Raw genomic sequence first — 72,089 nt, 5'->3', positions numbered from 1 at the left:
CCCCAAAAAAAACGATAACAAAAAATTTAAAAAATATTAATCAATTTAATTATTCTGCATTTTGATAACACAACTCGTTGTTCTGGCTCGATTGGTAATTTGTGTATTAATTTTTGAATATTTCAATTCCATTATGAATGAAGGCATTTTAAGAGCATTTAAATTTCAAATGGCAATTTGCATTTAAATGGAGCTTAACTGTCCAATTGTGTAGCCAAAAATAATTGATTTTGGTTTATTTCGCAAAAACCAAAAGAGCAAAACATGTTTACAAAAGTCGACGCACTGGGAAACTTTTACTTCTGATTGTTTTTGACAATCTTGTACAGAATACTCTGAAAGATGTTATTTTTTATACTCAATTAAGTCGATTAAAAAAGCCTTGGTTTTTCAAATGCTGGGTTTTGAGTTGAGTCAATATTTATGGATATCCGTTCAGTCTTTAAACATTTTCACTTTGACAACTACAGCTAAGAGTTGTCATAGACACATGTTTGGAGTATATTATTTTTAACTATTTGCCGCTTTGGGTTTTTATTTGAGCCGCTGTCAAATGAACGTTAGTCCCGCCCTTAAGCCAAATGGTCGCTTTCAGTTGGGTCAGCGCAGAGTTTTTGGGCAGGCTAACAATCGGGACACACCTAGTTTGATATGACAGAGCGAGTCTTTGTATTTTCAACAGCGAACAACAATAAAAACTATGCAACGTCGGCTATTTACTTAGCAAATTAACTAAAAAGCAAATGGAATTGACGGACTGGGTTGGGGATGAGGATAAGGCAATTTGAAATTGAAATTCAATACGAATACAAATAAATTGTAGGCGATAAACGTGGCAATCAAAGGTGGACAGAGCAGACAGACATCGATACAAAATCGAGGACGCACCAATGAGGAATCGAGCTGTTTGGGGCAAGTCCTTTTGCACGCCATGCGATACTTTGTGACAATTAATACGCTAAACGATTGCTGCAAGGAGACACAAATTCTCACGGGCAGCAGCTACAAAAAAAAAAAAAACAGAAAAGGAAAGCCACAAAAAACGCAAAGGGAAACCGCAAGCAGGCTGGAAAATTGCCGCAGGACACGCGTCGCGCTCGTTTGCGCAACTAAACTGAAATTAGTTGGAAATTACTAAAGAACAACCCCCTCCCCCGTCCCCCTGCACCAACCAACACCCGCTAAAGCATGATAAAAAGATAAAAAAAAGAGACGCCACCACAAGAATCGCGTGGCGCATTGCTCGATAATGACTGTAATAAGGATTCAATGATTGTCCTGGATTCCAATTCCTCTGTTTTTTACTTGGCCACCCCTTTCTGCGTCACGTTTTGATAGGGCGCTGATCTAGCTGCTGCTGCAGGGGGTTGAATTCGGCTCAGCTCGTTAGCTCTGCGTTCCGACGAGTCCTTAGTCCTGCGTCCTGGTGCGTGGCCAGGCGACATCATCATTGGACAGCGGGCGATGCGATTTCCTTTTTTATCGCTCTGTTTTTTTTTGTTTTTTTTTTTAGCAATTTATGCACGTTTTGCATGCTGACATTGATGATTTTCTATTTCATTCTTGCATCGATTCCTTGTTTCCCTCTCATCGTGTTGGTTCGTGCAATTTGTCTCGTCCTGGGAATTGGGCGTTCCTCTTTTTGGCCATCAAAAATGCAAATCATGTGACTTGCTTTATGCGCCATTTAATGGTCAATTGCTGTATTTAACAGGGAGTGGCATAAACTTATGATAAATGATATGTGAGTTATATTTTGGGGAATATCATATGTAAAAGAAACTATTCTCATGGGAACTTTAATGCTGCGTTTAAGAACAAATTTCTGAGAATTTTAGGTAGAGGTTTTACAATGAATTAAAAGTGCGAAAATTCGTAGGGAAAATTGTCCATATCAAAAGAGAACCGAACAGCAAACATTTTTGAGCAAGACCAACACTTTCTATAAAAAATAATATATTATTAATTTCCGATTAAAATATGATTGGGATATGCAAATAGTATATATAAATATACAAATAATATTCTATAACATATTTATTCTATAATATAATGATTTATTGTAGCCCCATAGTTCATCTATCTAACCTAATTCTTGAAAAAATAGAAGAATCTTTTGGGTTTTGAGTTGATAGCCTCCTTAACTAGGACACCAAATCATCTTGTGGATAAGCCGAGACAATCTGAGGATTGGGGAATACTTCTGATTCACTTAATAAGTATTAAAAATTTACGACAATTTTCCATTTGAAAACTCTTCTTATTTAGAGTTCTTATTTGCAAAATCGTTGCACTCCAAATACTATTGACTTTTATGATCTATTCATATCCATCCAGAAGAAATGTTGCTCCCTTTGGGGAACTGGTTTCCTGTTGGCGAAAATGCAAATCATCTGCTGCGATTTATGGCCTGTCACAGTTCGATTTAATGGTCAATTGCATTTCGAATGCCATCCAAATGCTGAAATACAAATATTTGATTAATTGCATGCAACAACAACAGCAGCAACGGCAACAACAATCTGCCTCGTCATGTGCCAGTTGCTTGAGATGGGGGTCTTTATTTTGACAATGCGCATAGAGCACTCTGAGTAACATTCAGTAGTCAGTAGTCAGTAGTCAGCAGTACAGTGGATACACAAATATGTGCGACGGCACGCTCAACCGACTGTAACGAGCCAGACTCACCAGCAGCTTTCTTCGAGTTTCGTAATTTGAATACCGACTAATTTGCTTAGTTAAATTAACGTCAACTGGCAACTTGCGTTACCAGCAAGCGCAATTTGAATATATGCGCATAACCTGGCTATAATTAGTGGTAACACTGCTGAGAGAGGGGCGAGAGCAGCAGGGCTCAAATGCCGTCGGCAAGTTGGCTTTAATGAAAAAGTATTGTCACATTTCGTAACTAGATTTTGGAAGTTACGGCCACTTGAGCACTGTTGTGATATACAAACCCAATTCACGTAATACGATTGACATAATCATTAAGAAGAATCTTATTATTATTACTTATTATATCTTTTTCAGGATCGTTAACCTTAGCGGATTTATATTGCGATTGAATAATGCTTGTGCTAAGCACTTTAACTGATAATTAACTCTTTATTATTATATAAAAAGTTGGACAAATCTGGGTGTTATCTTAGATCAAACACTGGTTATACATTGCTTCGATATGACATTTGATAGCAATTTTGTATATTGCAAAATTAATGAAAAGTGTATCCTCTAGAAAAGAGAATTTTTTTTTTAAAAAATTTAATAAATGTTCTCATGTACCATATACAGAACAAGTTTATTTCATTTTGTAAATCGATTTCCCAAAGCAATAAAGGACAAAATATTAAAGATATAACTTCCTTAACAATCTAAATGTTGTCCCGAGATATTGTTGATCAGCTGATCAGTAAGATCGGATGGGAAACACAGATTTTGTAATTGAATAAACTACTATCAGCAACTCTATTTATTTAAAAGCTGGATTCAGAGTAGATCAGAGTCGATATCCATCTTGTTGCAGTAGCAAAAAAAGAATAACACAAGTCACATTAACTATGAAATAATACTTTCAACAAGAATAATAAGCAGTAGCTGTACAAACTGTAAGAGAAGTTACCCCCATCTAGTGTAGAGTTACAGTTTATACAGGTTGTCCTTTCACTCATATTAATAAGGAATTTATATGAATATCACAAGTCGGACAAATTGTGTGTTGCCACATCAAATTCTATTGCTGCCACGATTTCTGGGTAAACCGTTAAAAGTGCTTTCAATTGCCGTGCAATTCCCGTGGACTTGTTTGCGTGACTTTTGGTAACGGATATAAGGTTGGGCATATAGAACAGTACTCACAAGTACTTCTTGTTCTTGTTCTACTACAAATACCCTATTAAAAGGTGCAGCTGTCATTTGTTTTTAGTTGTTGTTGTTGCCTTTCAGTGGAACAATATGAATAATTGGCATAACCAATAAAAGTTGTTACTAAACACCAAATATGATTGACAGCCCAACAAACAGTCCGAATGTCAACACGTCATATAATGAACAGCAGGTAATCGGTTAACTGAGGGAGGGGAAGACAGAGGGGGTGGGCAGGGGAGTGGGAGGGGTGAGGGGCGGAGGCAATGTTTACCTCTTGGCGGGCAAATTAATTTTCCTGCGACTTGAAATATGTTTATGAATTATTACTCAATTGTTGTTTGCCGGTCAGTCAGTTCGAATGCGATTAGACACACCTGATCGATTATGTATATATATGTATATATGTATATCTGCTGGCTGGAGGTTGGAGGAGTGGGCAGGGGCGTGCAGAGGGGTGCATATTATGACATATTGCATGTTTGTACATAATTTTGTGGTTTAAAGCGCAGACATGAAAATTGTTATTAATATTTCCGTTTGCCGTGTGTTGTGCGGCAAAAGGATCCGGCAAGCATAGGGAATACTCAAGGCTACCAAGGCTACAATTGAAATTCAAAATCGAAAAGAGAGTTAAGGTTTCATCGAATCCAACATACTCTTTATAAGTATCATAAATAATCTATTAATGTATTTAGAAACTGACCGAATTTATGAGAAAAATAGTAAGATCTTTAACGACTCCACTCTTATTACTGATCAAGAATGGGTTTTCAAAAGTCTTTCTCATATATATATATTCTAAGAAGTCTCTTGCTTATTACATGCTGCCTGAGATATTTATAATACCCTTAATAAGGGCATAACCAGTTGGGGCGCCACCTTAGCGGCTGCCCAATTGAAATGCCAAGCTGCCAGGCAGCTCGCTCTCCCTCTGCCTCTGCCACTACCTCTCCCTCACTCGCTGTGACTGCCACGCCCCAACTGAGGGGCCAAGACAAGAACAGCCAACAAGGAGTTTCAGCTTTCAGTATCGAGATTTTTTTCTCAGTTGGATACAAATTAATTCTTTGCATATTGTATAAATTAAATTTGTTTACAGCGCCACGCCCCTTGCATGTTGTTTAGCATATAAACGCCCACTTGCTATGGGGCTCCATCGAGGAGTTGGCCAGTTGGCAAGTTGGCAAGTTGGCCAACTAGTCAGTTAGCTGGTTAGGAGATCGCCGCATCCTTTTGTGGCTGTTGCTTAATTATAGCTTATCACATTTCCATAGCTGCGAATCGAGCTCGTTTTTCATCTTTGTCATTCGGTTCCAGTTCGATTTTCAGTTTGGTTTTCAGTTTCACAGTCACCAGTAATTGTTGGTTGCACCATGTGCCACACACACACATAAATCAATAAGCAACTCGATGGGGCAAGCAACTCCAACAAGTACAGCCCCATCCTCAGCGTCAGTCTCAGTCTCAGTCTCCGTCTCAGTCTGAGTCTCAACTTAAGTTAACCAGTTGTGCTGCAATCACTCCTCCCTTTTTGGCTTTTGATTAACAAGCTCTTTGTTGACCTTGACATTCAGTTCGAACTCACTGTGATTTTTAGATCTCGTTCTTAGCTTTACCGTTAACATATTGTTGTGGCATCGATAACTAATTGCCATAATGCGAACCGCACATTCCACAGACTCCTCTTCCCCTTCAAAGCCACCGAGTCGCGCACAAAAAATGTCGCAGACATTGGGGAATGCAGCGGCTCTTCTCCTTTCTTCTCGCTCCTCTCGCTCTTTTCTCTCCTGATTTTGTTGTTGTTGCTGTTTTTTTTGCTATTTAAATTTTGATGGCATTGTGCACACATTGAGCCAAAAGCCAAAAGCCGCCAATCGTCAATCGCCGGCTGTTGGCCGGCTTCAAAGCGTATTGCCGCTAGTGTGGCGAGTGTGGCAACCCTGGCGGGGAATACAGTAGCTGTGGCTTCAGCTTTGGATTGCATTAGCATCGAGATCCGTTTGATGGCTTGCGGATTTGGCATTTCATCATCGTAGCCGCAGCGGGACACTCACTTAGTTGATGGCAGGGTTGTCGAGCAGTCAAAGAATTAATCATTATTTGTTTAGCTTTTTTTTAAACTTTAAGTAACTACTAAAGTGCTGGGGAAGCGATTACAGAGCGAGCAGTGTTGCATTTTTTTAAGATGTAGATCACTTAGTTGCTCACAGGGTTGTCGTAAAGCTTAAGAAAAATTATTTCTGCAACCTTAATGTACTTTCTGTACTTTCCGGTAGTCTTCAAGACATACTTTTTAACTGGGAGAGTTAAACACATTTCAAAGCTTATTCAATAATTTTCATCTGATTTTGTATTATTTGTGCTTGTCTTGACAACCCTACAGCCAAGCATTTGCGCCTGCCTTAGACTCAAAATGTTGGCGATTTAAATTTTGGCTGGCCAAGACCAAGACGAAAGTTGTGATCAACTGGCAGCAACTGGCCAGAATAGCTGAGTAGCCAAGTCAAGCCAAACAATCGCAACAATCAACAAGCAATTCGAAACGAGGCCCAAAACAAAAACGAAAGCAGCCAGAAAAGCAGCCCCAAAAAAGCCAAAAGGCCAACAGATATTTATGCATTTTGATGCGGCAAAATGAATGATTTGACTTTGACGAAAAGATGTCAAAGAAACAGCAGCGAAGAAAAAGAAGAAAACAAAAACTGTTGTAGAAAGGAAAAAAGAGAAGAAAAGATAAGAGAAGAGAAGGAAGAGCAGAGCTTGGAATGCATTGGGGACGACGACAGCGACGCTTTTTGGTGGATATTAGCGCAAAACGCTTGGATCCTGCCGACAATTTAAATGCGCAAAGCCCCAGCTACCAACTACCAGCTACCAGCGACCAGCTTGTGTGCTCCCCCCAAGCCCCTGGTTGAGCTGCAGAGACACAGAGCTGCTCTGTCTCTCTGGAGTGGCAAACAATAATCAGAACATGGTCCCAGCTACAGACTCCCGGACTCCTGGACTCCCAAGTCCAGAGCCAAGTTTTGCCATTGTGGCAGCAAATGTCGTCAAGAGGCAGCCGCTTGATGAAAGCGTCAGAAATTGATGGATGTGAATGCTGACCGGTACTGCAAAATGCCGCTGAGCGAGTAGAATCCCATAGATATATACTATATATATATATATATATATATATATATATATGTGTGTGTGCTGTGTATTTCTTTTGCTTTGTGCCGCAACGCAAATCTTTTGGGCTACCGGAATGAAGGAAAGCTGCTGGCTCTCAGTCGGTTTGTGGCCCTTTGATGTGATTGCGGTAGCAATTTGTGCTTTAATTTGAGTTTAAAAACTATGCACAACTTGCAGTTCCATTGTTAGGACTCCTTCCTCTTCTTCTTCTACTACTACTACTTCTACTTATACTTCCCAAGTCAGCTCAAACTCATTGATTGCGGTTATTTTCATATCAGTTATTAGTATTGTCAGCGCTCCAAGCGTTTAAGCCAAAAATATAAAAATAGAAAGCAACTAGCAAAGAGTAGTGCTCTAGTCGAGAGTGCTCGACTGCGAGTTACCACTGGGTCCCATTATAAATAAGAGAATGGGGATATTTGTTTTGCTGTATTCTTAAATAGAGCATTTAAACTTCAGTGTCTGAAGTCTTTCTTCATACTTCTTAAAAACCATAACTAAAATATTAGAAACAAGAATATATTCTTTGCCTACGATTTTTCTGCTTTCTTCATTTTTTATAAATCTTGTACTTGAATCAAAAATATATTTGTTTCTGGCTATTTCAAAGTCTAACAACTGCCTATTGAGCATGAGGAAATAATAAGAAGGAAGGCTAGAAACTCAATTCAAGTTTACTAATTGTTATGGAAATCTATGAATATTTTTATTGGCTCATTTTATTACATGATTATATACATCTCTCTCTCTCTCTTCTTCACTTTTTATACATCTTGAATGAATAATCTCAGATAGGGAATGTGTTTTAGAAGAAAGTAGACTAAGAAATAAATATATATATACATATATATATTTTGAATATTTTCTTCTCTTTTCACATTTTATACTTGTCTTGTGCTTTAATTAAAAATATATTCTTGCATTAGATTGTCTTTGGCTCAGTAGTTATTTAGCAGGGTATAAAACAACTAAAACAACAAGCGAGAATAAAAAAAGTTGTGGGTAACTGTGTGTGTGTGAGTGTGCGTTTGTGTGTGTGTGTGTTTGTTTGTTTGTTTGTGTGGCAAGTGAAGTTGTCGTTCTGCCAAGTTCTCAGCCACGCCCACTTCAACGCCCCATTTATCAATATTCATTTAGTGTCGTCGTCGTTGTATCAGTTGTTGTTGCTGCTGCTGTTGTTGTTGTTGTTGATGATGATCATTAAAGCTGAAACTGTAGCAACAACAACAACAAAAATAGAAGGAGGCAACAAGCGGAGCCACCGCATCGTCTAAATTAATTGACGGCTCATAATGACAGTTTATCTGGAAAAAATTGTTTGCCTCGAGTGTTGAGTTTTAATTAAAAATTATTGGATTACGTTTGGCTGCGAATTGTCACGCATTTGCCACTGGCCCCAAAGGCGGATGTACTCCTCATAGCTCCATAGCTTGGTAGATGCCCCTCCTCCGCCCCACTGGCTCATTCCAGCCCTGTTTCAATCAGTTCCTATTTTAGTTATGCCTAAGCATAAGCCAAAGCATTTAATCATTTTAATGGCAAAAACGAAACTTCGACTCTGACTTTGACGTCCACTTCTATTTCTGCTTCTGCTTCTGCATCAACTGAGACAATTGTCAGGCAGCTCATGCAGCACTTTTCCAACGACTGCAAAATGACTAAGAAATAACTTCAGCATGGAATACACACAAGTTGTTGGAATTATGAAGTCTTAATACTCTGCCAGTCAACAGGATGTTTGGCAATCAGATTCTTGTTGCAGCATTTGTTATCCATATAGGCCAGAGGAAGATCAATTTTATTAAATCAAAAATGTGTTGTTAAATCATTTTTACTATCAATAACAATCAACGTCAATTTTATTCAATTGAAAAATTCTTCTTATAATTTTATTATATTATAAATATTTAACTGCTCCTATTATTTTATTAATTTACAAGCAGATCTTTCCATATGAGTCTAAGTAATCCGGAACACAAAAATCTAGCTGAGAGATAATCGGTAACCAAAGGCTTCTTTCTGAATAAGAAAATGGATAATGAGACCCATAACTGCTTTCTTGCCAATTCAGATACATATGAGACTCAGGCTTTACCAATATTAATAATAAATAATAAGATACAAATGTAGTTTCCAACTGGTTGGTTGCAATAAAAATTAGAATTTGCATGCAGTGTTTTAAATACGCACAGCTAACTCATTAGAAATTGTGTAATAAAAATGCACAATTAATATTATTACTCAATTTTAAACTCAGAACTCCTTACAGAATTCCTTAGCAGCAAAGCTGAGATACTCTATCCAAAAGTGTATGGCACATACTCATAATTAATATGGGGTTCTTTGTCGCCCATCTTTGACACTGCCTACCAAATTGGCTGCTTAGCTCTTGGCTTTTAGCTCTTGACTGTGGTTCCACTTATCATCCAGTCAGCCAGGCAGCCAGTCAGTCAGCCAGTTGCAGTTGTTGCCCGTTGACAACCTCATCATGATGGCTGACTGGGCTGAGTTGGGATGGCTGGATGACGAGCCTGACTAGCTGCCTGACTAGCTAGCTGGCTGGCTGACTGGCTGACTGGCTGGCTGGCTTACTGGCTGGCTGGCTGGCTGGCTGGCTGAGTGGATGGCTGCTTAACTTGTGGTTCATCAAAAGGTGCGCTTGGCACAGCTTTTACCTTGACTTTGAGGGCCTTTTGAGGGTTCAGACTCGGCTGTCTGTCGGCTGAATGATTTTGATCATGCAGCTCTACAAGTTATTCTCCGCTTGTTGTTTTTGTCGGCTGGCTTTAAGGAAGCCATTACACGCATATATAACAACAACAACAACGATGCGACAACAATTCACATTCACATTCACATTCACATTCGAAATGGGATTCACATTCGCATTCGGCTTGGTTTCGTTTCGTTTCGGATTCGCATTGCGGTTATGAACTGCAATCATTTTTGTTGGCCAACGTTTTCTTTTTCTCTTCTTCTTTTTGTACCCTTTTATGCTGTTGCCAATTGTCGTTACGCTTTGTTCTTTCTCTTTCTTGTTGTTGTTGCTGTTGCACACACAATTTATTACAACAAATTTAAATGTTTTGCTTTGTGTTTTGGTATTTTTATGGCGTTTGTCGTTGTCATTCAACATGCAGATGCACAAATGCATCTGACGCAAGAAAGAGATAGCAAATAGTGTGTGAGAGAGAGAGAGAGAGATAGAGATTGAAGTATTTAATAGAGTCAGTTATGTGTTTTGTTTAGCGTATGCAAAAATAATTCATAAAGAGACTAAAGATAATCAGAACATTCTCTCATAAAATCTGAAAAATGAATCAATTTTTAAGTTTCTGAGTATTTTTCTATTTAGAAATAAATTTTGAAGTTTCCTATTAATTTTCTGCACAGAAATCAGTATTTACGCATCTGAAAGTTTCTCTTTATATAAATCTATTTAAATTATCTTCAAGATTATTTCTCGATTCTATTTTTATTAATTTACATTTATCGGATCCTTAAACAAACTCTATAATCAAATTTTAAATATGATTTAACTCGATATCATTTCGATTGTTTACTATCCTCTAACTAAATTCTACATTCAATATGTTTGCATATAAATTAATCACATTTCGTATCAAATTTTATGATCAATACCCAAATCACTCTTCTTAGATTTAAATTGTGTATAATCGATCCAAATTTAGGAGCTACTTTAGGGACCTTAAACCCTTTTATATATAAACTTCGCAAGGCATTTAATTTTATTGAGCACAATCTGTCTGTTCTACGGCACAAATCATCCACTTAGTGCCCTAAATGTGCCCCAGAGACTAGCCTTAAAACCCACGCAGTAGTTCTTCTCAATCCTCCGGCACCACATGCCACATGCCACATACCACAACTGATCGAATACCGCTGCCCCCAAGCAAGACTCTCAAACAGATAACGCTTATTAAAACCTTTCAACACGCGCCAAATGTCATAATAAATTTTAGTAGCAACAGCAACAACAACAACAACAACAACCACAACACAGAAATCATCGGGGGCCCTTTAAACTAAATAGCACCCTCGCATTGAGTGTTAAGTTAAGGTAACGCTGGAGGGGAGGAGGGGTGGAGGAGAGGAGAGGAGAGGAGAGCGTTCTTCTGTTTGTAGAATGACAAAGCACTTTTGATATTATGTTACACAATACAGCAATAAAGGCGATCGCGATAAGGATCGGCGGGGGAGGGGGGAGATCAACAAAAAGGACACGCCACTCGAGAAATTGTAGAGACGCCTTAAACGCTGCGTTTAGCGGACAACAATTTAGGGGTTGACTCGGCCATCGGGGGTTGGGGTCGAGGCCTAGGTCAGGGCCAACACCCGCGCAAAGAGCGAACAAAAGGAACAACAATTGAGTCAGGCTTAGGGTTATATGGTTATAGCTCTGGATTATTAAAGTAACCGGGAATAGGGGCCACATCAGCGGGAAGTGTGCCAAAAGTGTGAGTTTGTCAGGGGATGATCAATATAGATCGAGCATAGAGGATGACCACAGTTGTAATGATCATGATGATGCTGCTGCTGCTGCTGCAGTTAGCGGGAATACTTGGAAAGGTGTGGGCTGTGCCTTGAGTGGCATTTAGTCCAAGTGCAGCACTAACGCCTACACAATGAACAGCAGTTTCCAGAATGCAGTTGCCTCGCATGTTTTTCACATGAAAGGGCAACGCTCATAAATCACATGACAGAAAGAGACAGAGAGAAAGAGAGAGAGAAAAAGAGAGAGAGAGAGAGACACAAAAAGGTTTGGTTTTGCACCTGGAACGCTTGTGGGCGACATAGGTCAATAAAGGTCCAGTTTTTCAGTTGTTCAGTTTTCAATTTTTGCCATTTCGCAGTGAAAATTACTCAACAGTTGCCGCTGCTGATGCTGCAGTTGCACGCTCCATTTGACAATGCGACGACTGTGGCAAAGAATGAAACAATCAACAAAAATTGTAAATAGACTTGATGACTTTATTTAATTTTTATTGCATTCTTGCCAAAGCGTTTTCCACTCGCTCTATTGTTCGCCCATTTGGCACACTCCACATGCAATTTTCGCCACACATTGTTCACAATTGAAAATAGTCAAACAATTTCCCCTGCTCGAAAATGTTGTTGTTGGCAACGAACAAAACGCTTGCAGTTGCCAAAAAGGAGCCAGCCAAATCAGCCGGAAGCAAGCCAAAGATATTTGGGGATGCATCTAAACTGTGAGTGATTCCACTAAATAAACAACTCAAAGTACTCCAAGTACTTCAATTACTTTAAAATACTTATAATATAGAAACTGTGTGCTCCAAAATATTATACTTAGTCTGTATATCAAATGAAGTAGTTGAATTTATTTATTTGATTCAAGGATTATATGAGGACTCACTTAAAATGTCCTGCGTGATACTTCTCCAAAAACTTACTAGAACAATTTAATAATTGTAAAGCAATTGTAAAAATAAAAAAACATTTTGCTTAGTCTGCAATTAAAGATAAATAGTATTCTATAAGATGTCTCAAGGACTCTCTTAACTGACAAATTTTGTAAATAACATTTCCAGCTTAAAAAGACATTAAAATATATAATCACAAAATGTATACATTTGTCAATAAATTTTTATTCTTAATTTGCACTTTTTCCACTTAATAAACAATTTGTAAGTTGTTTAATTTATGCAGCTGATTATTGAGAGAATATTTTACCGTTTATATCATTCGGAAGAGGAACTGAAAATCAACAAGTGGCTAATGAATACTACTCATACTACTCATTCTACTCATATTCACTGTCTTGAGTGAGTTGTAGTCAAAGTCGCAACAATGCCACACAATGGCAATTAAAAACGCAAATTTGCCATTGTCTTAATTTAAATAAATTAAATTTTACGACACTTGCTGCAGTTGCACTTCGATGTGTTGCTGCCACTGCCACTGCTTCTTCTTCTTCATCTTCTGTTGAACCTTTAATTGGCTTTATGTGCGCCGACTGTTCTCTGTGCTCCCCTGCACCCCCCGCCTCGTCAAGATAAAAGATATATTACGCGTATTATTCACGATTCAGAGATTTTGGCATAGAATGTTCGACAATAAAAAAATCGCAATTCTAATTTGAATATAACTATTAAATGAATACAGCAAGAACATAAAAAGAAATACTACAACTTAGACACCTTGTAAGTTCAGAGTCCATCTGCTTATAGCTAAAATTTGCTATTATTTTAAAATAAAATAGTAAATTTAAATAAATATTAAAATTTTATTAAAAATATCTTAAAAATTAGCAGAACTCAAATAGTCAGGAATATAGATAGATGATTAATAGTTGGATAAATTCCCATTGCAAGGGTATATACATTTTCAGAAGTTTCTTGCAGTTTAGTTTCTTTAGGAACAAATATTTTCTTTTTATGGTTTGCGTGTTTGCATTTGAAATGTGCCGCAACCCTCTGAAGAACCCTAGATAAAATTATTTTTATGTTTGTACGTTCGTTTCTAATGCAGTTGCAAAATGTTACTCTTTAATTAGTACAATATATTATATACTTTATAATGCTCACTTACACTCCACTCCACCCCCACAACTATATTTAATCGTAATAGCCACTGACCATAACAAGTTGGGCACAAGCCAACAATAATCTTGCCTACGCCCATTTCGCACTCTGGTTGGGTTTGTTTATTTTTATGCGAGTGTGTTTTGTGTCCCTCTTGATTATGGCAATCATAAAATGTGTATTTGTTCGCTACTCTCGACTCTGATGAAGTTTTCTATTAGCACGATTTGGCTGCAGACAGATTCAAACAGTTAAAAGCAGCAGCTACCTGTTTTGTTATCTTCGCCTTCTACATTGTGTGGGTTTTCAACGAGACTTGATCGTTTCTGGCATAATGCACGGCCTACAGAATTTTACTGTCCAGTTAATGACTTCTTTTAGGCAGGAACAGTGGGTCTAGTTTGCGTATAAAATATATTTAGATTCAGTTGGGGAGCATTTGAAATATGCATGTGAAATTTGAGTTTTTTACTTTAATATAATCTTATTTAATAGAATCCTTATCTAGCGCAGCTCAAGTACTCTTAATGAAAACTATGCTAAGATCCTTTATAGCTCTCCCGAGTGAATTAAGAAGTTAGGCATGTGGAATTCACAATTTGAATCATTTCATTTGGATATTTTTTGCATTAAGTGCTTTGGCAATGTGAAATAAAATAGTATTTTATACTCAGAAGCCATATAAAGAATGTTTAGTATGTAAACTCACATCACTAATAGTTAGGTTACATTAATGTATTTATTAATATGAAGTTGAAGTTGATTTTTGTCTCTTTTAAAATGACATTCGTTAGACTGATAGATAATTGCAATCTGTTGCATGTTAAGTGCCCCACTGTGGCGCAATTGCATATGACTAAATATGAAGAGGCATGGTATTATTATGATGAGGCATTAGTTGCAAAGAAGTAGCTGTAATGAAGTAGGTGTTGCTTTTGGCTGCCACAGCATTAACATGCCATCAACAGACAGACAGAGAGACAGAGAGAGAGAGCGAGAGAGTGAGAGAGAGATAGATGGTAAGAGGGAGACAGCTGCTGCTGCTTAGTTAAGTTGCCACTGCAAAGATCGTGATGTGTTGTGTTGCCGTTGTAGCAATCACACTGCTGCCGCATAATGAGGGGGCCAGAACCTGGCCGTAAATTAAATTCACAAATAATATGCACTAAGAGGCGGCCCAAACAACACCCACCAAAACCGCAGGCAACTATTCGTCTCGTCTGCTTACTGCTGCTGCTACTGCGATTGCATGTTGCCAGCAAGTGCCAGGTTGCAAGTTGCATATTCGAGTGGCACATGCAAAGTGGCCAGAGTGGCCAGAGTGGCAAGCACACTCGCATACACTGGGCGCCACTCTTGCGCTTCGCCACTCACAGACACTTCGTTATAAAACAATTAAAGTTTTTTCATATATTTGTTTTTTGCTTTTCATATTTTTCGAGCTTAAAACAACTAAGAGCCAGCACGTAAAGAGTGCTCGACTAAATGATATCCTGTTAACAGAATTAGTTGAATATCTTAGAAAGCACTCAGAGTTGACTTGACTCGTCTATTAATGCTGGCCATGCATAAATATATTCTTAATGAGTGCTGATAAACATTCCTTTGGCTAATACACCCCATCAACATACCCTTTATTTTATACATTTTTAATGAGTCCAGGGTATTTAAAAGGAAAAAACTGAATCCAATTACAAAATGCACTGCAAAGAGGCGAGCAAAATATTTGCAAAAACTAATTTATAATTAGTGGCCGAGGCAAGTAAGTTGCTGCCACCCCTGCCACATACCCCCTCCCTTCCCCCTCCCTTCTTCACACCGTCCCTCAGGAAATGGGAAGCGGTTTGCATGCGCGACCTTTTTTCTTTTTGTTTTTTGTTCTTTTTTTGGAATAATTTACAAATTGGCTGTGGAGTCCAAAAGCAAGAAACCCTAGACAAGCGGACAACAAGCAGACCCTGAAGGCAAAATGCAATGAATGCTAATTGCCTCGTCGGTTCGTGTTATTTGAAGGGTATTCGGAACAAAAAAATTGCATAATATACGCTGAGAGAACCTTCTAATGGTCGTTGTTGTGCCAATGTGGAACACCTGCACTTATCGACTTTTGGTTTTATTCGCCTCTACTCTACTCGCCTAAGTATATCTCTTCAGTTTATATATATTTCTTTGTGGTTTGTTTATTTTTCCAACTGCAACTCGCGCAGTTGCATTCATTAGTCGCACGCAAATGCATTGTGAATAAAACGAATGATTCATATATGCATAATGCAAGGTCAATATGTCTGTTCGCAACTATGATTATTGGGTAATTATGTGTGCTCATATTGATTATTAAACAGAGGTGTTGTAGAGTTGACAATTAAAATATAAAAATAATTAAAAACTAAAAATCTAACAATCTATAATAAAGCTAATGAATATTGTGACTCTGTAATCGATTTGTTCTTACTGATAAAATGAAATAAACTTGATCTACTTTCATTTCAAACTTGTATCCTTAGTTTCTGGGATCTGCTCTTTCATCTGTTGCAAGTATTCAACATTTAAAAACGGACTTTTCTTTCTTGTCTTACAGGGCACATCAGTGAATTGAAGATCAGCTAATTGATTTTTAATGCTCAAGTACTCCTTGTACTTGATAAAAGATGTTCGTTTTCACATACCTGCTTGAAGACAGGCGCAGCATTAATAAATAGAAACAGTAGCTTGTTCAAATAACTGACTAAATTTTGCTCAACTATACAGCTAACTATGATCATACAATTTTTGTATTATATCCACTTAATGCTGCTACTTGCACCCTCTGCCCCGTTGCTCGGAAACCAGTTGCGAGTCCATTCAGATTCAGATTGAGATTTAGTGAAAAATGCAGTCCATGAAATGAAATGATAAATATGCAAGTAAATAAAATGCATGTTGCATATTCATGTCCACACCACAGTTGAGATGCCAACTGTGTGCTGAACTGAACTGAACTGAACTGAACAGATAAATTAAACAATCCTAACTTTAAATGCAATTGCATTGCAAATTTGTGGCTAGAAAACGCGACTAGAAAGTTGCCTCCAAATGGGAAATGTTAAATGCAAGATGCCAAATGCGAAATGCGAAATGGAAAATCCAGTTGAAATCAAATTTATGCGCTGTAGTTGTTAGTTTTGATGGCTTTGATGCCGCCTCACAGTTTGTAGGTGGCCGGATGGGTCGGTGGGGTAGTAAAAAGCCGGATGGGTATTAAGCACTTGTTGAGCAAAGATTTAAATTTGATTGGCCACAAAATGACCTAGTCGAAGATCTGATACTCTAGAGAAATAGTGAAGCCAAACACTTAATAAAGTTAATGAATTTTTGAATTATATAACCATAAATATAGTAAATCGATTCTGAGCTGGAAAAAAACCTCATAGCAAGCAACAATTGGATATCCCAAGAAGTGACTGAGTTCGCATAGCTAAAGTTAAATGAGGACTTAAATGACTGTTAATTTCGCTCAATAAAAACCAATATCTTTTTGATTTGAGTACATTTCACTCATCATTATATGGTATATATACATAAGAAACATATAATATTTTTTGTGATTTATTTTACATACTTCACATAACTTTTTAGTTTTAGAGTATGTCCTGCAACACTATTCACTCAAGACACTTTGGTAGCTATAATATATATACATTTCTGAGCTTAAAGAAAGCCCAACTTCAGTGATCTTACTCCTCAAACGATAAATAACTCTTTTCTTTAACAAATTTCACTCGACATTGATTAAACCCTGCGTCAGGGTATATATAAGAGAAGCAAAAATTGGCCCACGACCCACGTCACCTTAAAGCTATAATTCTCGCGTCTCGTCTTCAGCTGCTGTGGGTAATTAGATGGGCTGCTTTGATAACTCAATGAATATTCACAGTTCTATCAAGCAGACTGACAGGTGGACAGACAGACAGACAGACAGACAGACAGACAGGGAGACAGACAGGGAGGCAGGGAGACAGAGAAAGAGTCTTTAAGCCTAGAAAGTTACACAGTCTGGGAATTTGCCAATTGTTGGCCGTCATGTGAAAGGCGAAACGATTTATGCCCCAAGCGCTACAATGTAAATGGCTGCAGGCTGTTTTGCCACATGGAACATGGAACGCATTCTTAAATGCAAATTCGCCAAAATTCGCACACATAAAATGTAAACAAACAGCGAATTTCATGTGAAATCGTCGTCGTTATTGTCGTAATTACCGCCAATTTTCCATGAATTTATTAGCATCGGCTGCAAACGCCAAAATGCGGCACACAGTTTAAGAGCTGCTTAAGTGCCCTTCCCCCTTCCCCCAGCCGCCACACCCCCTTTAAGTAAACCGACCATAAATAGTATAAATTTCCACATGACACGCGATGATTATGCACTTTTCATGCAAACAAAAGCAGATAGATGAGGAGGGAGCGGAGGGGGGATGGGGGTGGTCTAAGGGGAATCATCAAGCTGCATCAGCTTTAACATCATTTGCGTACGGGGTACAGCTGGCAACCTCTTAATTGCTCAAAGCTCAAGCGACAATAACGACGAGGGAGGAGGAACAATTCCCCCTCCCCTTTGTAAATACAACAGTTCCATTCTCAGCTGCCTCCTCAGTCAGAGATATACGAGGTGTGTTCAAAAAGTATCGCGAATTTTGAATTTTCGAGGGTTACGTATATTCGAATTTCGATTTTTTTGTAGCGTTATGTTGGGACTCATGTCTCTCACTTATGCCGACAAGCTCGGCCATTTTAAATGTTCACTTAATTGTTGACAGCTGCTTTGCTTGCACGTGTTTTGGATCGTCTTCGATTTTTACATATTCAAAAAAATGGATCAAAGAACCTGTATCAAATTTTGTGTGAAAAACGAAATTAAGTGCGCGGATGCATTCCGAATGTTGATTGTGGCATACGGAGAATCTACCTTGGACCGAAGCAACGTTTATCGGTGGTACAAAATGTTCTCAGAAGGCCGAGAAGATGTGAACGACGAAGAGCGTGCCGGACGCCCGAGCACTTCAACAACAGACGAAAGAATTAATGGAGTGGAGAAAATGGTATTGGCCAATCGTCGAATCACCGTTAGAGAAGTTGCTGAGGAGCTAGACATATCGATTGGCTCATGCCATTCGATTTTTATCAATGATTTGAGCATGAGACGGGTCGCCGCGAAATTCGTACCAAAATTGCTCAATTGCGACCAAAAACAGCATCGCATGAACATTGCTAATGAGATGTTGGACTCTGTCCGCGACGACCCAAATTTGCTCCAGAGGGTCATAACTGGTGACGAATCGTGGGTTTATGGTTACGACGTGGAAACCAAAGCTCAATCATCTCAATGGAAGCTGCCGCACGAACCAAGACCGAAAAAAGCGCACCAAGTTCGGTCGAATGTGAAAGTTTTGCTGACAGTTTTCTTCGATTGCAGGGGCATGGTGCATCATGAGTTCTTGCCACAGGGTAGAACGCTCAATAAGGAATATTACCTGCAAGTTATGCGCAATTTGCGCGAAGCAATCCGCCAGAAACGCCCGGATTTGTGGAAGAACAAAAATTGGCTTTTGCACCACGATAACGCCCCTGCTCACACATCGTTGCTTGTGCGCGACTTTTTGGCCAAAAACAACACACTAATGATGCCGCAGCCACCGTATTCCCCAGATCTGGCCCCCTGTGACTTTTTCTTGTTCCCTAAACTGAAGAGGCCCATGAAAGGACGACGTTACGCTACGCTTGACGAGATAAAGACGGGATCGAAGGAGGAGCTGAACAAGATAAAAAAAAATGATTTTTTGAAGTGCTTCGAAGATTGGAAAAACCGTTGGCACAAGTGTATAATATCTCTTGGGGATTACTTTGAAGGGGACAAAATAGAAATTTATGAATAAATAAATAATATCTGAAAAAACACAAAATTCGCGATACTTTTTGAACACACCTCGTATAGTCAGATACATGAAAGAGTCCAAATCGCAGTGAATTCATTTGGCAAGTGCGACTTTGCGTTGTCGGCATTTCATTGATAGCCACAAGTGTGGCTCATTCTCCCGCCCCTTCCTACTTATCACTCCCCTTTGATACACTGAGCCAAAAAATTTACATTTTAAAAGGTACAAATTTGCGTATCATTTATATTCTAGAATAAAAAAATAGAATTGAGATCTACAATCTGAAATGAGAAGGGCTCTACTGCAAGTTAGTTTCATCTTGAATAAACAGATTCAATATAAGAAAAACACAATTTTTGCCTCATTCTTCCTTTGCTCTTAATTTTAGATTTTTCTTCATACACTTTAAGATCTGCTAACTCGAATAAGAAGTAAGCAATTTCAAGATTTTCCTTTCTAGAATATACGGACTTCACTGTATGTGTTTTGAAATGAGAAGAAAACTGTTTCAAGATGTTTCTTTCAAGAATAAATAGACTTTATCTAAGAATTTATCTTTTCACAAGGAGTTTGCCTCTTTTCGACTTCCTTTTTTTCTGAGGCCATTTTTTTTCTGCAAATCTTGAGATCCTCGATCTCAAATGATAAGTTAGCTGATTCAGTTTCGTTTTAGTCTGGAATAAAAGCACTCAAGTTGTGATAAGTTGTATGCCTTTGTCTTCTTTCTTGCCCGGTTTGAGGTGCTTTATTTGTCGCTGTGTACCCACCCATGGCCTGTGCATGTTTCGTGTCATGCTCAGAGCTCATCTGCATGCTCGTATCTCCATCATCTTCGGCTTCAGTTGCCTCAATTGTCCCCTACTTTGCCAGCCGGGTGTCTGTTTCTTATTAGCTCTGGCAACTGAAGCCGAAACAGAAACAGAAACTGGCTGACTGACTGACTGACTAACTGAGTGACTGTCTGACTGACTGGGCAATCAGTAGGCAAAAATTCCATGAATTAATTTCAGTTTTGCATGTTGTTATTTATTAAAATTTTATTTTGCGTTTTACTCAAGTCGAGCGCGATTCTCTTTCATAGCTGCCGCTGTTCATGCCACTGTTTTATGTAATGCTTATAGTAGCCCCTATACCATTACTGAGCTCTAGTTATTTTTCATCATTTCTTTTTCGTGATTCTTATCATTGAGCTGTCAGTGTTGTGTTGTATGTCTGTGTCTGTGTGTTGTGTAATGTTTGTGAATGGATTGCAAAGAGGCGCAAAAGCTGAATTCCATAACTTTAACTCAGCGCTTAGCAATTATTCAATGCAGAGTTTTGACGATTGCAAAAGAATCGGATTACCATCATTCCCCATTTATTTGGAGTATAAAATATGCAAGAATATATTTCACATATATATTTTCTTCTTTATTCTTTAGAAATAATTATGTTCCCATTAACATTTTGTGGCTACCGCCCATCAGCATTAAAGAAAACTTGTTTTCAATTTGTCTGATATTTATTTTATTTTTATTAATTTTTTGTATATATTTTATTTTTGTTTTCATACATTTTAAAATTCTATTAGTATTTGTTTTTTGTTTTTTTTTTTTGTTTGCTTTTTTCTTTTATAATTTACAATTACAAATGTGTGTTTCTGATAATTCAAATTGGGTTTCATAAAGTTTTTTATTTTTAATATGGTTTTGTTAAAATTTAAATTAGAAATGTTTTTATTATTTTTAATTGTTAGTTTGCTTGCACATAACATACAAAGTACTCTGCTAAGTATTTATTATTAATTATGTTTTTCTTTTAATGTATTTTAAATTAAAAATCATTCAATTGATTATCACAGTATTCACGAAAAAATAAATATGCTTAAAAGTGTGTTGCTATGAAAACTGAAAATATTTCATTTCTCCTGTATTTTTTTAATGTTATTGGTTTTTATTAGTGAAACGATTCGCTAGAAACTGTTGTTTACTGACTTGAAAGAAACGGTGCATTAGCCACACACCTTGATTTCTTCATATACACACACAGAAAGATGCCTTAGGATTAAATGTACTTAAATATTAATCATACGCCATCCAGAACAGGACATTTAAATACAAAATTCAATTCGTGTGCCGTTTCTCTTGGCAGTTGATTGAATTTTTAGACTTCAAATGCTGGTGTTCAAGTGAACTGAGGAACTAGTTCGCAGTGGTTCACTTGAGCAGCACATTTTGATTTAGTTCTTTTTTTTACTTATGCTTACTTCTCATTGTAATTGGTTACAATAAATACCATCAATAGTTAACATAAACAAACCACAGAGCCACATTGATTACACACACACAGGTGTGTGTATGTGTGTGTGTGTACGTGTGTGTGCGTGTGTGTGTGGTTGGTAGTTGACAACGAATCATAGTGAAGAATTATGCTAATATTTGATGTGTTTTGCGACTTTTGAACCTGAAACGAAAAAGAGTAAACAAACACTAAGAAAGTTAGTAAAATATATCTGAGAATTTCAGCTTTCAGTTTTGGAATAGTTTATTAATTAGAAATATAAGTAACAGATAAAAAGTCGCTAAAATATTTTGAGAATTATCTAGAAATTTCTGTACTCAAAGTACTTTAGATTAAAAAACATATAATTCTTTTAGATAAAACTAAAAGTGGAATCAAATAGTTGAATTATTGATTTTAAACTATTGCTTTCAATTAGTTCATTTCATAAAATATTATTTGTGTTTATTTTTTTTAAAATAATACCATATATTTGTGTTTTTACTTATTTATCTATTCTTTGATTTTACACACCTGCTTTTAGTTAGTTAAGCCTGCTGCTTTGCGCACATTGCACGGCATATGTTGTGTTCCCAGCCAATCTTCGAGTAGCGACTTGGGCTGCTGCTGCTGCTGGTTGCTGGTTTGTCTAGTTTCTAGTGCATCATGTAGGAGGACTCCTCATCGTCGGCGCCCGTTGGACTGTCGAGCGAGGGATTGATGCGTTTCTCCTTCTGCCGGCGATTGCAGAACCAGACACGAACCACCTCCTTCTCCATGCCGAGGCGATCGGCCAGCTGTGTGATCTCCTCCGAGGTGGGCTTCTGATTGGCCATAAACGCCTTCTCCAGCGCACCCCTTATCGTTGTCTCGATGGAGGTGCGCTTCTTGCGCCGCCTGCCAATTATTTCCGGAGTGCTAACCGTGGCCTGCAGCGCAGCCGGATCAAAGACGCCACCCGTCGCCTGAATGGTGCGATCAGCATCATCCAGCCACTTTTGCAGCAGTGGCTTCAGCTTGCACATGTTCTTAAAACTCAAATTGAGTGCCTCAAACCGAGAAATGGTCGTCTGGGAGAAATCATTGCCGTACAATTTACCCATAGCTGAACCCACATCGCCTTGGGTGAAACCCAGTTTGATTCTACGCTGCTTGAAGGTCTTGGCGAATTGTTCCAGCTCCTCCAGATCGGTGGTCTCCTCGGGTGAGGGTTCGCCAGCGGCACGTGCTGCTGCCGCACTTGCCACCGTCTTGGGCTGTGGCGTGCAGGGAACAGAGCTCTGATTGTGGGCATGGCTGGTGGGCGTACTGGGTGTTAACATGCCGCTCAGTTTCAAACTGGCTGCCGAATTTGGCGGCGTTATTTGCAACGGATGATGCAAGTGATGATGGTGCTGATGATGCTGATGTTGATGTGGACTGCTGGCTGGACTACGCAGCGGAGTGGGTGGACTTCTCGAGTGAGGTGTCGAGCTGCGTGGTTGCAATTGTTGCATTGGTGATTTGCACAACGAAAGCGATAGCGATTCTTGCAACTGCTCCTGTCGCTGATGCTGCTTGTGCAGCGCCTGAAATTGCTGGGATGCCTGCGAGAGCAGTTGGCTCTGCATGAAGAACTGAGCGGCAGCCACTTGAGTTGCCAGCGCCGGGTCATCTGGGGAGAGACCCAACGAACCATTTCTCAGCAGCTCTATATAGCTGTTGAATTGCTGGGGCAGTGCCACCTGACGTTGCTGCAACCACTGGGCAAAGTCCTGAGGCGATATGGAGCCCGACAGCAGTGGATTGCCCAGACCCAAGCCGGCGGCAGCAAATTGTGCCTGCGGTGAGGATAGGCCGGGCAGCGCCAGCAAAGGTTGCATGCCACTTGCCACTGTGGTGGCTGCAACAGCAGCCGCAGCTGCTGCCGCTGCCTGCACGGCGGCCATCGAAGGGGGTGTGCCCACGTTGGGCGCCAGTACCGGTGAGATCTGTGGCGCCGCAACCACAATGGGTGCAGGTGCCAACTGACCCACAGTGGGTGGTGTCGTCGCCGTGGATTTCACCGAGTTCGCCGGCGATTGAGTGCTGTGACGCGAATTGTCGCTGGTCAAGTTCAGTGCACCGCCATTGGCATCATCGTAATCCTCATCCGGTTGCTCCAGCTTGTACACCTGATGATGGTGGTTGTGGTTGAGGTGGTGGTTGTGGTGGAGATGGTGGTGCGCCGGGTGGGGCTGTTGGCGGGACAACAGGCGTCGCTTCGCCTGCGGCTGCTGTGTCAGCAACAGCGCCGGACTCAAAGGGGAACGACACCGATCGCTGGAAGTGCCAACACTCGAGTTATTATCATCACAATCAGAAGCTGCGAGTGAGAAGAAGAGATAACAATTTGAAGATATTGTTGCAATTGAGAAGCGAGAGATTTATAAATATTGTTTTGGGGGACTGCGATAAAGTTTGTCAACCAGAACTTGTCCACAAAAACTTGGGTTATTTCAATATTTATATAGTACTATTTAAAGCAAAAGTTAAACCTTATCCAAACGCTTTTCTAAATTATTATTAAAATTATTATATCTTTAATCAACTAAAACTTGTTTAATTAACAGCGCAAAATCTAAGCAATTGTAAGACCTTATCAAAACATTTTTCAAAATCAACCAATTTGAAGAGATAATTAAAATGTCTCTTTCTAAATATTGCAAATTAAATCACAACAATTGACTGTGAAAGACTAACAAGTTTCGGGAGATAGTGCACAATATCTTTTATAAATATTGCACATTTAATCGCATAATCTAAACAGTTCTGGGAGCTTATCAAAACATTTTTTAGGACTCACCAATTTGGGGAGATAATGCAGAATATTTTGTTAATTGCTGATAGAACTGTGTGAAAAATAAGCAGAATAAGAATACTTCGAGGATATTGGAAATAATCTTTGAATTGATTATATTAATATTACGCAATAGATATATAAAAATAGATATTAAAAGATGAATACTGAGTCGCTTTGAGTCCAAATACAATTGCCCACATAGACAAGCATCTTTCCAAACTATTTAAGAATCGATTAAAGACCAAACACAGCAACGAGCCCATCATCTAACAGTCTTTACTAAATTAACCAAGCACTTTATATCCGCTTCCCCTCTACCCATCCTCCTTACGATGTCCTTTGCATAACTTTAGCATAGACCGGAATGCGTTTGCATAATTTTCGATACAATTTCATAGTCGGTTGAGTTTTTGTGTGTGTGGGTGAAAGGCTTTCTAACAGCAATAGCCACCCAAAACCACCCAAGGAGAGACAGAGAGAGAGAGAGAGAGAGAGCCACTCGCTTAGCTTCTATTATGCGAAAAGTGTTTCCCCCTCACCTCCTCCCTCTGCTTACATAGTTTACATAGTTAGTTTACCTTTCGTTTCGATACATCAAATGGAATTCTCGTGTTTTCTTTTCATTTTGGCTGCTTTTAAGTGCCATTTTAGCATTTCAAATGCTGCTGCGTCCAAGCGATTTGTATAAATTTGCTATTTCTATGCATTTTATTTACACAAAAAAAAAAAAAAAATAGAAAGCAAGGGTGGGGCTATAAGTCTACCAATTGATTTGCAATAATATTTAAATGCGTCAGTTCATTTTTAGTCAAAAAAAAAAACTTTTTTGTTGGTCCAACCTTTTATTTTGTGTTGTGGCAATCAAAAGTTGGAATAACCCTTTTCAACAAAGGCAGCCCCTTTGATGTTATTTTTGCCTGCTGCATTGAAATCTCAATTGTGGCATTTTCATTTCCATTTCCCGAACAATTTCCCATGGTCACAGCCTGAGCCTGAACTGGTCAGTCAGCTGAGTCCGTGAATTTTTGCATATGTTTCGACGGCTTGTGGCTGTGGCTGTGGCTACTTTATGACTTGTGGCTCTCGATTTGGTTTTCGTTTCGCATGGTGGTTGATGCTACGTGAATTTGATGACTTATTCGTCCAAGTGGGTGCTGCCTGCCCGCGCCCCACATGCCCCACATGATGTGCCCACAACAGCTCAGCAATCGTCCTCTGCAGACTACATTTTTGTTTGCTACGTGCGTCCATTTGGTATTCAGATGATGTGCAAATTCGATTTGTATGTTTTGTGAGAGGAAGCCAATAACAGTGGCGTAGTCAACTCAAAGGGGTTCTCAAATAGTTGCTACAGTGTTTGGCGAAAATTGCAGAGGGCTAGCTTAGCCAGCAGCTGAGTTACTTGGGATTAGAGAGCACTATGGATACTACTTAATGGTTGAAAATGATTGTTAAATGTTTCAGGAAAATTACCTAAAGTTTTTCCAAAATGTGAACATGAAAAACAATTTCAGATTCGAAACTTAAATAACAGTTTCCTTATAAAAAAAACCCAGTGCAAAACTATGAATAATGACAATGACTATTGAGATAGAGATAAATGACAATTCTATAATCTTAGATAGTAGCAAATGATTCAAAATTGTGTATTCAGAAAGTTTGCACTGCTGTGACGCAAATTGTGTGAGTCTATTTGTTTTAGGAGGCAAGTTAAGCTAGTTTGTTGACTTATTTTATTATTGTTAAACACAGTTGCAGTTATAAACTGAACAATCTAGCTTTAATAGGGGTTTTAGATAAACTAATGTGTTACAGTCTATTTATTTAAATCGAGAAAAGTACTTAGTAACTATAAGATAGCTTGAAGACTATAAGTTAGCTTTTAGACTATAAGTTGAGAGCATTTCGAATAATAATTAAAATAAGTTAAATAATTACTCAGCTACTACTAATTAACTATTAAATACTTAATAGAAAAATTGATATACCTTTGGTAAATTTTGTTTAGATAGCTTTGCATGTTCATATCACATATTTTAGGCAAACAACAGTCAGATTTGAAGCACAACTCGCCTGAATCCCTTTCACTTTTGGTTAGTTCGAGAGCCCCTTTTCATGGGACGCCTCTGGCGCTGTTAGGCAACCAATAAAAAGAGCCAAATGGTCAGTTTGACTTGCCACACAACACAGCTCCCACACTCGTGCATAACGGAATAATTTTTGCATAAAATATATGTAAATATGTGTTCATTCGGTAGCAAAAAGGGAGAGCAAAGAAATCACAGCAACTGGGTCCACACACAGCCACCACACACAACCACACACACACACACACAACGCACACATATAAAAATTCAAATCAAGCGAAATGCTGTCAATAATATAAGAGCAGAAGCAACAAAAAAAAGGTTACGTTCAGCAAAAGGGGACCTCGGACAGGACGACAGGACGAAGGACCCTCGACCAAGCCGTGACTAACGAAGTTCGAAACGTGGGCGTGCTAAATACACATATGTATACACACACACACACACATGTATAATATGATGATGATGATGGGCAAGACCTCTTTTTTTTTGATGATGAAATTTGTAAAGTGTGAATTGCAAATTTTACGCAGTTCAGACACAACGACAAACAAGTTATGAATAATAATGAGTGCACCCCATGAATACTATACAATATTTTTAAATAATATACATAGCAAATCTCTAGCTTTATATAGACATATACATATAGATTTCAAATAGTTCAAAGTCAAATGGCATTCACTTGATTACAGGCAGCAATTCAGAGAGTAGCAATTAGTGTCGGCCCCCAGCAATTAAGTTGGCAACCCTAGACAGCAATTGGCAACGCCCCGAAATGACACGACACCTAATTGTCAACTAATGCACTACTTAAGAAGCTGTTCAAAAGTCACATTTAATAAGACATCAAAATCAACTTAAAGACACACAGATCAGATACCAGTAGGAGGGGTTGGGTTCCTACGACGACGACAGCCGGGTTGACAGTCGTTTGTTTGTTTTGTGTAGGAGCCGTACCCTGAAACTCAGCAACACTAAAAACTACCCCCAAACTATAGCTGTATATCATTTATAACAAAACAAAAACAATCCCTATAACCCTATAAATCTAAACCTCGGGCCTAGCGCGTGGCCAGCGAGTGTGGCAAGCAAGGGTTGCCAACCATTGTCAGCCAACAGCCTCAATGAAACTGATGCCCCTCACACACACACACACACACACATTCACAGCTGGCAGATGTTTCCTGGTTTCAAAAATATGTTTTCAAAGTGGACAAATCGTAAATAACAAATACTCTCACTTTGCACTTTTCATTTGCACTCGGACAAACAGCTGATGCTTAAGTGGGCTGCAGAGTTTTGGGCTACACAGCAAAAAATGTTGGGTGTCTTATTTTAATACATAAATGCAACACTTAGAAAAAAGTGCAAACTGAAATCACAGAAGATGAGTTCTTTTATTAATTTAGTTTGTTTCTTTTTTCCTTAGTGTAGCTTTTATGTATTTAAATATTCTATAAATAAGTTGAAATTATTAAAAATGGGAAAAATTATATAGGAAATCTGTGCAAAAGTATTTAACAGGCAGATAAGATATATATATTCTTGATCAACATCAAAAGCCAAGTCTGTCTGTATGAAACAGGCGATCTCAGAGATCCCTAAAAGCCAGAGACTTTAAATTTGAAATATAAACAATAAGTAGACTTAATCTTATCGATAACTGTCACCGCACATATCGATAAGAAGCGATTTTTATTGGATTTAGTCTGATTACTATTAACTAGGCCACCATTTCTTTGAAAACAGACTTCAGGCGATCTCTCTCTACGAAAGCATTCTAATTTGGTAATCAAGTTTTAACACCTCCTAATTAATAATGCATTTCTGTTTAGATCTTTTTATAAGCACTACTTTTGCCAAAGAGTTTGATATTTATTCAATAGTTATCATTCTGTAAGGACTCAGAACAAGTGAAATATGTATTTAAAACCTGGTTTCAGTATTACTGCCAGTTGAGCTCTCTCTTGACTGAATTCATTTCAATTTATAAAACTTATTTTGATTCTAGTTTTTTCCATTTCTATTTTTACTCAATTCAACTCAATTCAACTTAGTTGTTGAATTATTTTTTAAGACATAATTAAGATATATTTGAAGGATATATTTAAAACAAACACTTACCGTTCGATTGCAGCGGCGATGGCGAGCGTGACAGTCGGCTGATATCTGCAAGAGAGTAAAGTACGAAGGACACAGTTAGTTGAAAGTTGAGCAATTCTCAATTTAAGGTTTCTTCTTAATTTATTTAGCTGAATGGCAAATGCACTTAAAGCTAGTAAAGAGCAGCTCAACTTCAGCTTCAACTTCAACTTGGAATTGAGGCGACATCACGTCGTCGGCATAAACTGAGCAATTTTCAAAAATAAACTGAACTCTTTGGCAACTTAACGATAAGTGGGCGTGGCAGGGGCAAGGGGAATACAGGGTGCACACCGAAATCGATATGGGATACATTTGGCTAGCTAAAAACTGACCAAATGGCCGCAGACAGGACACGCTGCTGCATAAAAGGATATTTTTATGGCAGTCGTCCCGGGGAACACCTGGTACTCGGTTAATGCCACAACCAACTCCAGACTCCCCCCTCTCCCCGCTCCCTTGCTGCCTGCTGCCTTGCCCCATCTTTGCAGTGCTCCACTCAATTTGAATTTGAAATTTTTGTGTACATTTGGTTCGGCAACATTTGTTGACTGCATTTTATGGCCACATCCAAAACTCGTTGCGAATTTGGGCGCGGTCCTTGCAACATCGCAACGTCTATTTCGGCTAATTTATGAGTCTTGTGGCAGACGCTTAGAGCCAAATGAAGCAAAATAATAAAATATATATCTGCTTGCATGCAAAATGCAATTGCAACTTGCTGGTTGCAGTTACATTTTAGTGCCACATTTTCATACTAATCGAATGACGCAGCGAATTGCTTCGAAATGTCCTTAAGCAAAGGGTTTGTCTGGTATAACAATATTTAATGTTGTTTAGAAACTAGGAATACGACTTGAGATACTTAGAAACTTCAAGCGAACTTTTATAATTGCATATCTTTTGTATAAGCAGAGTTTGACCAACATATGAAAATATATCTTTGGAAATTTCAGAATTAATTAAAAATAAATAAATGATGATAGAGTATTTTTTAGTAAAAGCAAAGTTTCAAGTGTTCAATACAATACTTAAGATCTCAGCTAATAATCAAATAATAATAGTTGCTTTATTTATGCTCACGTGATTTTGTCCACTAATCAAAGTGGTTATCGAGTGCCTTTAAAAAGTTAAAGTTCGTTAATCATTTTCAAAAAAAGCGTGATCATAAATTGAGTATGCTGAATGGATCGGGGAATGCCCGTAGCCATAGGTGTTTTAAGCTTATCAATATTAGATTAATGCGGCCCAGACTATTATATAAATATATACAAATGATGTCATGGTTTAAATCTGAAGTTTTAACTTTCGTTTCTAGAAGCAAATGTTTCCAAACCACTCGTACATTTTCCGAATTTTCAGCAGTTGTCTGAGACACACACAAACACACACTAGTGCACTTCTGGCACGCTTTTCTCTCGCCTTTTTGAGTCAGCTAATTAAGCGACAACTGTTGTTGTTGTTGTTGCTGCTGCCACACTTCCAGCAGCAGGCAACACAAGAAGGCAACTCAAGTGGCAACCAAAGAAGATCTCAGATCTACGCCGACCCCGAAACAATGTTGCATGGCATATGTGCCGTGAAATAACCTATACCTATATACCCTTCCCCTACCACTCACCCTAGCCCTTCCCCCTACCCTGTATACACACTGAAAAAATAATCAACCTCCATTTTGTCGCCTAGGATAACTCAGCATATTATTTAGAAAGTATAATTCGAAAAAATCAAAGTTATCAAATGTGTACAAGAAACTCTAACTTTAACTTTTTTATATTTCTAATAAGGATTGCAATTTTATTATAATATTATAATTAATATAAAAGCCGAGACAGTAAATTTAATTTCTTGTTTCTGAATGCTTGAAAAGATTTTTGCTAAAAATTAAGCTTTGCATTTCCACTTTACAGAAAGAATATATAATAGAATAGAAATAAATAAATTATGAATAATAGAAAATATTTGTAAGCTATTCCAATTTATAGATATTAATTTTCTTATATTTAGAAATTATTTCTAAGCAGAAGAAAAACTTTCTAATTTTTTCAATGTGATTTTTTTCCGAGTGCAGTATTTTAGCTCGTAACCCAATCAAGGCGCTGGGCAGCAGCAGCAGCAGCAGCAGCGGCACTTAAGGCCACGCCGACGCCTTCAAACTAATTTTCCAAAAACTGCGCGTTAAAATGCCACATAAATTATGGTAACATTTCTGAAGCGAGCCACCCCCGCCTGCAATTTATTACAACGAGGGGTAAGGAGCAGGGGGTGTGCGGGTTGCGGGATGGACGCGTGCCACGCGCAGCGGGTCAAAAACTGCAAATGCGCAATGAAAAATTTCAAATTTTTCGAATTTCTACAACAGTTTTTCAATTGCGAATGTGGAAAATGCAAACACCGCAAACGTGAAGCAGACACAGCGGGGCAGAGAGAAGAAAGGAGAAGAGTGGAGAAGAGTGGAGAGAGAGAAGTGTAATAAGAGCTGATAACTGGGAAACTGCGAGTGCTGTGCTGAGTCCTGTGCCGAGTCCTGTGAGCAGATACATTTGCACAATTAGTCAATGACCTCGACAGCTGTGTGTGTGTGTGTGTCTGTGTGTGTGTGTGTGTGTGAGGGGGTGTTATATATTTATGTGTGTGTTTGTGTGTGTGGCACACACATCACGTGCGCAGACTGACTATCGATTGAGTCGTTGCCATCGCCGTCGTCGTCGTCGCCGTCGTCGTCTTGGTCGGAAGCTGCGTGTCTTGAACTCTTGACCCCGCGCATTGTGGCCAAAAGCGCTGTGCGCTGTGTTGTGCGTGTTGACGGCTTGTTTGTTGGCTCGCCTTTTGCACAAACATTCGTAGCAAAACAAAGCAAAACAAGAGCGAGAGAGCGGAACAGATAGAAAGAGAGCGCTTTGGACCATGTTTATCTTTTAGTATTCATGAGCCGACAATTCAAATTCAACTATACAAAATATACAAGTATATAAAATGTATATAGGCATATGAATCAACAATTAAAATTGATATACAACATATATAAAATGTACAAAAATATATATTATATATATATAAATATATGAAAACTGACAACAAATCTTGTTAAGAAAATTCAGCAAAATATAAATAGCGTTTCATTAAATATAATTTATCGTTGCGCCTATCTAAAGTACAAATATTCATTTTAATCTTTGGGCTTGATGTACTAGTTTTATGTTAGAAAATTCATGAATTTCAACAGTTTTCTAATACTTTCAATTCTTTAATTATAAACAAACTAATGGGAAAGTTACACTGATTTTATGTGACTAAAGCAATTTCAGCTTTTCTGTATACCAAGCTTTATAAATATTATATATATTATATATTATAAAATAAAAAATATAAGTTTCAAGTTCATTAAATATGTGTATCAATATGCCACCCACAAAAAGGCAAAAGATTATCAACAACTGAATACTATATCAAAGGGCTTTCATGGAACAATTGTTAATTCATTTTAATATATAATATATGGTATATACATTGTATAGTAGATGTTTTACCTAGTCCTGCTTTCTTGGTTTTCTGCGATTTGATACTTTAATCTCATGAGCAATTTCATTGTTAAACTTTTACAAATTTTGTATCTATGATTTTTAATTCATGAAATGAATTTCGCAGAGGCGTAGTAAAAGAAGTGTAAGGCGAAAGCTTAACTTTATCAATATCGGAAATTGATTTCCGCTGCGATAAAGATTAAACGAAATTCGTTTTCTTGTTGCTGTTTGTAGTTCTACCCACTTCTTGGAACAGGCCATAATAAGAGACGAGCGTAACACACGCCCTCTTTCTTGACCAGTTCACGCGTAGCACATTTGCTCCGATAAGCCTACAAAAAAAAATATAGAAAAAGATAGCCTTCGATTTTTGTTCTTGTTTTATAGTTTTATTCTTAGGTGATTGTCCGGTTTGTTCTAGTTATTATCACTAGAGTAATGAGCTCATTGCGACAATGACTAAAAATAATCTATTTTTTTGATGTTTGTGTTTTTTGTCGTCAACCATCGGACGCAAAAAAAATCGTCAGCATATTAATTTAAAACGTATTGTCGATCGATTAATTTATTAGAATCGAACACATTGTTATTTTTTATATTTCGTATTTTATTGTATTTATTTTGTTGACGCACTGCATGAATGACGAAATTTGTTTACCAAGAAATTTGGAGCAATTTCTTGGCTTTTCCTTGGTGCAGGTGTGCCAGCCGAGATAAGCACTTGGAAATATCAGTTTTGGCTTGCCGATACGTAAATCGTGGCTAGTATATGGAAATCATGGGTCTCGGACACATATAATCGTCGAACGATAACACTCGTGTGGGTTATCAACTCTTTTAGCTTGGTGGGACACGTAGACCTGAGTATACATATTTATCTATAATTCATTAGAAGCATTAATTTACTACTCATAATGATATTTTTATGAGTTCTGCAAGCCTTATATAAGCGATGTCTACAACAGAAATCGATCAAAGATATCCTTTCTTTTATCCATCACCAATTAAAAGCATTAATTTGCTACTCATAACAACAGTCTATATAAGAAATCAATTAATTATATCCTTACTTAAGTTCTTATATATCTTTTTCATAAGTTCTGTAAGGCTTATATAAATGAAATCTGATTAAGAAATCTTTCGAATATTTTGAACACATATTTAAGTTAAGTTATTTAAGCTTTAATTTAACTTTACTTTACAACTCATAATTTTTGGCAAACCCTATACAAATAAAGAATGCATACAAAATCTGTCAAATACATCCTTAAATATATAATCGACTAACAATTACTTCATCCTCTTCTCTTTCCCCGTTTTTAAAACTCTTTCTATCGTTTTTCTTTTTAATCACATTGATAAAGCAGTCAGCTGCAATAAAATTGTATAAATAAAAATCGTATTTTTTATAAAGCATTCCGATTTTTACATGGTCATCTTTTTGACTTGAGTTGTGTAAGAAATGAGTCTTTAATAAATATGGTTTATGGTCTGCGACTTGACTAGTTCTCCATAAAAAACTACTCGATTAAGTGGGTTGCTAAGTGGGTGGGAATCAAATATATATATATATATATATATATATATATGTATATGCTACTTATAATATTTATGATGGGTGCACCTGAGCCTCAAGTTAGTTGTTAAAGGGGATTTTTTATGAGTTCCAAATGCTTCCGATGTGAATAATCGTGTGATTATCTATATAAATGAAATTCTTATTGATATCAAGCTAAATATGTGCATAAACCATATTAACTATGAATGAATCATTACTGATACTGAATTCTGATATTTGAATTGATGAAATAACCAACTTCAGCTGAATGAATCATTAAATTTGTTATACTTTTGACAGAGAAATAAATTTAAACTTATAGTCAATTTAAATATCAGATGAAACATAAAAATATTGATTTATATAAATTGATACACAGTTATCAAGACAGACATATAACTAAAAACTGTAACTTGCAAGATTTTAGAGAAAATAAATAAATTAATCTAATCTCATTCAAAAACCAAGGTGAATATGTTGCATACATTTCTTAACAATTGATAAAAATCATTTATATAGAAGAAGATGTATATGAATAAAATCAGTGAAAATATGTTTATAAATACTTAAATACAAACTTATAATTCATAATTCATAAACATCTCTCAAATTATTTAAAGTTCAAAATCCAAATCGAATTTAACTGTGACAAATGTTTCATAAATATTTCTAGGCAGTTTCTCAAAGTTGTTAACCGAAAACTGCTCGTCTATATAGAAGATTCATATTCGATTTTTATCAATCAAATCAATTTGAATATGTGCCATAAATAATTCTAAATACTTCTTAACCATTTCTCAAAGTTGTTGCACAAATATAACTAAACCATTTGAAAAACTTGTTGATGGAAGTCTTCTCATCCATATAGATTGATTGATTTTTGAATATATATATTTATATATGTGTGACTTACAGCGATTCTGCATTAGATGAACGGCAGCGTCTCTGGCGCTGTTTGTGTTTGCCTTCAGGAGATCATGCTTCAAGGAGTTGTTGTTATCCTCGGGACTAGCTGAGTGCCAATGTAGCTCCGACATAACCATTTTCACACACCACAAGGCAGACCAAATTGATCGGTGTACAGTATATATATATAGTATATAGTATGTATATATTGTTTATTTATGGGATATGTTTTTGTTATCGCTCTCGATTGAAAAGTACTTGTTTTTTATTCACTTCACACACACCAAAAACTACGTCAAATTGTTTTTCTCTTTTTCTTATTTACTATTTTGGTTAGAATTTTTGTTTTGGAATTGGATTTTGTGGTTATTTGCTGTGTTGCGCCGGCCTGCGTCCAAACGCGTTCGTGTTTCGCATGAAACTGACAGACGGAAGAGCCTTTCAATGCCAAAGGACGACTAAATTCTCAACAATTGTTGTTGTTGCCGTCTCTGATGGATAATCGCCTAGGCCTGGGCTCTTGATGATAATGATGCTGCTGCTGCTGCTGCTGCTGATGATGATGATGATGATGATGTTGATGGACGTTTTTCTGCCTTTCAACTTGGCTGTCTCTCTCTCTCTCTCTCACTCGCTCTCTTTTGCAGTGCGCTCTCTCTCTATCTCTCACTCGCTCTTGCTCTCTTTATGCCGGCATTGACTTTGTTTGAGTGTGTCGAGTTTTTGAGTTGAAATTTTGTGTTTTTGCGCCCAAAAAACTTAATAGCGGGGAAGTTGTTTTTTTTTTTGTATTTTTTTGTAGCCACCCCAAAGCGGTAAGGGTTGTTTTTAGTGATGTGTCTGTTAAAAAAGAGAAGCGCTTTTTCGCTTTTTTGTTATATGTATAAAAAACACACACGAGCTGCGCTGAGCTGTGCACGATGTGCTTCGCAAGAGTCAACGCGTTTAACTGGTTTCACGTCGGCGCGCCAACTGCAACGGCGGCTCCACAAAAAAAAAAAACACACACACACACACAGACACAGGCACACAAAAAGCCGCCAACTGGATGAGCTTTAAAAGCAGCGCGCATTGGTCGCTCTCTCACACACACACACAGACGCGCGCGCTCTCTCACTCGCTCTCGCTCTCTCACTCTCTCGTGCTCATTTTATTTACCGTTGTGGGTTTGAATGCTTGTTAGAAGAACACGTTCCACAATTGGAGAAATGAGCGCTTGAGTGTGAGTGAGAAATGTGTTTGCATTTGAGCGCAAACTGAGCGAGAGAGTGTGAGTGAGTGAGTGAGTGTGATTGCATTAGTATGTGTGCTGCTGCTGCTGCTCCAACATTTTATACGTTTTAAAATTTTACTACAATGTCTCGTGTGTGTGAGGCAGCGTTCGTTTTGTTCGGCTCGGCAGCCGACTTCATTGTCTATGTGTGTGTGTGTGTGTGTGTGTGCGGTATGCGTGCGCTTGTTTGGGGTGTGGCTTAAAATTTAAATTTAGCTTTCAAATGGCGTTGGCGTCGACGTTGTCGTCTGTGTGTGCGTGTGTGTGTGTATGCATATTATTTTATGATTGGCGCACACGCCTCAAAACTTTCTGTGTGTGTGTGTTGCGTTGGCTATGTAAAATATTTTAAAGCTGCGTTGCTGCCGCCGTCGACGCTAGCAGCAGCAGCAGCAGCAGCAGTTTTGTTGCTTATTGTTGTCGTTTGCTTTTGCTCTTTATTCGGCTCTCTCGCATTTTTATTTGCCATTCATATATGCATGCACATTCATGCTCCCCCTACCCTACTCCCATCTACTCCCTCCCTTGTGACTGCCACCCACTTTGGCTTGGCGTCTTCTGCTGCTGCTGCTGCTGTTTCTGCTTTGCTTTTCTTCTTCTTCGTCAATTATTATTTGTTTGACTTGTTTTACGATTTTATTTTAGTTATATTTAACATACATTTATGGCACATACAGACGACTTTTCTAAAATGCAATGTGTTCAAATTCATTATTATAAAATGTGTAAATAATTAAAATATTAAACAGTTGCCAGAAAAGTTTCATTTTACTTCAAATTTACAATTTCCAGTCTCTTTTAAATTTAAGGCTTTATTAAGTATTAATCATTTCTTCCTTTAATTTATTAATTATCTTTGTGTGTTCCAATTAAATTTGATTGTTAATTTTTTTTCATACATTTTATTGCTTTCCGAATTCCAAATTTAACTGCTGCTCTACAACTTTTTGACTTTTCAACTACAAATCATAAAAAACACAAGCGGCAAATCAAATTCTACTTTTTCTCTTGTGAAAAGTCACAATTTGATGCATGAAAATATATTCCCGGAAAACTTCAGAACATCAACACAAACGAATTATAACGAAAAGTCACATTTCAAGGTGACCAAAATATAAAAAACAACAAAAAACAAAATCTTTCAGAATCGTGTACTACACACATATAAAAAACGATTTCAACTGCAACTGCAACTGCAGCAGGTAAAAGATGCACAATTTTTTTATGGTTCAAAAGCGAAATCATAAAAAATTGTTACAAAGTCATAAAAAGTCAGAAATGCAATGCTGTCTGTCTGTCTGTCAGTCAGTCATTTAGTCAGTTAGTCAGTTGGTCAGTCAGGTAACTGAATTCGAACAAATTCGTTTGTCCTGCGGCAACATTTAACGCCCAAAAGGCGCAAACGCTTCCGTCACTGATAAGCACCTACTATTTACAGAGTATACAGGGTATATGAGGTTATTTTGGTTCGCTGCTAGAACTAATAAATATTCTGCAGTTCAAAACAGATGCTAGAAAGCGAAATGATTTATTTATTTAAATAATAATTCTGTAACAGGTGGTCAAATCGACAGTTCCGCTTTGATCCCTGTTTTATACTGATTTAATTTCCTTACAAGAAATATATTTATTTTTTGCAGGGTATCTGTCAGTCGCTGCTCAACACTTAGTAGTTGCACTTCAGCTTAGTCTACATATTTTATACTAATTTATTTCCTTTCAAATAAAAACAATCTTTAATTTTTACAGAGTATCTGGCAGTCACTTAAAAAAATAATATTATAAATTTGTATAGGATATCTAACAGTCGTTGCCCACCACTCATTAGTTGAGTTGTTTTTTCTCGCTGTTTGCATTTTTTATCAAGCGGCGATTTCCACGTAAATCATAAAAAATAAGAACAAAACAGTCGAGCTACCTTTTGTGCCGCAAATACCCTGTAGATGGGATGCTGCGTGGGTCGAACATGTTAATTAGGCCCGGCAGCCGCCGTGTGGACATTGGCTACTGGTTCGGGTTCTGGTTCTGGTTCTGAAAGAACTCTCACGTTCACAAGGACTCGCTAACAAGGCAAACGCTCTTTGACTTGGCAACATTTACCATTTAACATTTGACTTATATATTGAGATGTACATGAGTGTTTACCCAAGTTGAGTTGGCATTTTGGCCATAAAAAATATGGGTTAGTCGAAACGTCCTTCAATCGTTCAATCCGTCAATCGGCTTCAATCGTAAAACTCGCTCATTGCCGAGAATTACTTAAGTCAATATAAAGAACATAAAACAAAGAAAAGTGGAAGAGTTTTTTTCCAGCAGCCGGAAAATATATTAAAAAAAACTCTGAAATTGAAACTACAACTAAAAAAAACGTGGAAAGGCCGAGTAAAAAAGGAAAATTCGTAAATAGTTGAATTTATTCGGATGTCCAACAAATTTGTTGGGAAAGTCAAAAGGAAAAACAAGTAAAAGTGAAATGTCTAATGAAGTCATAAAAGACGTTCTCAGTTTTGAGTATCTCTCTCTCTCCCCTTGTGGGTTTTCCTACATGCAACCTGCTGTTGTTGTTGTTGTTGTTTTTTAGTGCCCCATAAATGTGTGTGTGTGTGTGGCAAATGAGCACAGAATGCTCAAGTGATTTCTTATCAGCGATAGCAACTGCTACCTATTCCATAACCACAAAAAAGGTGATTTTAAATCGTGTACAAATCAGCTAAAATTAATGAATGAAAGTTTTTCGGGCAAATAAGGAAGTAAATATGCCGTAAAACTGTAGCTGAGCAAGACTAAAACTAAATTCTTGATAAAGTATTTGTAATAAAGTTAAAAGAGTAACACTTTCACAATTTATAGTCCTTACCCAACATTTTAATCTAGGTTTCCCTGGAATCTTAACTGCTTTACAATCATTTTTACACACTCAAATCTCAATTTTCCCATAATTCATAATTCAAACCCTTTACATTTATTTTAATTATCTTTTATATTTTATATTTCATATTTACTATTTTCTTTATTAATTTTACTATTTACTACCCCAAAGATTTGCTTTAATCCCAAATAAAACCCGCCAAAAACTGACAGCGAAATAATCAACCCACAGAAATTTCCCAATATCAAAAAATTCTTCCTCAGAATGCAAAGAGATTTAAGATTTATGCTTATTTTTTACCTTAAAACTCGTGGGAAAACGCTAGCCACCAAATTAAAGAAAAATGCCAGCAAAAAATTGTCCAAAAAAATCTGAAGAGCTGCGTAAATAAATCAAAGCGAAGAAAAAACGCAATTAGAAAAAAGTTCCCTAAAAATCACCCCTCAAAAAAGGAAAAAAAAAAAACATTTTGGGCAAAGAAAAACACAAATTTTCATGCAAAAAATTGAATTTAAAAAAGAGACGATGGAAAAACTGAAGTGGGGTGGGTTGGAAAATGGAAACTTTGCCCCGCATATAGCTAAATATATATGTATATATACATATATATGTATATATATGCATAGGCGATAAGAAATCGAGGCAGCTACCTGAGAGTAGGTCCTGCTGGAGGGGTGTCAAATGCACGCAAAATACCGTAAAGCGTAACGTGCTCCTCGTTCCTTATTCTTGGTGTTGCTGTTGTTGTTGTTGTTGTGTCTCGTTACGTTCCTTTCTTTGTTGTCTACCTTTTTTTAAAGGAATATTTCCTTATCGAGCCACGTTGACAACGCAATTGATTCGAGTCGTTTTTTACCCAAAAAAATAAACCGAAATAAGAAAGAACGAAATTCATTTGTAAGGACAAACATAAATAAAACTGAGGAGACGTCATTGAATGTCATCGTCGTTCATCATGTTAGCGGACAAAGCCGAATCAAAACTGTTATACGAGATATGTAAAAAATGCCGAGATTTTCATGAAAAATGATGCCCAACATCATGCATAATAATTGCCACAAGGACTCGCGCCAAAAAAACGCATGTAAATAATAAAAATAAAGAAAACTAGACAAGCTGGCATAAATTTGACCTTGTCAACTACCCTCCAAACTAATATATAGAATACCAAAATCGAACGATGAATATATATTTATATATATACATATATGTATATGGAGTATTTTGTGACTGGGTTTAAGATGCTTAACAGCTGAGGGACAAATTTAATTAACACACGCACAGCACTTTAATCCAGAGGGGTTGAATTTGTGTACTGCTTGCAGAAGGGGTGCTAAACACCCCTTGATGGAAATAGTTTTGTAAATTTCACAAAATTTGTGCCAAAAATGTGATTTTTATCGCCAAAAATTGAGTTTTGACAGCGTTTTGAGGGGTATTGCGGGGGTGACTGGGTAACAAGAGTTCAACTCTTGGTGGAATTTGATAAGTTAAAGTATTGATTTGGCAAGATAAATGCTTATTTCAGTCTGCTTGAATATGTTATTTAAAAAATATTGTTAAATATGTAATATGTAAATGTAAAATTCAAAAAGAAAGAACTTCTATCGTAGCAGAAATCATTTTTTTATTATTATGAAAATGGATCGATTACCTTTAGTACTATATATATAATCGTCATTTATAAATAAATGGCTGGGAAATATAATTTAATTTAAAGAATCCAGATGAACATTGTGAAGATTATGCAAGAATGATGGCTTAGAATGATGCTGTTGTTTTGGAGAGTTCTTAACGAAAACTGATTCCCAAAAGAAAGTTAATTAACCTTAATTGTCCATCCATTAAAGATCTAAGGTTAGGCCAAAGGCCAGTATTGATTTGCTGACATTGGTTGAAAGACAACATCAAAAAGACCAAATAATCAAATTTCGATGAAAAAAGCAGTTTAGATGTGTCTTCCAAGGACTGCTTATGAATATCTATAGTATTTTAAAGATATACAAATGTCTGGCGATATATCTACCTTTAACTTTTCTATTTAATATTAGTGTTTACAAATTTTAAATAAATAAATGTTAATCCAAGCTTAAGCTGTGCATTCTCTGCTTGTATTCAATCTAAATTGAAATAAACTAACTTTAAATCGAAAAGTTTAAGTCTGTATATTTGTTCTTTACTCACCATTTTGTGGCTGCAACTTAAAGCAGTGTTGCAAGTCCTGCGCATCCTTTGCGCTGGCATTGCTAAAGCATTCATAGAGCGTCTCCTGCTCCTGCTCCTGCTCCTCTTGCTCCTGCTCCTGCTCCTGTTTGTCATCATCCTGTGACTGCTGCAATTGTTGCCCGCGTTCAGTTTTCATTGTGTGATGAAAGGGCGACAACAAAGTTGCACAGTTTTTGTTGCCCCTTGCAGCACTTGATTGCAGCAGCATGTCCTTATCACTTTGCCGCGGCAATTCGTCCTGTTCCTGCTCCTGCTCCTGCTGCTCCTCTTCGCCGTGCTCGTCCTCGTCATCGTCCTGTTCCGCGTCCTGTTCCATGTTGTTTCTTTGATTTGTGCTGCTGACATCGCGCATATTTGTGTCTACAAGTTCGCTTGTTAGCCGCCTCGCCACATTTTTGGCCACGTTCTGTTGACACATTTCAAGTTTGAAGTCAACTGCAACTGGAAAAACTAAAAAAGAAACGCCATTTTGTGATTGGAATTTTCAATATTTGCATGGCCAATCATAGCGCAGATTTTCTCTCTCTTTCACTCCTTTGGGAAAGGGTTACTATTTACATAAATTACACAGTTATGATTAACCCACTCAACCCCCTCTCAAAATCACAGCAACCCTTTTTTTACGAGTCCGTCGCCATTTGAATAAGCTGCGCATATATAAAAAAAAAAAATGAAATAAAAAAACGCCTCCCTTGTGCATGATAAGCAGACCCATAAAAAAAGGGGTTGATTTACATAATAAAAAAAAACAGAACGTGTGGATTTCATTTTAATATTTCCCCCGAGGGTTGGCAGGCCATAAAAAAAGGAGAGCTCCTTGCGCAAACGCCAGGACCTTCGCAATATGCTGATAAAAAAATACACACGCACTTCAATAATCAGCCAGGACTCGCTGAGGATTGGCTGAAGTGGCTCAACATGTGGCCCCCCTCCTACTCCTCCCCTTCCCCACGGGAAAATTTGTTGTGAAAATGTGCAAATTATTTTCATGGCAAGGCGTTGAAGCGTTGCCTCAAATAACGGCAGGACATTGCCTTCGAAGCTTTTGTGTCCTGGAATTTTCTAAGCGTAAAATGTGCACTTGAAGAGCAGCTCATATGGAAATAATTTCTGGAATTTTTTTCTTTATTTATTTTAAGTGTGAAAGTTGACGGCTTATTTTGAAATGAATGAGTTTTAAGAACGAAAGAAGATTAGAGTATTGGTAATGATAATGCAAGAAAAGATAGTAGACTTTGCTGTGGAAACTAATTGAAAATATTTAATATATTGAAATGAATGAGTTTTAAGAGAGAAGAGAATATAAGGATGTAAGAAAAGAACAGACAGGAGAACTTATTAATGAGAAGAATAGAGAGAGAGAGAGGAAGGGAGAGAGAGTAAAGGAGAGTGACATTAAAGATCATGAAAGGACAGCCAGCAGAACTTCTTCTGGAAAGTAATCGTATTATTACTATTTTCAAGTATTCTAGAGGTTTCTAGATTTATAACTACGTACATGTTTTAAGTCAGGTATTTTTTTTATTTTTTATTTTATTTTTAAGGATTTCTAGATTAAAAGTTCTCTCGAACTATAGCTATGGGAAAAGTGGTAGGACTAAAGAAAATATGGTGCATATCAAGCAGATATTATTAGCTGTGGATTATCTATTCATTTTTTAGTTCCTTCCAGCTTAAAATCTTTATTCTTCTTTGATCTCTAATCCAAGCGTAGATTATTCGCATATTTTCTCAGTCTTTGGATTAATTTATAGTCGAAGAAAATCTTTTCGTATTGCGGTATTTGTGACCGATTTCTCGCTTTGCTGATTTGATCCTCGCCTGTTGCGCAACCTGAACCCAAAGAAGAAGAAGAATCAGAAGAACTACTGACGAACCGCCAAAGAGAATGCAACCCTGCTATTCCTCCCTCTCCCTCTCTCTATCTCTTAACTGTTGAACAGAAGCAGCGCTCAAAACAAAACATAACAAAAGCGTTGAAATTATTAGATTTTTTACCGTTTGACAGCAAAGCGAAGCGAAACGGGGGAGTTAAAGAATTGAAGAATTGATGGCAATTGAAACTGGGCAACAATTACGAGGAAGTGCCACCCAAAAAAAGAGAAACAGAAAAGGACGAAAAACATTGGCTCATAAATCGAATGTCAGTTTTCGGGTTTTTAATTAAGTGCCACGAAGAAGAAGAAGAATAAGAAGAAACGAGCGCACCTGCAGCAGCAGATAGAGCGAGAGCGCAAGAGCGAAATCAATGTAGGTGTTTTTAGTCTTTTCTTTACTCTCTTTGTTTTGCATTAATGTGTGTGTGTATGTGTATGTGTTTGTGTATGTGTGTGTGTGTGTCGTCAGCAAGAGCAGCGTGGGAACAGCAGCTTGCGCAAGGACAATGCTGTAAAACCAGAACCCAAGTGCAATTTGTGCATTGTCCTTTTGCGAACAAGTCAAAGACAAAAATATAACTGCAACAGTTGCAGTTGCAACAGTTGCAACAGTAGATCAACGGTTTGCATTGTGTTGATTTGTTGCCTCTCCTTTGTTCAAGTGTCAAGCCAAGAAAAAAGCGTTTCCCAGCAGCGAGCTAGTGAACTAGCCTACCCATTACAGAATGCATTCTGTTTGCGTGCAAAGTAATTAATTAACTAGTCAGTGATATTAAACAATAAAAATAAATGAAAATTTGATTAAATAAAAATAATAAAGTGTAAAATTAAACTTAAAAACATAAAGAAATTTTTGTTAGATTTCTGGGGATATTTAAATCTGCGATATGCGACGTTTAACATTGAGTTCTTAATCATAGAAATTGATGACTTTAAATTGCTTACATGATAAACTATATGATAACGATTACAAAGTACTCGAAACGGTTCAATATGCAAGGATCATTTATAGACTACGAATCGAATGCGTAATGGGCACTTTTCGCTGCTGGGGTAATTGATTGAGCTGCTGCTTCTTCTTTTTCAACTGCCATTCCTTCTTCTGCTGCTGCTCTCTTTTGTCACACACACACGCACACACAAGCGCAGCCCGCCCAATGCATGTCCAAGTCGTTAGGCCAAGCATAACATATGCACAGTCACACACACATATACACACACACACTTAGCAAAAGCTCAAAAGCTCATTTAAATAACGTAGCGACTCTCGTGCTCTGTTTAATGCGCTCTCGACACGCAAGCGCAGCAGCGAGCGCAGTCTTTGCATACAGCCGTTACTCCCCCGCTTGCTTTGACTCTCTCACTATCTCTCTCTCGCGCGCGCTCGCCTGTACGCCTTTCTACACTTCGCTGCTCGTTTGCATAAATTTCGTGCCAGGCACTCCTTTCCCTCTCCCTGTCCCTGTCCCTCTCACACGCGCTTACGCGTTTTGCATGCGCAGGTGCAGCGGCTCGTGACGTTTGTTGTGGTCGTTGTTGTTGTGTGTGCTTTGCTTTGTTTTTCTTTTTTCTTTTTGCTTTGCTTTGTGCGCGCTTCGTGTATTTTGTAATTGTTGTTATTTAGCCCAAGTCGCTTTTAATATTGAATTAAGTGCAGGCAGCGAAGAAAATTGCGTAAAGTGCACACCTACATACATATATAAATATATACATAGATTAAAAATACAAATATACAAACATATATATCTTTTGATTATTATTATTGTTATTTGCATTTAAATTCGAGATTCGTTTTTAAATTGAGTGAAAATTTTGCAGGCAAAAATGCGATAATTATGGGTGCTAAAAAGAACAGGGGCGGATCGCGAGGGGCCACTAAATGGAGTAAGGCGGAGGCTAAGTCTGATGAATAATTTTTTAGCTTAGTTAGTTGTGTATAATTAATATAAGTAGGGTATAAATAATATGTATGCATTAAATATGATTATCATTACCTACTTAATTAATTACTTTAATTAATAACTGCTTAACATTCAACAGTTTATAATTATTTTTAATCATAAAACATTTTCGTAATTATAATAAAAAACTCTTTTCTTTTTCAGTGTAAACTGTGATAATACCCCTTGTGAGCCTCATTGAAGGAAGTTTCTCTGCAAAATTTGTTATATGTATTCACACGTTCATCCTGACATTATTTCTATCAATATTTGTCCATAATATCAGCCCATATTTCTTTCTCCCAACTCTTTTTACAATACCACAACCCGCAATATTTTCATTGCAATTTTTAAAGCAATTCTTAAACAATTTAAAACTGATTTTTTTCCCAGAAATAAACTCAGTTTTATGCAGGCATCAATAATTTACGACATTAAAAATACGTTACATTTACAGTTCTTTTTTTAAGAGGTTAAAATGTCACTTGAGCGGATTTCTGTTTTTTCCACAATTAATTTTTCCACTTTTGGCACATTTTTTAAGTAAAATTGCGCGCAAAAAATTGAAAGTAGAAAATCGAAATCGAAATCAAAATAATAATCAAAATTTGATGTACAGCTGCCGGGCTCGAAATAAAAGGGGTGGGAAGTGGAGAGCGTCTATAAAATGAAGGCATATATAAAAAATAAAAATTTCAACCCTGTTTTGCATTCGCTTAGATTCATTTTAAAAATGATAAGCAAAAAAGTATGCACATGAAAAAGGTAGGAACAACGCAAAAAGGGTGCGCTTGGAGAACAAAATGGAAAGAGTAGAATGAGCATAGATAAAAAATATATAAAACTGTAGAAAGAAGAAGGGAAATCAGCGCGTGCTAAACGCACCTTTTTAACAGGGTGTGGGGTGTATATGTACACCCTGTGTGGCACCCATGCCGAAAGGCTGCCGTTTTTTGAGCGTGCGACGCATGCGCCCTGTTTTTGTTGTTGTTGTTGTTGTATTTTCCCCGATTCCCTTTTGTTGTTGCTTTTGTTTATTGTGTAACCCAATCCGCGTGTTAGGGTTACCCCTTAGCGCCATCTCTCTCGCACTTCTGCTGCCCGTCTCATTTTAAAACGCATTTGATTTTTGTCGCTAAATGTGGCGGAACTTCTGCAGTCGCATTTATCATCATTAAAGGCGTTCCATAGTTGCAAAGGATATTCTTTTCGAGACTACACCTACTCTAGCCCCTACCCTTAACCATGCCCCTGCCCTGCCGCTTACCCCTTGCCAGAAGTGCTTCCCGCACACGTTCAAAGATCCTTTCACTTTTGAGTCTGCGGGTTTTTGCTTGCAGCTGGCAAACTGTATTTGTATAGAAATAAATTTGACATGCAAACATGGAGCAGCGTGGGGGAGGGGGAAGTGAAAGGATTTCAATGCTGTCAACAGCATCCAATAGATTTTAACTTCCTTCCGTTGTAATTCGATGCCGAAGTGAAAGTAATTTGTGACAAATTTCCATTTCCATTTCAATTTTTCCCCCCCAACTGAAAAGTGAAAGCCATGCAAATGTTTTTCAGCTGCAAATTTTATTCATTTCTTTTTATTGTTGGTATTTTTGACTTATTTCCTTTTGTGTGGCTTTTGAAAATTTGTTATCTGCAAATGTTAACAAGCAAAATTAATGAGCCACGAAACATGAAATTTATTATTTATATTTGATGCTTTTTTATTTTTGCACTAATTAATTAATATAATTAAGATGCTTGGACAAGATATTTGTGAAGTCAATTATCATATATGCGGGGTTCGGTGAGGAAGGTCTGTGAGTAGCCGGTGAAATGAGGAAATCTGACGCTGAACAGTCTGCTGAAGGAGTCTGAACGTTGCAGAGGTGTTGGGAAAATAGATTATTTTATGGAAGGACAGAAAAGTCATAAAAAACCTCATAATAGTAATTTATGTACTTGTAAATAGTCATCAAAGGAAGATCTGTTATTAGACTAATATCAGAGTATTTCACAGTCATCCTCACAGGTTAATAATTTTATTAACATGTTTCAGAGCTTACACATATTATTGAATAATTGTTTACCAAATTATAGTTTATTCATTCAACGTATACCCAAAATATATATGTTTGTCTATCTATAGAAAAAGGTTCATCTGCCTGTCTGTTGAACAAAAGTCGATTTATGTCTAAAAATGCCCGTCAATTTTAGATTGTACAATTACAAAACTAGACAACTGGACAACTGGCCAAAAACTGGACTCGAGCAGAGCAGACAATCGAATTATTGGCTCAATATCCGCTCGCAGGATGCGGTAGAATAAAGGAAGGACCCACGCAGTTCTCTGCGAGTGTTTATGGAAGGGTAGTTTCCTGCGTCGGCTTTGTAATCGTTACCATATTTCTTATTTGGCCAAAATACAATTAAATTTCGTTTATATTCGCCTGCACTTTTCAAACTGTTGAACTGTTGCACGTTGCAAGTAGGGGCGGCAAATCTTTTCCAGCAGAAGTATACATGAAGAGAAGAGCAAGAAGTGCGTAATATATTTATCTTTTTCTTCCTTTTTTTTTTGCTAGTTGTTTACATTCCCACGTCCCTTTTTTGGTGCACCTTGCTGCATATTCAAAGCGCAGAAATAATAAATAATAATGAGCGCTCATCAATGGGATAATGCGAAATGAGTTCCAAATTCACAATTTGCCCCGCCCTCCGGTCGACTGTGAGTAATGTTAAGCGATCGCAAGAGTCGTCCTCATTTTCCTTTTCCTTTTCCATTGTCTCTTATCCTTGTACCTGAATTTGCTTTTACTTTTTGCATGGGCCTTTGCAGGTGATTGCCTTAAAGGACATTGTTCCCTCGCCTCCCTCTCCTCTCCATCTTTCTCGACACTTTCCTAGCCTTGGGCCAATCTTATGCAAAATCCTTGGAATCATTTGCATGGGAAAGTGTTTTCCGCCTAACATTCAATCGATGTGAAAAGAGACCGAGATTTAAGACTTGAATCTGCTGAACAGCAAAGTGCAATTTCATGCTGACAGGTTGCAGGATTTAACTGAGTGGAGATGGGGGAATTTTGGTAAATCGAATTTATTGTATAGTTTTATTGGGCAAGGTAAAAGAGAAATGCTTTAAACTGTCATTGAAAGTGAATATTATAAGAAGTTGCTGTTTCATATTGAAAAAGGGAAAGAATATAAGGAAGTTGTGCAAAGGTATGTAAAAGGCAGTAGAAAGCATCTCCGAAACCTTAAGGCATATATATTCTTGATCAGCATCAACAGCCCAGACTTTATAGCTACTTTGGTCCATCTGTCCGATCTCAGAGACTATAGAACTATAAACACTTCAAATTTAGAACATGAGTTCTGGTATACCATACGCAGATCAAGTTTATTTCGTTTTATCGATACAACTCGATTGCCGATAACCATAAGAGACACAATTACAAAGAATGACTCATAATTTAACCTGTCAGATTATTAATCCACTCTAGAAATATCATAAAGATCGAATAAGAAACCCTGATTTTGTTAACCAAAACTTATTTTCTACACTCGCATTGAAACCCAAAAAGTTCTTCTGATTTGTAGAAATAACTTCTGGAAATACCAAAAAAAGCGAGCTAAAAGTTAACTGTAATCATTATGCAGATCTAGCAAAGAATATAATGAATTATTTTAAGCAATTTGAATTTCAGCACCCGAACAAAGCTGTTAACTTGAGATATTTACAGTAGTAATCGCTATAATAATAAAAACCGTTAAACTACTCGCTAAAACTATGCCTTGGCAATTTATAACCCAAGCGAATTCCAATAAATTAACTCGCACTATCCGCAACCCAACAAATACCCTTTTAGAAGAACAAAGTTTGCTTCTTGTTTTAACATAAATCTTGGCTGCACTCGGAATTAACATACACTTATTAAATCTTTCTATTGTTGTTGTTGTTAGAGGGAATGTTCGTACTATTCACTGCATTGTAACTTATCCCCCTAACCACTCTCAGCTCGGCATTAGTCATGGTAATTATCCGCAATATAATTGCGATAACAATTAGTACAATTATTGCAATTTACGTTTGCTGTAATTTCAATTTGCAAATGCGCCCCTCATTATTTTTTTTTCTTTCTTTGTTTTATAAAACAATTTTTGAATAATTAAAAAACGCAGCAATTGTTGAAATCAAAAACCAAATAGCCATAAAATATAGCAGTTCATTTGTAGTTTTGATTTCAATTTGATACATTTGCTCTCACGTTGAGGACTTGAATTCTTTTGTGAAGTGTGTCAGACTTCAAAATGTAAGATATAAAGTATTGTTTTATATCTATCTATAGATATCTACCTGACTATGAACTGTTGGGCATTATTATGCTTTGCTTACTATTTTGACTAGCTCAAATACACTCAGAAAAGTTTGCTTGAGGGAAATACATTAAAGTCAGGGCGATTCTTTTCTGAGTTTATTTGCACGTTTCACTTAAATTTTACTTGTAAGAAATAAAATCAATTTTATACGAAGTATATTTCTAAAAAGGAATAACTCTAATTGTGCTTTGAAGTGTTATTATGTCTGATAAATGGTTTTCAATAAAAAAACACATCTCTTATTAAAATGTATATTGAAATTTAGATGCAGAGTATTTAAACTTCAGCTGGTCGAAGCTAGTTGAATTTTTTCCGCTCTTTGTTAGTTTGCAAATGCAATTTTTCAATTTTGCTTGTAAACCTGCTGCATTTTTCGCACTTTGCCAGCGTCTTGCGTCGGCAACACGCAACTGTTGCACACACACACACATCTACACACTCACACACACAGGCAAGTCATAAATTTAATGCCAGTCACACCCCTTGCCGCAGTTGCACTCTCCTGGCGCAGTTGCTGCTTGTGCTTTTGCTTTTGCTTTGCATATTTACGAATGCAAAGCGCGCGCCCCAATTCGTTGCACTTCATAAATTTTTACTAGGCCATAGAGTGGCCTGTACTCAAGAAGGGTGTGGAGTGCGCAACTTGTTGCAAATGCAATTGCGGCAGCATCAACAACAGCAACTCTAATTAGCTTTTTACTGTTTGATGCGTGCAGCATCAGAAGACGAAGCAGCAGCAAAAGCAGCAGCAACAGCGGCAACAGCAGCAGCGGCAGCAGCAGCTGAGTAATGCTTTCAACTTTGCCGCATCGTGTGGCAGCTAAAGATCAAAGTCAAGGATCAAAACGATCGGCTTGTTATGATGATTTCTTATTCGTCTTCGTCTTCGTCTTCTTCTTCGCCATTCATAATAATGCAATTGGGGCAACAAAAGAGTTGCACAAATCAATGCCGCCAAACAAGACAAACAAAATGTCAAAACGCATGCGAAAAGCAAACCAAAGAAATTCAAAATGCGAAAGAAAAAGCCGCTCAACAACTTTGTCTGCCAGCCGAGACGATTGTGCCCCTAACCTGTGCCCCTCCCCCCTTCGAGCCCACTGTCTGCCCCTTCAAGTCACTCATTGTTTCTTAGCCAGTTTTATTTCTCGCTTCAGTTTGTTAACATATTTTGGGCGGTTGACTTTGAGATAGAAATGTCAGTGAGTTTAGTCACAAGCGCGCACAGACAATGCCATTATCGTCATCGTTATCGTTATCGTAATCGCCATCGCTATCGGCCATCGTCATGTTCATCATCACGCTAACAACAACAAAAGCAAACAATAACAATGACAACGGCAGCAACGGCAGAAGTCACATGCAAATTGCATTTTTATTCAAAATAGTTGCCACCAGCGGCAATTTTATTTTTTGCTTGCTCTGTTTTTGCTGACACGAACTTTTATGCATGTTTTTTTTGTAGTCATTAATCAAGGGGGTAAAAGGTGTATTGACGTTGAGAGATATGTAACAGGCAAAAGGAGGCAACTCTGATCTTATAAAGGGTACATATTCTTGAGCAGTATCAAAAGTAGATCAGACTTAACCTTGTCTGTTGGTTTACTCCTTTTCCCACCGTCGATCAAAATCGATTAGCCATAGTCAAATACCTTTGCTATCGATAAATTATGCACCTTGACATAATATTGATCATCTGCAAATATTTATATTTATTTATATTGCTGTACTCATATTTATCAAATTATTTAAAGTTGCTTACACACTTTGGCTCAGAGTATTTCCAAGTCGAACTCTCTCAATTATAAAATTCTAACTTGTTATTTTTCATTAATTAAATAACCAACACATTGCCAATATAATAATAAAGTATCCGATATTAGTAATTAGACTCAAATTAAGTACAGCTATTGCTTAAAGTAAACTCGCAGCTGATGTAGAATGGAAGCTAAGTGCAACAGCAACAGCAACAGCAACAAGTAGCAATAACAACAAGCAGAAGCAGCAGCAACAACAAAAAAAAAAAAGCAAACACGAAATGTACGCAAATCAGCCAAAGGCAAAGCAAAAGTTGTAATTTCTCAATTGAATGCACAAAGTTGTTGTTGTTGTTGCTGTTGTTGTAGTTGATGTTGTTGCACGCATATTCGCATTCAGGGTTAAAAACAACAACAACAACAGCAACTAGGGAGGGGGGGCGACGGGGGTAATTAGCATGCACTGCGATTAACATATAATTAATTGTTGAAATAAAAATTCCAGCGCAAAAAAAACAAACTCCAACAATAAGAAAATTGTAGAAAAAAGGCAAATTAAAAATATTTATCAGCATTTGGCATCGCCATCGCATGCAAAACACATTCCCCGGCACAATATCGCAACAGCAACAGCAAACAGCAGCGATGATGACTTCCCCAAGCCGAACACTGATATGCCCTAAAAAATGTGTGAAGAAGAAATACTTATAAAGCTGAACTAAAATAATGATTAAGAATGATGTAGTAGCGAGCTTGACAAGGAGAAAACAAATCTTTTCCCGTCTATTGTAATTATCAACAGATATTGAGAGTAAAAAAAATAATGTCAAGATACAAACCAGATTAGAAATATATACCCTTAAGAAAGTAAAGAAGTTGTCGATAAACTTATAGAGATACAATTAATACACTTGACGTGCAACTCTGAAAGGGGCTTGATGTAGATCTGGAATATATACACCTTATTGAGTCGGATATGTATGTCTGCCTCTGCCTAGTTGCTCAACTTCATTATACCCATTTTCCTCCATTTCAAATGAGTTCAGTGTATAAGAGTGCACTCAAAATTCAAATATTCTTAAATAAAGCTATTAAATTTTGCCTTTTAAATGGAATTTGTCTTCACTGATTATGTTCAACTTTATGGAAACAAAAAACTTATTCATCTATTAACTAGTATTTTCTACTAGAACTACGAGTATAAAATAATTATAATTTACTATAAAAATTATCAATAATAATAATTAATTTATTACTTTGGATATTTGTAATAACTTTAATTAATAATAACATTTTAAAATAATATAATATCTGAGATAATATCATGCGACCTAATCCTGGATAGAGTATGGCAAGAGGGGCAACAGTTGCAAACACATACAAACACAAAGATAGAGAGAGAGAGAGAGAGAGAGAGAGACACAGAGAGAGAGAGAGAGAGAGAGTCGTGTGCATTAATTAGTTGCACAACAGACCGAAAAAGCAACAACAAAAGATACGCAAATATTTTTTGCGCTGCTTTTTTCATAACTGCGAATTGCAACTGCAACTGCAGCAGCAGCAACAGCGCCGTTGACGTTGCCGTCGACGCGTCGATGTGGCACGCAGCATTACAGTTTTTTGTCTCGAGAGTTCAATTAACGCGTTTTGCTAGTTGTTGTTGGCCACTTAAGCGCTCAAACAGGCCAGAACGTCTGCAACAAAACGAAAGACTGAGGCAACGAACTTGCCACGAACTTGCAATCGATATAGATATATATATATATATATGTATATAAATGTATATGGCAAATGCTTGCCACAGTTGGAGTCTTGTTCTTTTTTTTTTTGCAATTGCTGCATATGCAAATCTAGCCATAAATCAGCTAAATCTATGCGCTCAACTCCTGCTGTGATCTCGAAATTAAGTTCTCAACGTTGCGGCTCTGTGTGTGCCCTAGTGTGTGTGTGTGTTGCAAGTTGTAAGTTGGTTGTCATTGCCATGGTTGCCAGCAGTCTGAGGTGGCAATTTATGTGGCAGTCTCGCCGCACATTACGCTTATGTAAGTAATTAGCAATTGTTTAATTATAGTGGCACATTGAGTTTGCCTCCTGGTGGCATTTTGGGTTCCTTGCCCCCAACCCTAGTTTGGCTTAACTAATTGCCACAACAGCGACTTGGGGGAGCGAATAACTGAGTGTTCGACTGACTGACTAAGTGCCTGTTGCAGTTATTGTTGTTGTTGTTGTTGTTGTTGTTGCCATAGGCTGACACAATTGCCTGTCAATTGTAATTAGTTGTGCTTTTTGCACATTGCAACATCAGCAGCAGCAGCAGCAGCAGCAGCAGCAGCAGCAGTAGCAGCAACAGCAGAGGGTTTTCGAGCCACATCTTCGAGTGCAGTTATTCCACAAAAGGGCGAAACATTTACTTGGAAAAAGCCCCAAGACTAACAGTTACCTCTGCAGGGTTGGTTGATTCTGATATGTTCTTAAGCAAATTGAGTTGTAGTCATTGATTTTAATTAGTATTTAGCAACGCAATCTTAAGAAAATTGTGGGCACTTTATTATTAATAGCGCCTATTTTTTATATGACATTCTATTATAAGTCATTTGCAGTGTAAACATGGAACGCTACTGAAACTTGTTTTTTGAACGTGATTTTTGGCGAACGTGATTTTTGGCATTTTGTTGAATGAACATTGATGTTACTTAAGGGGTACAGATTAGATAGCGTTGAGTTGGTTAGACACTTATTTAACACGTGACTTGAATGCTTAAAATAGTTTGAGTCATTTGTAAAAGAAGTGGAGTTAGTCTAGATTAGATCAGGCTCGTCAAGGAAGTTGAACTGCATTCATAAGTGCACTGTTTTGTTGAAGTCTATAAAGGTATTTGCTTGGGATTGAATGAAATATGTCGTTTAGGGGATCAATGTTGAGCTCTCTATGGGTTATACTCTTCCTACAGTGTTTCCTACTGTAAGCCTGATAATGTCATTGAGTTTTGAGATCTGTTAATCTGTAAACACTCTAAATATTGGGAGAATCATAGATTAAAAAGTAAGTTTATAAAGCGATTTGCTGGATATTAAATTAATTAAGTCCAAGTGGATACAATTAACCTTGAAACAATTCTCCCTGTTGACATAATCGTCTTAGGAAAGTAATTAAATTAATCACCAAAAACACTTGCATTTATCATTATATAGCTTAAGGTCATAGCCAATGCTATAAGTTCATATCTAGTCTTTCTACAGCGCATTTGAACAATTTTTAAAGAAATTAATAAATAAAGTCGATAATGGTATTCATTACTAGGGAAGAGTTTTCTGATATGTGTGATTTTAGGTATAAGAATATGGATTCTTACAGAGACTATATTTGACAATATTAATAAGCCATTTTCCTTAAATTCCATATTTGCATACAGTTTTTCAATATTTATTGCTTTTGGTGAGCCCTTTTTTTATATACAATATTTTTTCAAGTCAAGTATATTTTTTGTTTATATTTTTTACACATTTTTATATCCAATCCTGCACATGGCAAGCCATCTATTGTTGGGTAGTAGCAGCTAAGGATATATTTTCTTATAAGCATTCCACTAAGATTCTCATTTACCACTGAGCAGTTAACTTAAGGGTTGAAGACCCGCGCAGCTGCCTCAAATGCAGCATGAGCAGTCTAATATTATACGTAAATCACCAACCAAATAATTTCCCTTTAGAAAATTAGTACAATTTATTGTTAAATACGCATCATTAAGTATTATTCATAATGATGATATCTCCACAACAGCTCAGACAACAATTTAAAAATAGTTTAAGTGAGACTCGCATACACTGGCAAAAAAAACATAAAAAGAAAGAAGAAAAACAAAGCGAGATATAAATTGCATCATGGCTGGCAATGGATTGGCCAGATTGTCTGCGACTTGTCTGCGTTTGCCATTCAGGTGCAAAATCAGTTAATAACTCTTTATAACGCCAACAAATAACGTCGGCAAACTTGGCTCGCAACAACAACAGCAACAACAGCAACATGATTCATCACTCAGACAACAACAACAACAACAACAACAATAAGGCGCAAGATCTCGTGACACAAATTGCTGCAACAACAACAACAACAACAAGAGTAGCAGCCGCACTGCAGCGACATCTAGCGGCGGCAAGTGGAGTGTTAAATAACAATTACAACTTTATGAAGTTATTTTGCTACGCTTTATGGCTGTTGTTGTTGCTTGTTGCTTGTTGTTGTCATTGTGTTTATGGCATTAAATAAAATTTAACAACTGCAGAGAGCTGAACGGGGAGGAGGGGGGTGGGGGAGAATGGGAAGGAGAAGTGCAACTCTTTTGGCTAATTAGTGCAGGCAGAAGAGCAAAAGATCGAAACCTGCTACAAAAAAAAAGGGTTTCCAAAACTAATTTCAGATATGCATCTGTTGTTGTTGCTGCTGTTACTGTTGCTGTTGTTGTTGTTGTTATTGCTGGCAGCAGCACGCCCTCCATTGTGGCCAAGAGGTCGCAGCTTGGCACAGGCATAGAGCAAGAGTAAGAGAGAGAGAGAGAGAGGGAGAGCGAGAGAATAATGCTGGGCCCAGGCTTCTGTTAGCCAGATCGAGTCTGCCTGAATTAAAACCAATCACAGCAACATGCAAAAGAATCTGCAGCAACAACAGCAACAGCAGCAGCAACATGTTGTTCTTGCAACGTGGTTGCTTGGTGCTACACCGATTTTTCTTTTGGCCAGCGTAAAACTTATATACAAAAGTAATATTCGTCATAATCATAATGATAGGCTTTCAAAGCGTAGCAGCAACATTGCAGCGGCAGCAGCAGCAGCAGCAGCAGCAGCACCAACAACAGCAGCAGCAGCCGCCATGCCAGTTGATTATGATGATGACGCAGTGTTGCAAGAGCAGCGACAGGGGCACGGCAGCGGGAAGGGAGAGGGGGAGGGGGGCTAGGCAGGTCCACAAGCAATTCAGGCAACAAGTCGTCAGTCGTCCGCACGATCCATGCAAATTAAATGAAACGTACGAAACGCGCAAAAAAAAAGTTCCCATGACTTGGACTTCAATCTGTTGACTTGTAAATAAGGGGTGGGCTTAGGGGCATGGTGGTGGGGTGGCAGGGGCACTGCAGTTGGGGCACAGGTCCAACGTGCGCTCGTCGCTTGTCTGCTTTTTTTTTCTTCTTCATTTTAGCTGCGCCTCATTTTCCCATTCATGCATTGAACTCGTTGTTGTTGTTGCTGTTGTTGCTGTTGTTGTTGCTGTTGTTGTTGTTGCTGCTGCCCGCGTTCAAGTGTCATAAATCCTTTGGCTTAATAATATGCACCTTGCCTCGACTTTAGCTTCAGCTGCAGCTTCAGTTCTGTCCGCGTCTGTTTTCTCTTTGACTTTTCGCCTGCTGTTGCTGTTGCAGTTGCTGCTGCAGCTGGCAACAACACATATGGAACAACAGCAACATACTCAATTATTGGCAGCAATTGTTGTTGTTGCTTTTGATGTTGCTGGCGTTTATGTGTTGCAATTGTGCCAGCTTACTTTTTACAGGCTGTTTTATTTTCTTTTCTTTTTTGGGGCCACAAAAATATGACTAAAAAACATAAATTGCACATGTGCCTTATTTATTTTGTAAAACTTAAGCAACACTTTTAATGTTGCTTCAGTTTTCCAGTATACCGTTTGAAGTATTAAAATTAAATTAGTTAAGCTTAATATATATTTTTTGGGATTTATTTTTAGTGAAAATGGCGAAAAATTAATCATTTTATAGCTACCAAAAATATATTATTATTTCTTGTACTTTAGACTTCTTTATTAAACAGTGAGTATTATAGTTTTGTCATACCCGATATGCGTTATATTGTGCTTCCCACATTTGAGCAATGATCATTTAAGTCGGGCTTTTATATCACATAACTCACATTGAAACAATTATCTGTTTAAGAAGTTACCTCAACTAAAATCATTAGTTGATTTTGATATTATGATGATATTTGGGAAAAATATTATCAGCATCGAATGACTATATCACTTATTAAGATATAAAATTGAATGAATATCAAATATTTAAACGAACAGATTGGTCATTATTTGTTTCTTACATTATCCAAAATGAATAGGCTAGAATTTACATTGGAAGTTATCAAAATTTCTTATAAATATATTTTATTTTAAAATGTTTATATATATTCCTATACCAAATCGATATTTAACCGAATTGGAAGAAGTCAATTAAGCTACCAGCAATTTGGGTATTTAACATGGTTTTTGTGTCTGCTTTTGTTTGATGTGTGTGTTGCAGCAACTGAAAAACGCCCAGTTGGTAATGAAATGAAAGGAAACGTTGCATCTGCCGTTTGAGATATTAAATGCATTTTGGCATTGGCAATTGCCCATTGGCCACATTGGCCACATTGGCCACATTGGCAGCCCAGCGTCACGTTTGGGCAGTTAAATTTGTGCGGTTGGTGGCCATTTGGGTGAATGTAGAGAAAGAGGGGGTTAAAGAGGAGGGCGGGTGGGGGGTTTGTCTGAAGAATTGGTCATGGGGGCAGTGTTCGCAGTGTTTACCATAAAAAATGGCAAATCTGTGCTACGTTTTTTTGCTGCTCTGCTGCTCTGCTGCTCTTGTTGTTGTTGTTGTTGTTGTAAGAATTAAGGATTGAAAGACTGTGGCGCTTATGAGTTCCAGGTAACTGCAAACATAACTCATACGCGCCATGGGCCACAATTTAGTTGAGCCAGAGAGAGAGAGGGGAGAGCCAGAGACAGGACGAGAGTCGGCCTTTTGAAAGCCATCCCAATTAGCAATAATAAAGTTGAGACGTGATATTTCATTTTGCGAAAATTTGCCTACGTCCCATAAAAAAAAAAACAAAAACAAAAAGAACAAGAAGAAGAAACAGCAAACAGCAAACAGAAAACAGCCCTCAGTTTCCATAGAAAGGCAGCTGTTGTTGCCAAATTATATGCATAAATAATAATTTGAAAGAGCCAAGAACAGAGACAAAAAGGAAATACAAACTATAAATTTGTTGTTGTTAGCCAGGATGCATTATATATAGACATATATATGCCTGATACATATATATGTTTTATTTCCCCCACCCCCAAAACACGCGTCTTCTCTCACACCCTATCATTAGCATTTCCGCTTTTTATTATTATTACGGCACATATATATATATACATATATATATACATAAATATACAAGATCAGGGCCTGCACAGTGCCAGATGATCATACTTAATCATAATTTAAGCTTCGACTTGAGCGGAGCATTCAAATTGCCCTCAATGTTGTTCCTCCTGTTGTTATTCTTGTTGCTGTTGTTATTCTTGTTGTTGTTGTTGTTGTTGGTTGCTTGTCATATGAAAATTGCAGCGCCATTAAAAGCCACAACGATGTTGCTGCGAAAGTCCAAGTTTTTGAGCGGATATGTTGTCTGAAAATTTCGTTTCGCAAAATTATCACCGCCTTGGCAATTTTGCAGCATATCCCAAAAAATTAATTGACTTTTGGCCCCAAAACAAATCGCTTGCCGCATAGGCAAATTAGCTGAAAGCTCAAAACGTTCTTTCTGCCTCAAACTCAAAAGTTTCCTGGGAACACAATTAACCCTTAAACGAAGCAGCCAAAGAATAGCAGCAGAGAATAGGGCTGAGAGCAGGGAATGGGAACAGAGATCGGGAACAAGGAATGGGAGCAGGGAATAGGCGTTAGAGTGCTGCCCTCTTTTACAGTTAGCCTGCAAATTGAGTTTTTTTTTTGGACTGACTCTCTACTACACAGTAAATAAATGTGTGGTATATGAAAGCTATAAATATCTTATAAATATTTCTTATTTATTAATTAAAATTTAATTTGAAATGTAATTTTTAATTTAAAGTAAAATATTTTTGTACTTATTTCTTGTCAACTGACTTTAGTTAACATTAAATAAATAAATTCTTCTAGTCTTTGATATCGGCTTGTTTATCGGCTTCAAGTTGCTTCCTCTGTTTGTTAAACGCACCCTTGGCAAACTTCCTTGGATCGCACTACAAATATTCATCTGAATTCCAATTCTGGTTTGCAAAACAGTTTTCTGTGCACTCAACTTCAATTTTGAAGCTCTTTAAAACTAAGAGGACTAAGAAGCATTCAAATTCAACCCGAAAATTTGTTGCTGTGTAGCTGAAATTCGCACAGAAACAATTTGCCTGAACTACAAAGATTAATGGATTTGCAGGTCTGCTTCGCCTTTGCAACAAGAGCCGCGTCGGCGATCCTTCTTGTTGTTGTGTTTTATTTCGGGGCTACAATCGAAATTCAGTGGCGATTGCTTGGACAGTTCCTGGTATTAATTTCGAATTCATAATACGAATTTCATTTCGGGAGCCACAAAGCTATCCACGCTGGCGGCAAAATCTTTTCTTTTCTCTTTTTTGTTTTTTCAAAAAACCAAAAACTAAAAAGGAAACATAAAATAAAAAAAAAAGGAAGAGAAGAAGAATCCTCCGACAGCATTTAGCTGCGCCTCAATGACCTTCAGCGGTTTTTTAGAGCCACTTGCTCTCTTATTTAGCCACAATCTTAGCCGCCACATGACGCCGTCTGTTGTCTGCACCCCATCTCCCCCTCTCTCTCCCTCTGGCACCCTGCCACTGCCCTACTCCAGTTGACTTCCTCCCTCAACTCTTTTTGTTGTTCGAGTTGTTCAAGTTCGCTTTGCGGTTATAAAATTGTGCCAACATTTTTATTACTTTTCAACACTTTGAGCCTGAAAGTCTTGCGCAACGTTGCCTTGCCCCGTTATAGCCCTAGCACTTGTTGTTGTTGTTGTTGTTGCACCTTCCCCTTATTGTTGTTGTTGCTGTTGTTGGGCGCCACAGTTTATTGACTTTATTGCCTGCTGCGTGGCTAATTTTTAAGCAACAAATGATCGATCATTCAGTTCTTAGCATACATATATGTGGCAGGTGATGACTTTTATGCGGAACTCGCAACAGTGGTAACTGACTAACGAAGACGCAGGCAAATGCAGGACGGAGTATATGTATTAGTGATAAAAACAATATTAATATGTACAGATGTGTATAATAATATTATAATTAAGTGATGATAAGAACTATAATAATTAATAACAAGAGGCCATATAAAGTCCATTTACTCGAAGAACACTTCAGCATTGTACAAATAGAACTTATTAAGTTGAGTTAGGTTTTCGTAGTTGTCAGCAAAGAAGGATAAAACTCGGAGTGTTCCGAAATATCTGCAGGAGATGCTAGGCATCGAAGTCCTCTTCCCCCAAGAGCTTGGCAGTGACAGAAGAATTGCTGAACCGATTCCTCTTTCTCTTAAACAAGAAAACTTCTACAGTAGTCATCAAGAGGGATGGCCAACCTAACTGCATGATTTCCCATCAGCCAATCTCTTTATATATCAATTGAACGATTGATTTCGTTAAACGATCTTTATCAATATGTGCGAAATATATTTATGTAGAAAGTAGACTCTAGCTTTTATACCCCGACAGACGGACTTGGTTAAAGCAACTTATCTTTTAATACGAATTAATAATATATATATATTTTATTGGGTAAAAGATGCTTCCTTTTGCCTGTTTCATACATCATTTTGCCCTCTTTCCCATCTTGAATGGGTATTTAAATGTATACTATCCAAAGTTGAAACTCTTTCCAGATTGCAAAACCCTAAAAATGTTCAACAGAACATAATTAAATAATGCATAATAAGAGCCAAGTATTCATATATTTATTTGCACATATTAGACTAGATCTGAAGTAGTCCTAAAAAATACGTCGAAAACATTTCCTTCAAAATCCTCATCATAATTTGTTCGCTAAGCACCTTAAACTTGATCTCGACATGACTGTCATTAAGTTGAGCTATTGCCGACTAAATGCTTGAGTGGCAAGCAGCAAGTTACAAGCAGCAAGTTGCAAGTTGCAAGTTGCAAATTGCCGTCGAGAGCGAATTCAGTGCGCAAATCCATAAGCAACAAGTTCAAGAAGAGCAACAGCAGCCATTAGACTAAAGTGGGTGAGGGGGTTGTACACTCAGAAAAAAGTCCTTCTGAAATGTATTATTTATTTCTGAATATAAGAAAAACCTTTTCTTTTTTAGATTTAACAATCACATAAAATAAGTGAATTTTTTAACTTACAGAAATATTTTCTATTAATCAGAAATCAAATGGAAATCCGAATCCTTAGTTTCTAAAATTCATTGCAATATTTTTCTGAGTATAGGTGGAGCGGGGTGCGGGGAATGCCCCACTTGAAACCACAACTACTTAACTGAAATCTGAGAGCCAGAACCTGAGCCAGCATCTTGGCCTGACAACTGTCAGAATTTAATGGCGGCTTCAATTTTTATAACCAAAGCACGACTACCGTCAAAGATGCAACGGCAACAGCAGCAGCAGCAGCAGCCGCAGCCGCAGCAGAGACGCCAACAGAGACGCCAGCAGAGTCAGCAGTCATCAAGTGCAGTCAGCAGGAGTCAAGTTCAAGAGTTGTGGCTGCCACAGGGATTATGAGAGGAGCCAATCTCAGCCGACTTGGGGCCTGGCCAAAAGAAATGCAAACGAGTCAAAAACCAAAAAAAAAAGTACAAAAAATCGCTCTGGCCACAAAATGCAGATTTCAGCGGCACGATATGCGTGTGGGAGGGCTGCAGGGGCGAGTAAAGGGGGTGGTGTGTGTGTGTGTTGTGCTGTGTGCAGCATGCAACATGAGTTCCCACAGTTTGGTTGCCTTGGCTGCTGCTGCTGCGGCTGCTGCGACTGCTGCTGCGGTTGCTCTTTGGCAACGCCTTCGAAAATATTTTTTGATGACGTTGTATGGCAGGCTGCCGCGCTTGGAGTCGCCTCGCCTGCTGATGATGATGCCACTATGCCACAGACTTGAGCATCAACTCAACTGAACTGAACTCTGTAAACTCAACTCATATGCATGTTGCGCGCTTAACACAAGCCAGGCATCTTTGCAGCAACTCTCCTTCTTCTTCCACATTCAACTGCCTCTCGCTTATCTCGCTAAATTTGATCAACGTTTTCGCAATTCGGGAGCTCCGCCCCGAAGGTATTTCCATAAATATTCTCCAACGTTTTTTTTTGGTTTTGCTTGCTGCTTCATTTTTTGCTTTTTACTTTTATTAGTTGGCCATTTGCTGTTGTTGTTGTTGTTGTTGCTGTTGCTGTTGTGCTACAAATAAATTAAAATTATGCATGCTTAGACAGCATTGGAGCCTGGGAACTCTTTTGTTTTTAGCGCTTGCATGGGAAACTTGCCGTTTTTTCTTCTTCTTTTCTGTTTTTTTTTCTGTTTTTGGGTAAACAAATAAATTTTGTGGGAGTTGCACTTAACAGTCTATAAAGTTAAGTACTTCATGTTATGGCTAAATGACAGTCAATAAATATAATTGCAGAGCAAGTACAAGTATTGAGTTGCTTGCCAAATGAAGTGTAAACTAAATTATAGTTCTGAAAGATCAAATGGAATTCAAAGATATTTTAGGTCAAGCAAAAATTAGTGTAAGAAATGTTTGTGTTGATCTCAGAGACTAAAAGATAGAGATGGAAATTGAGATATTGAGATATATCTAAAGCAGAAGCATTAGGCTTAATATACTCAGCGTCAAAAGTGTTTAATGAAGTTGTGCAAAAGTAAGTAAAGAGCAGAAGGAGGCAGCTCCGACCCCATACAATATTTATATAAAGGAGTTCTTGATCAGCGGAGTCGACTTTGCCTTGTCCTTCTGTATAAAATAATAATAGTTTAATTTTTCAAAGTTTAAATTTTGGAATATAAACTCTCGATTCAACAATGACTTTCTTGTTCCAATAATATCGATACAAATTATTTACTTATTGCCTTACAGTCCCCACTATAAAAGCGTTCATCTGAGAAACACAAAAATATTCATCCTATTTAAAAATTTATATTGCTGCAGGCAGTACATATGTCGCAGCTGATCAGATATATATCACTATATCATATAGCTGACATAGGAATAATTGGTCAAAAGATGAGTTCTTGTATGAAAAACTTCTTCTTTTAAAAATATTCTAAAAACTATCATCTACTCGTACATCGGACTACTACATCATACAGCATTCTTAGAAAATATAGAATTTTTTAATATAGCGAAATTTGAATGTTGTCAAGCTGATTCTGTTCTATCCGTTCTTTCTGCGGACCGTTGCAACTGGTTGATTTTAAGCTTGAAACAAGTTTGGTCAACAAGCCCAAGAATATGATTTGTACAACAATTTACCCACATGCAATGCAGCACTAGATTTGTGGTTGTCTCTACTGTTTGACGCAGATATCCGTTACACTGCGAACAATAAGCGAGTGGTCATGAGTTCAGGTAGCACGAACTGATGTTGATGCCACCAAATTGCTCTTGCTACATTCAGGCATTGTGTGTGAGAGAGAGAGAGTGAGAGAATCTTGGGGCGCTCATCTTCATTTATCATTTTGAATAATAATCAAATCATAAAAGCGACGAACGAGGAGCTCCCCTGTCAAAGGCCGTCAGCTGCAACAGACAAGCAGACAATCAGACAATAGTCCCAAGTGGGGGGAATGGGGAAAAGTGGATGAATGTGGGGAATGTGGGGAATAGAACCTCACCTCAGACTGCAATCAGCGAGTTTGAACAAAGAGTCGTGCTTCTGGGCTAAAGGCCCTGAAGAGGAACACACAACTTTGGGCGCTGGCTGGGTTATTAAAAAATAATTTGCATAAAAAGGCACGAGTTCTCTCGTGGAAACCACAAGGATTATGCCATAAATAACAGACTGAGGGAGCGGGACGGGGATGGGGATGGGGATGGGGATGGAGAGCGGTGTAAAAAGAGGCAACATTTTTCTATGAAATTATATTCAAATTAGTTTGAAGTTTGCCGTCTTTACAAATGGCATAATTATGGTATAAAGCCACAGAAATACAATACAAAAGCAGTCTCGAGAACACTTGAATTTATGCTAAATGCCAGCTGAGGTGTTGCCTCCAAAAGCTTCAATGTTGCCACAAAAGCTGGGTGCAGTAGCAGCCGCCTCATCAATTATCCGAGTGATTACAGCTCCAGCAATTTGTTGGAGCTGCTCTGTGTCTGGTGAGGGGAGTGGTGGGGTTTGCCACTTTTGACACCTTTTGCATGCCACACAATTCTGAGGCTGGGCTCTTGACGTGATTATAACAGTTTTACGGTTAGTTATTAATGATTCGCCATTCAATAGACACAAAGAAGTTGGAGCCACCCTTTCCTCGGCTCTGTCCAACTCTGACATGATAATTAGCATTAGCTTTCCTATTGGCATTTTTTACTTGATTGCAAAAATTTCTATGATTGTAATTTGTGAATTGAATGCAGAGAAAGTGCAAAAAATAGTTCAGAAGTTGTTAAAGAAGTTAGAAGCCGACAGAGCTTGAATAGAACCCAGCTTTAGAATACTAGTTAGGCATGCTGAAAGAACGCTTAGAAAAACCGATTGTGTTTTTCTTAGAAATAATTTCAAAATGGATGAAAACTAATTTTTTAATAGGAAATACGACAGATTTGGAACTAACAAAAGAAAACCCCTACTTTTTTTAGGAGACTCTCTTGATCTCTCTTATAATCTCTGAGACCGATGAGTTCATACAGACGGACAGGAATTAGGGTAGACATTCGACTGTTGATACCAATCAAGAATATATATACACCTTATGGACTCTGCGATTCTTCGCTCTGCCTTTAAATATATTTTCACAACTTCATTATACAGTTTTTACGCATTTTCAATGGGTTCAGCTTATAAAAAACGATTTTGTTCAGGTTCAAAATTTGATTTATCTTATTTTATTAAGCAATTTTCAAAAGTATGATAAAATCATTAACATATTAAATAAATACTTAATTAACTTTGTTTAATCAAATGCAAACTCGAACTCAATTTAAACCGAACGAGTTTTAATTGATGAGCTGAAAATTGAGTTTGGGGGGGGAGGAATTGCCAATTGTTGTTGGCCCTTAAGCAACAATTAAATTTACATAACGCTACAATTTTTATCGTTCCATATATACAGACTTTTAGCCGATATATATATGTATAAATATATACATGGGCGACATGCGATATTTATTTAAATGATATCATTTCCTGAGCTCGTTTCCGAAACACCTTGCGGCATGTTATTTTGTGCTATGTAAATTTCAGTGTGTGTCTGTCTGTGTGTGTATTGGTGTTGGTCATTTATCAAAGAGAGACATCAACAACAACAACAAATAAAAACAGCACAAGAAATATTCAAAACGTGGCTAAAGAATACGGCTCATATTATTCATGACCATGCGATGTCAGCTCGGCTCCTCCGAATTTGGCCTAAACCAACAACAAAATATTGCGTGCAGACATAACTAATAATTTCCTAAAGAAATGCAGAGCATGGGAGAGGGAGAGGGGGGGGGGGAGTGGTTGCAGGTGTGGAGTGGGGCGAGTTCAAGAGGAAACAGAAGTCGAGCAGACGATTGGCCGATGACTGACGACTGACGGACTGGCAACAATCGCCACAATTTCAATGGCAATGTGGCAATGGGACGCGTTGGCGGCCACTACACTCACAATCAAATGAATGAATGAATGAAAGAGTGAATGAATGAATGATAATAATGATGTTCCACACGGTGGCAGGGACGGAAGTGCAACAGCAACAGCAGCAGCAGCAGCGGCGGCAGCAACGTGTTTGCTGATGATGCCTAATGATAACTATGAAAATGAGTTTTGAGCCACAGATGACACGACACTGTCCGAATAAAGCCGACCAAAAGGAGAGAGATGGCAACAGTGAGAGTGAGAGAGAGAGAGAGAGAGAGAGAAAGAGAGGGGGATATCTTGTGGGTTATAGTTTTAATTTTATGAATGAATCGAAAGGCCGCATAATAAATCAAAAGACGCACGCGTTGCGCTCAGAGACTCAAAACAGGATCGTGACCAGACAGGAAATGGAAATGAGCTTGCAACAAACCCTAAAAAATATAAAAATAAAATAAAATAAAACCAAGTTAAATGCAGATACAATGAAAAAAGAGTCCAAGCTGCACATGAGGTGTTGAGCGGCAAAGAAAACAATTATGTGAATAAAATGCAGTTCAGGTAATTAAAAAAAAAAAAATAAATAAAATGCGAAGAATGGCTAACTTAGGCCATCAATAATTAACATATCCCCAATGTCTAAAGTTCTTTATAATAATTGTTATTTGAGTGGTGATAGTAATCCCACAAATTAGACAATTTAGACAACTATAACGACCCGGCTTGTGACACAAATCAAGAATATATATAGAGTACTTTACTTTATTTTACTTAACTATACGTAACAAGTTCTACGACAATATTATAATACTCTCTTAATGTTATGAATAATCTATTAGATCTGTTTGTGCACCCTTCTAAGATTATATCTCTTCCTTCCACTTTAATTCTTGGACAAATCTTTAATTGGTTTAGAATCCGCATTCGATACTTGTAATTTTTCTGGCTAAGGCGACGAATATTAATTAATTTCTATAGTGGTAAATCATATAACTTCTAGCTTAATCTGTATATCATTTTGCTGACAATTAAAAAATACTAAAAGATAATTATGTGAATTAAATCTTGTTAATTTATAGATTGCAACACAAGCCACAAAGTATTATTTTTACTGACTGTATGTAAGCTTTGCCGTTTTAGATATGATATATAAGCTAACTAAAGTAATTAAGTATTTCAATAATTAATTAATTAATTCAGTAGAGAAGTGCTCAATATCCAAATTAATATTGGCTTGCCATGTTCATTCTCAAATATATTTCGCCAACTTTACAAGCACACCTCTCACTAAAGAAACTATTATAAATATACATATGTATGTACATATTTAAATAAACATTTGTGTGTGTGTGTGTAAGTGTGTGTCTGTGTGTATATAAAAAAAAAAACATCAAAAACTTACCGCCTGCATTTTGCATGTTGTCGTCGTCGTCGTCGTCGTCGTCGTTGCAATCGTCGTTTTCGTCATTGGCTTCGCTTGTTGGTGGCGCCGGCGATGTTACTGCTGATGCTGGCTGCGATGTTGCTGCTGATGTTGTTGTTGTGGCTGTTGCTGCTGATGTTGTTGATGCTGTTGTTGCTGCTGTCGCCTCGGGCGCTGCATCATTTTGTTGTAATGCGACTAATGAGGCGGCAAAATTGACGTGATGCTGCCGCGTGAAGCCAAACAGCGATGCATCTTCGGTTGTTGTTGCAATTGTTGTTGCAGTTGTTGTTGCTGTTGCTGGAGTTGTTATTTTTGGTGTTGGCGATTGAGTTGTTGACTCGCTTTTAATTGCTGTTGTTAACGGGGGACAACGTTGCTGTTGCTGCTGCTGTTGCTGCTGCCAGTACTCGGCTGTAATCAAATGCTGCAAACTGTGCGTAGGCAAATGTTGGCCAAACAAATTGCTCAAATGTTGCAGCGGCGTGTTGCTGGCAACATGTTGCTGCAGCAACTGCTGTTGCAGCAGCAATTGTTGCTGCTGCTGCTGCTGTTGCTGATGATGGCGATGATAGAGCAGTGTTGCTGCTGCAGCTGTGTCATTGCCATCGCTATTGATTTTGTATTTGCTGGTTGTTGTTGGCGTTGACATTGTTAACGCTTCCGTTTTGGCCAGCTGTCGACTGTTGCTGCTGTCAATGTTGCTGCTGCTGCTGCTGTGGCTGCTGCCGCTTTGCTGATTTGTGTTGCAAGCGTTTTTGTATTCAAGTAACATGCCGTTAATGCTGGCAGCCCTGGCAACCTGCTGCTGTCGTTGCTGCTGTTGCTGTTGCTGCTGCTGCTGCTGTTGCTGTTGCTGGTGCTGATAGTAGTTTGCTAGCAACAATGGCATAATCAATGTTTACAGCTAACTGTGACAGCAGCAGCACCATAGACGACATATACACATATATAGTTAGCAAAGGTTTAAACAATTCCCCTCGTTTTAAACCCCCTCTTTTTGCGATAAGCAGTTTAAACACAATTGTTAACAAGTTGGTCAAGTGGCAAGTGGCAAGTGGCCGGCGCTGCTCGTCTGCAATTAGCCAGAGAAGATTAATTAGTTTTAGAAACGTGTCAAGTGCTCTTTATACTTAATAGGAAAGATATAAATATATATTTATAGCTAGCCACCTTTGCTACCTGTATTATAATATTTAGCCATTTTAATTGCTGCACCTACAAGAGGCCAACAGACCCCATTAAGAGGCCAACAGGCAACAACGAACCCATTTGGTATATATATTCTTGATCAGCATTAAAAGCAGAGTAAATCTAAATCAAAATGTCTTTATGTAATTAATAATAAGCCGATTGCAAAGACTATATTTTATATATAGGCAGCTGAGCTAGTTTATTGGCTTACAATTAATTTAGTTAAATTTTGTGATCAATTAATTTTCCAAATTTTGGCCAGCGATTTTAAATGGTTCTTAGTAAAACCCATCTTAAATACCCCTTTCGAACAGTTGAGCGCAGGGTATATAATAAATCACAAATAATCTGTGTTTTTTAATATTTTATTTTTATTTATGCAAACTCATCGGAACGCAACAAAGTTTTTGATGGACATGTGAAACTGGCCAAGCATTTGTTAAAGCCGCTGTTAAAGTTAGAAATTAGAAGTTGAAGTCAAAGTCAGAGTTAATCATCTCAGGCGACTTTTTGTCATTTTAATTAGTTCAATTTCTGTCTTCTGTGTGCTTTTCGGCCTATGCACATAAGTCGCACACCTCGCAACTCATTTCACATTTTCACCTGACAACAACAAGAACAACAACCATAATAAAAACCACGTCATGACTTTGAGCCAAATTATAATCGGAAAGCGCCCAATCATCGTGATTTTCTGCACCCTACCCGTCTCCCTATCTCTCTTTCTCTCTTTCTCTCTCTCTCTCTCTCTCTCCGTAGAGCAAAGCAATTGAACTGAATATACATAATCGCCAGAAGACTAAAAAAAAAAATATATATATATAAAAAACAGCGACAACAATACAAAAACCGTTTCGGATACGATTCCTATAAAATGATGCACTGCACGAAATAGTTGGGCTTGTGTTAATTAAATGATAATGGCTAGAACAGAATTATGTGCAGTGGAAATATTCTAGATTTGATTGATTAATTTCAGTTAACGATTTCAGCCCAGTTCCATTACTTCTCAATGAATCGGAGAAATATTCAACTTCAGTTCCGATTCTGCTTCTGAATCTGGAATCTGGAATCTGGAATCAACGGTTCTGGTTTCGATTCCGATTGGACTTCTCAAGGAAACAGGCAATGTTGAATTTCGATTCAGTTTGGTTAATAAGAATTAAAATTTATTCAATTTACACATGCATTTCTCTGAGTGTTTCAATTGATATGGCAACTAGTACACACAATGGTCGCGGCAATAAAATCCCCAAGCTCGACGCTAGAGCGACCGGCATTATAATTACAAGTCATCTACCTGATGTTTTTGACCATTTAAGCTACAAAACACGAACAACAACAACAAAAACGCCGTCAAACAGTAGCCAAAGAGACAAGGAGGGGGTCGACATGCGACAGACGACTGACTGACGACAGACGGCCAGACGGTAATCATATAAAAATAAATAATAATGCCTGGAAGACTGGCAAGATGGCAACAACAGCAACAAATTTCCATTCTTGTATATCGACATTAACGCGCATAATTGTTAATACCATTTAAATGTGCGTAAAACGCCAGCCCCAAAAGTCAAGATCGAATAGAGAAAAGAGAGGAGAGAGATAGAGAGAGAGAGAAGAGAACGAGAAGTGATAAAGAGAGTAGCGAGTGCAGCGGATATGTTTTTGTATTGCTTGACGTGTTCCATTTCTCTTTTTCCAGCGATCTCCAACGATTTAACTAGTTGAAAAGTTCTTCTTCCATTTCTTCCACTTCCTCTTCCTTAAGCGCCTTATCAGAGTTCACCAAATGGGAACGAACTGTTGATTGAGTTTTACAGTTTAAGCAGTATTCCCAAAAATAATCAATGAACTTTAATTTCAAATATATATTTATGACCATGATTCAGCTCATAAAGTTCTCATGAATGAAAACACTTCTCGCACATAGCAATTTTAATGAAACTAAATTATATCAATGAACAACTTATATTTGTTATTTTAAAAAGTTTGCAATTCTTTTTATAAGATTTTTGATATTTAATGTATATAAATAAATAAATGTAAACTCAAGATCCCATCAAACTTTATGGGTTAAAAATGAAAAATGGCTTTATTTTATACATCAGTTCAGTTTAGATATATTTCTATTAGTGAACAAATTTTAACCCATCTAAATAATTTTTTTTTTATTATTTTGTTTCTCCAAAATGTGAAGACATTTCCATATTTCCATTTAATAGGGTAGAATTCCTGAAGACATTTTAAAATGCCACAAGCCTTAAATGTTTTATGTAAATTTGTAATTTGAAAATATTGTTTAATAAGCTCAAAGCTGTTTAAATTGGTAACATTAATAATAATAAACAATTTGCAATTAAATGCTTTAAGTGTAATAATTTCTAATAACTGCTGTGAGAATTAATATCGTCATTAACAGCATCACCTTAACAATTGTGTTGATAAGCTGTATTTATAGCTATTAAAATGCAGAGAATGCAAGTGAGAACTATTCAGTTATGACGAGATAATCTGTTAAATACATGGCAGTCTTGCTAATAGTATTTGGTTCAATGTCAAAATACGTCTGATACTGATCAAGAATATATACACTCTGTATATACATATAAATATACACAACTTCATTATATCCTTCTCAAATTTTTCAATTAGTTCAGTGTATTAAAACATATTCAAAATTAATTATTATTATAAACCTACACTCAACAATCAATTAAATTATATGCACAACTCAATTTATGTTGTTATATCTCAGTAGAAGCCATTTTAAATGCGACACATAAACTTGGCCATAGGTGTACGTTGTAAGTTATCCAATTAACTAGGGCTAATGCTAATTGGCGCACCTTAGCTAATGACTACTGTATTTTATATGACTTGCATTTGCCTTGAGCGTTTACCATAAAATTATACAGCACACACACACACACACATACATAACACACACACACACATATGTAAATATTGATAAGATGGTAGACAAACAAATATATATTTATTTATATGCCATAAGGTGTAAAGAGCGATAGAGGAGCGTGACGACGACAGCCTTCAGCCAGGGGATGGGTGGGGAGTAGCCTAAAAAGAGCTCAGGGCAAGTAAATACATATGTTTATATATATAGATATATATCAATATTTATTTATATCTTTGGCCAGGGTGATACATTTAGTGGGTGGCTTATGTGAAATGACAATAAATAGAAATACTCGCTGATATTTTTAGCGAGCGACTTTTCAAATGCTAATTGAAGTTTAGCTTAAAATTCCACGTACTGCGCATAAATATTAAAAATTAATTATTCTTAATGCATTAGCAAACAGAAGGTTCTATTTTGTTTATATTTAATTCACAGTCAATCGATATATGTCACAATACCAAAATCTCGCCCGATGAATAATGGGGCAGCGCCTGCCTCCAAATTGGCGCCTCATTCATTTAAATGCCAACGTGGAAGATCCACGGCGACTTATTTTGACTTAGCAACTTAGTCCCAACTTCCCGCCCCCAAATGGGGAATGAAACAATTGTCTGACTTACCAACTAAGGCAAGTTAACCCATTTGCTTAACAAACCACCGATTGGCCAACCAAAAAACTCATTAATTATGCTTGATATGCATAACTTTTAACTGGCTACTTTTTAATTTAAATGCGAAAATGGTCTAGCTAAAGTGTGTTAGAGATATAGATTCTTGATCTAGTTGAATTGTTGAGTTGACGTTCGCAATGAAGCTGGTTGAAGAGACTATGAG

General features: G+C 37.5%; 1 protein-coding gene across 2 annotated transcripts; it reads right to left on the bottom strand.

Moving 5' to 3' along the window:
- Positions 1-21,005: 21,005 nt before the first annotated feature.
- Positions 21,006-41,624, bottom strand: LOC6561451 (protein nubbin). 2 transcript variants are annotated; one of them, XM_001989297.3, is made up of 4 exons: positions 34,824-35,020; positions 28,811-28,855; positions 22,310-24,119; positions 21,006-21,958 (listed from the first exon to the last, which is right to left on the bottom strand). In XM_001989297.3, exons 1-3 carry the CDS (start codon positions 34,951-34,953, stop codon positions 22,432-22,434), a joined length of 1,863 nt encoding a protein of 620 aa, XP_001989333.1. In that variant the 5' UTR covers positions 34,954-35,020; the 3' UTR covers positions 21,006-21,958; positions 22,310-22,431. The 2 variants fall into 2 exon arrangements, with proteins under 2 accessions (XP_001989333.1, XP_032592406.1); XM_032736515.1 differs by lacking the exon at positions 34,824-35,020 and adding an exon at positions 41,143-41,624 and having other exon boundaries at positions 21,575-21,958.
- Between the last annotated feature and the right edge of the window lie 30,465 nt (positions 41,625-72,089).

The sequence above is a fragment of the Drosophila grimshawi genome, unplaced genomic scaffold (assembly GCF_018153295.1).
Source record: "Drosophila grimshawi isolate 15287-2541.00 unplaced genomic scaffold, ASM1815329v1 contig_1377, whole genome shotgun sequence".
NCBI classification, from domain to species: Eukaryota; Metazoa; Arthropoda; class Insecta; order Diptera; family Drosophilidae; genus Drosophila; species Drosophila grimshawi.
This window is presented reverse-complemented; position numbering and strand designations above follow the sequence as displayed.

Bases quoted from the DNA above. Each gene is read 5' to 3' on its own strand.
- LOC6561451 (XM_032736515.1), bottom strand. From the start codon at position 41,602: ATGTGTCAACAGAACGTGGCCAAAAATGTGGCGAGGCGGCTAACAAGC. The intron at 28,856-41,142 runs GTGAGTAAAGAA...ACTCTCTTGCAG, and splicing joins TAAGTTGCAGCCACAAAATG to ATATCAGCCGACTGTCACGC. The intron at 24,120-28,810 runs GTAAGTGTTTGT...TCTCACTCGCAG, and splicing joins ATCGCCGCTGCAATCGAACG to CTTCTGATTGTGATGATAAT.